The sequence below is a fragment of the Cynocephalus volans genome, chromosome 2 (assembly GCF_027409185.1).
Source record: "Cynocephalus volans isolate mCynVol1 chromosome 2, mCynVol1.pri, whole genome shotgun sequence".
Lineage (NCBI taxonomy): Eukaryota > Metazoa > Chordata > Mammalia > Dermoptera > Cynocephalidae > Cynocephalus > Cynocephalus volans.
The window spans coordinates 204,191,144-204,260,211 of NC_084461.1; the positions used below are offsets into that span (position 1 = coordinate 204,191,144).

The window sequence follows — 69,068 nt, forward strand, 5'->3', positions numbered from 1 at the left end:
ACCCGACTCTTCCTCCACAGTGCATCTCTGCCCTCTTGCCCACTCATCAGATCCAAGACCCTAAAGCCAACTCCCTGGAGCCGACCACACCCTCCCTGAGACTAGAAATAGAGAGTGAGTAGAGAGGGTGACTGGCAAGAGAAGGTCAGCTCATTTCTCTTGAAGAGGAAAACAACCCCACTGAACCCTACAGATCTTACAAACGCCGGCCTTGAGGCAGGTGAGGCTCCCGTCCTCGGGTACCATGTGGGCATTGTAGCGCTGGCTGGGCAGCACCTCCGCCATCTCCCCAGCTCGCTGCCGCTCCCCCAGTTTGGTCTTCAGGAAAATCCCAAAGCCTATATCCCCACCATCCGATGCGAACTGCCACCTGCAGTGGACAGAGCACCCCTGATGACCATGTGAGTGGGCTCCGGGCCCCTCCCAGCTGTGCCCAGGTGTGGAGTGGCCACCGTCCCTACCTGAGCACACAGCCTGGGCACAGGATCTCGTTCTCCACCTGCAGGGAGGAGCCGCGGCCCACGGGCACTGTGTGCTCGTACTGCACCCTCACCTGGTTGCACAGGTAGTAGCTCTTGGGCACCTCACTCCCGTAGCTGATCTGTGGGTGAGGGCTGTGAGCGGCACTCAACTGCGGCTGTCTCCCCTCCCTCCCCATGCTCCGGGCACCTGTACCTTGGTCAGGCACTTGGGGTTGCCATCGGGGTCAGTCATGGTCCCCCCAAACTCCACAGGTAGCTGGTCGGGGCTGATGAACTTTGTCAGCTCCTGCTTCCAGTTGTCTGTGTGGGAGCAAGAAGGGGACACCGTGGGGGCTCAGGAGACTCAACAGAGGGCAGAGGGGGCTGAGCCCAGTGCTGTCCTGTGGCTGGCTGCTCCCTTGGGGGCCTACTCCTAAGAGCATCCAAGAGTTTTATATGGCTCCCAGGCCGTGGTCTAGGACCTGAGGCCTTGCCTGCCTGTGCAGAGGCTGCCTGGGGTCAGTGCCTGAGTAGAGGATGAGCCAGGGAGAAATAAGGCCTTTAGCATTCACCTCTGCTTCGTAGGCAGATGTGGGGATGGGCACAGCCAGGAAGCCAAGCCACTCACCTCCTAGAATCACTATCTTCCTGCGTGTCTCCTCACTCATGAACGGCTTGACCAAGTTGAAGGCCACAGGAAACAGCCTGGGGGCTGAAACACATGAAACTCCCTTGGGAAGTTGGACCAGAGAGGACTTGTGTATATAAAGCCATGGCCAAGGGCATGTCCTATGTAGGAATTGAACAGATGTGGATTCTGCCATTCCCTGCTGTGTGACATTCAGCTAGTTAATTGCCCTCTCTGAGTCTTAGTGCTGTTAACTGTAAAAAGATTAAATAACATAGTGTAACACTTGGCACAGTGCCTGGCTCTCAATAAATGGTGTTTCCCCTAACCCAGTTGTAAGGTGTTAGGCACAAGCTGGCTCCAGCATCAGCAATGTTGATTCCCCAATGGCACCTCCTCCTTTCCACACTCAAGTTTTCCCAGGTTGCCTTGGAATCCTCTTGGGTGCAAGTAGGTGGGGCATCTGCATTAGACCTCCTGTCCCACCCTGAATTGCTCACGCTCACTGAGCACTGTCTGTGGGCCAGGCTCTGTGCTACATCTTCTCCATGGACTGGCTCCTTTAACTCACAGCAATCTTATAACTAATGTGTCACTTATACAATCTCATAAGTAATGTGTCCCCATTTTACAGAATGGGAAAACAGAGGCTCAGTGAAGTTAAGTAGGCTTGCTCAAAAGCATAGAGATAGCCAAATTTGAACCCAAATCATCTGACTCCAGAGCACATGCAGCAACCCCCTCACTGCATGGTCATGGCACGGGGACCACTCCCACTCTAAATGTGTCCACCAACCAGTGTGGTCCACGGGTCTGTGACCAGACCACACTGACATAAGTAAAGAAAATAACAGTAAGCATTTAGAAACTTATAACTTATTTGACATTGCTGCAACATACCAGCACATGATTTTGTATATTACAAACCTCTCCATCTTTGAGAGATTGGAACTAAAAAACAAAACCAGAAACCAAACAAACAAAAAACTGGTAATTCACAAAGGCTGATTTGAGAAGCTCTGAACTTGATGGCTTCCCTAACGTCCCTCAATTCCCCACTTCTCCCTCCCCAGGAGATCACCCTGGTCATTGGCTCACCTCGAATAATAATTAAATTCTTCAGCGTCTCAGGATAATTGGCTTCCAGTATAGCAAAAAACTGTGGAGTCAAAACGAGTCTGGTTGAGGCCATGTTCCAGCAGCCCCCTACTCCTGGGTTTCTGCAGCCTCTGAGCTGCTTGAGACAAGAAGCCCATCCCCAGCCCACCCTGCCTTCCCCACGAGCACGTGCTTCCTCCTCTGTGTTATTCTTGTTTCTTGCTCCTTGGACGGTGGACCTCAGGCCAGCATCCCTGGCTGGTCTGGGGGGTGCCTGGAGGGCATCCCTGCTCCTTCACGGACTGGAAACAGGGATGAGTAGTGGCCCTCTATTGGCCTGGGACTCACTGCTGTCCTGGCCTCAAGCCAGCTGCCTGCCTCACCTGCTGGTAGACCTCCACGGCTGGCTTCCACAGGTGTTTCAGGCTCAGCCCCTCCACGTCAAACACCATCAGCACCATCTCGATCTTCCTGCCCAGCTGCACAGGACAGAGCAGGTAGATGGGTTAGACACCAGCTCCAGCCAGAAGATCCTGGCCAGAGCGACTTGGACACCTCCCTCCACCTTCCTGCCACCCCATACCCCCTGGGAGCCCACAGCATTTTCCAAACAGATAGAACCCATCTCGGGTCTGAGGAGACGCTGCGTCTGAGCCCTGGCAGTTTGTGGATTCACAGTGTTATCACAGTTTGCTCAACCCTATTGCCTGGGATAAGTTAACCATAGAATTAAAGACATTACTCATTGGGCATCCTTAAGTACAATAGTGTACTACATCGGCCAGCATTCTATAGTCCCACAGCTGTGTCCAAGCCAGAGCTGTGCTCCTGAGAGGCTGTGTGGCTTTTTAACTCCTCTGAGACTTACTTTCTTCCTCTGTAAAGGTGGGATAATTCCAGGATCTGATAGAATTGCTATGAGATTCCAATGAAACAACACACAAAGAGTCCAGTGTATGGCTGGTCGGTGAGCTCAGTTGGTTAGAGCACAGTGTTGATAACACACCAAGGTCAAGGGTTCCGATCCCCGTACTGGCCAGCCGCCAACAAAACAAAAACAAACAAAAAAATCCAGTGCCTGGCATGTAGCTGGTCCCTAATAAATATTAGCAGTTATTAAGATTAATATCATCATCTCCATAATAATTGGCTCTAGTTGGGAACATCCATGAAGTGGAAGACACTGTGTCAATCCCATAAAGATAGCTGTCTTGTTTCAGATACATTCATCTATCCAATCTGGGCACCAAGTACAGAGCTGTGCAGTTTACTTGTGCTCGCCACACACCTTTATTGAAGGCCTGTTTTGTGTCCAGCATTGTGCCAGGTGCTGGCCACCCAGGCCCTGCCCTTATCATGTGGAGACAGCCATTATCATGCCACAGTGACATAATAGCCCCCACTAAGGGAGGGGGTGGTCTTCTTCTTAGGCTCACGTAGACACTTAGACTCACAAAACCAACAAGGCCACACATGGCATTAGATTCACTCTGAAGGATACAGAGGGTCAGTGGACAGTCCAGGGTCAAAGAAACTTAAAGGTAGATGTAGAGTCCTTCTTGGCTTAGAAGCCCCATGCCCCACAGAACTCAGTATTTTTTGTAGTAACTCCATAGTAGCTTCTAGGGTCCCATAAGGGATGTGCCCAGTTTCAACAGTCACTGCTCTCAGGGATGCCCAAAGTAATGGCTCGTCCATCAGGCATATATAGCTATGTAATTTACAATGAGGGGACATCTTTTCCATAAGCAAAGTTGACCACCCACTGTTCCCAGGGATCCAGGGAAACAGAGCTAGATCATTTGCTGTACTCAAGGTGAGTGTCCCTTGTAGAGGGGAAAGGGCCTTGGTGACCCTTGACTCATGCCAGCAGATAGTGTCAGGCACAAGTTAGATGTCCATGGATGGGTGATGGGAGCCCTGAGCACTGAGCGCTGGGGAGAGGTGGGGAGGGTACCCCTCGTGCCACCCTTGAGATGGACTAGGTCCACCATGCACCCCACCCTCACCCTGCCCCAGCTGCTCACCTTCTGACTCTGCAGCTCACACTCATGCAAAAGCAGCTCACAGGACTTGGTGCGCTTCCGGATCAGCTCTTGCTTGGAGGCTGACAGGAGGAGACCCTTGGGGTCGAGACTCCCAACGATGTCAAACCACACGGGGCAGCCTTCATAGTCATAGCCGCTCAGACCCCCTGAGTCGTACAGCTGGACCACCTGGGCACATGGGTAAGGTCCTGACTCAAACCAACCCGCCAGGCCATGTCCCTGCTCCAGCAGGTGCTGGATGTGGGGGGTTTGGGGTGAGGTTAGGGGGGCATCAGATGGCCTACGGGATGCCACAGGGGGCTCACCTCTGACGGCTGCCACGTGAGGATGTTGTCCAGGTCTTGTTGCTTCCGGAACTCTACATGCTGTGGAGACATAGCAGGAGCTGAAGACTCTGCCTGTCCCTAAGGCCTCCGTGGGCACCTAGGGCAACAAACAGGTCAGGTTCCTGTGCTCACAGCCACCAGGATCCTGCCAGAGCATCTCCAGGCTCCACTGACATAGAAATGGGGATAGGGACAGGAGGGCTGGGGGTGGGACCTGGGTTTGATGCAGAAAGGGATCTGAGGTGGAAGGAAGAAGAAATATGAGAAGGGGATGGGGCAAGAGTCTTCACCTGGGGAGGCAGGACCCTAGGGATAAGTCCTCACCTTCCGGAGCATGTCCTCGGATTTCTGCAGGTCAAAGTCTCGAGCTGCAAGAAGAAGATGAGGTAAGAAGAGGCTGGAGGCCAGATCTAGAGTGAACTGTTTCCTAAAAACTTATGAGGAGATAGTGGGGTACCCCCATCCATTTCCTGACACCCTAAGAATACACCGGAAGTCTGGTAATGTTTTTAAAAAGCAAGGATCTTTAATCCTCTAGAAGATTTTGGAGGGCACTTGACTTCAGTTTCCAGGACTTACTTATTTTATTTTTCAGTGGCTGGCCGGTACAGAGATCCGAACCCTTGACCTTAATGTTATCAACACCATGCTGTAACCAACTAAGCTAACCAGCCAGCCCTTTCAGGCCTTTTTACACTGTTTGTTCTAGAGGCTGATCTACCGTGTAACATTTGGTGTTCCCCAGGGAGCAGAGACCGAGGAGCACGGTGTTTGGAATCAGACAGACTTGGGCTTGAATTCTAGTTTTGCCCTTTTATTTCCTTTGAAAACGTTAGCAAATCACTTACTTACTCTGAGCCTTAGTTTTTAAAATCCGTTAAACGGGAATAATATCTTTTTCAGTTATTCAAAGGACAACATGAGATAAAGTATAGAAAGTGCTTGGCACACTACTGGGCTCACAGTGAGTTCTTAATAAATGGTAGCTACAGTGATTACTTATTTTGAAGAAATAGATTCACTTTGATTGAAAATGTGATTCTCTATTTTAGAAATGCCATGACTGTTGCTCTCTGAGACCACTGGCTCACTGAGGAATTTGTCCATTGATGGAGCTGCAATGAGATGCAGGGTCAGAGATTTTCAAATGGAAAGGGCCTGAGAAGCTATCCAGGCCTCCTTTGTGCCACTAAGGCCACCAACTCAGCTTTGATTTTCTCCCGTGATGGGGAGTTCACTACCTCTGCAGGCAGCCCACTCCATTCTTCAGCAGCTTTGACTGGACCAAATCTGCCCCACAATAATTCCAGCCCCATTGTCACGGGTCAAATATATGTAATCACTTGACAACATGGCAATTCTGCAAATATTTAAAGACAAGCTATCAGTTTACCTGCCTGATCGTTGCTCTGGGCTCTATATTTATTAAAATCATCTGTGTCCATGCTGTCCATAGTACTTTCTGTGGTGATGCAAATATCCGTACCCAAGCTGCTCAATATGGTAGCCACAAGCTGCCTGTGGTCACTGAGCAGCTGAAATGCGGCTAGTGTGACGCAGGACCTGAAGTTTTAATTTCATTTAATTTTAATTTTAATATTATATGTGGCTAGAGGCTATTGAACTGAATGAACAAAATTATTCTGTATACTTCAGAGATTTAAAAATTTTTGCTATACAGATCTTGTGTTTCTAGGTTAAATTCCTGGGTATTTTATGGACATTGCTGCTATTTCGAGTGGTATCTGATTCTTCATTATATTTTACAGCTGGATATTGCTGCATACAGAAAAGCTATTGATTCATGTAGCTGGCAATATTGTGAAACTTTCTCTTTAGTTCTAGAGTTTTCCTGTTGATCCTGTCAGTTTTCCAGGGAGATAAGCAATTTATCTGCAAATATTTTCAACTCTTTCCTTCCAGTCTTTACACCACTGATTATTTTTTCCTTTCATATAACATTGGCAAAGGTCTCCAGTTCTATGTTTAGACAGTAATGTTGATTGATGTCATCCTTTCCTTGTTCCTGATCTTAAAGAAAATGCACCTAAAATTTCTCCCTGGGCTGGCCGGTCAGCTCAGTTCATTAGAGTGAGGTGTTACAGCACCAAGATCAAGGGTTTGGATCCCCCCATAGGGGGAAGCACCAAAAAAACCCCCCCAAAACCTGCGTAAGTATAACATTTGTTAGACAGTTTTTGCTACATAACCATTACGAAGGAAAGCCAAGGAAATTCCCTTCTGTTTTAATTTGGTAAAACTTGTTTTATAAGTAGTGGTTGAACCTTTTCATATGCTTTTTCTGTATTAATTGAGATAGATGCATAATTTTTCATTTTTAACTTTATTAATGTTTATGATGACACTAATAGATTTTCTGATGTTGAACTATTCTTGCATACCTAAGATAAACTCTCCTTGATCATGCTGCATAATTTTAATACTCTATTGGATTCTATATGTAATATTTTATTTAGACTTCTTTACATCTACATTAATAAATAAAACAGGCCTAGAATTTTCTTTTTTTAAAATTGTCCTTATCTAGCTTGGGAACCAAACTTACCCAAGCTTCATAAGGTAACTTTCACTCTTTTACATATTCTAAAATAACTTGAACAATTTGGATAATGCAGGAATTAACTGGTCTTAAAACTTTGGAGGAATTCACCTGTAAAGCCAATTTTGCGGGAGGGCAGGTTTTTAAACACCATTTCAAGTTCTTTAATATTTATTGGTCTGTTGAGGTTTTCTGCTTGCTCTTGCTGGATTTTAGCTTTGTATTTCTTTTTTCTAGGAATACATCAATTGCATTTAGATTTTGGAATTTTTTAGTGCATAATTGTTCATAATATTCTTCTATTGGCTTTTAAAAAATCTCTGTGGTCCCTATAGGAGACTTTTCTGTTGAGAACCAGAGTGTAGTTTCTTGTCATAGACAGCGGTTTGGGTACTGCTAATGGGATACAAGGATAGATTTTTTTCATAGCATCTACTATGTGCCAGGCTGAGGGTACCAGTACAGGCATAGTTCCTGACTTCATGGAATTGGCATCTGAGTGGAAGAGACAGACACAGACATGGGATGGAGATAAAGAAACACAGAAGGAAGAGACTTCAGAAAGAGGGTTGGGGAAGGCCCCTCAGCATCAGGCCAGATGCGGCCCCAGTGATCACGTTCCCTTTGCCCTTGGATTAGTGAGGCAGAGAGTGGTGGAACTGACACTGAAGTTGACAGGCCATGTCAGCAAGACCTGTCACTCACAACATGAAGTAGGACGCATCAGGACACCTGGTCCCCCTCCCAATCTTAGATCCTTTTCTTTTCCCATGACCAGGCAGCCTAAGGTATCTGTGATCTCCAGGCACACGAAGAGTTGGTTTTTAAACCCCAAAAAAGACTCCAAAAGAAGGAGAGAGGGCTGATGCCGTATCAAGATGCTGCAAAATATCTACTGTCCCAACCCCTTCTTTAGCCCAGGCAGGGGACAATGACATGTTCCCTTGTAAAAAACAAAACAAAACAAAAACAAATAGAAACTGCCACAGCCAAGAGAAGCTTAAGAAGACAATTAAATGTAATATGGTATCCTGGATGGGGTCCTGGGACAGAAAAACTAAGGAAATCTAAATAATAAATGGACTTCAGTTAATGATAATGTTTCCATACTGATTCATTCATTGTAATAAATGCACCATAGGAGTGTAAGATGTTAATAATAGGGGACACTGGGTGTAGTATATGGGTACTGTATTATCTCTGCAGTTTATCTAAAAATCTAAAACTGTTCTAAAAAATAAAATTTATAAAAATAATAATTTTTAAAATATTCAGATATAACAAAATAGAAGGGAATAGTCAGATCCTGGGTGCGAGCTGTGTGTATGCTTTCCCAGCTGGCTCCTGACTTCTCTCCCATCTCAAGATCCAGATCCATTCCATGGGCTGTAGTGAGTTAATATGAATTTTTCCCTAAGCCCTGGGGTGGCTTCTGTTATTATTTTTTTAGACTACTGCTGTAATTCCTAGAAGAAGCTCCTTCTATACCTTTAATTACATCCATTTCCTTAAATGTTTGCTGGGCATCTGCTCGGTGCCCTAGGGGACACTTAGGTTACTTAAGAGGACGACATAGCCCTGTCCTCAGGGAACTGGAGATAGACCCAAAGGGAAGTACTGATGACAGTGCCCAGGATATCTGACTCAAGGCCTGGCCAGGCCAATTAAACCCTGAGGATGTTCTTACCTACTGCCTCATCCCCACTTTGCAGATGAAGAAACTGAGGCTCAGCAGGGGTTTTGTGCTGTGCTAATGCACAGGGACACTTAAATTCTAGCCCAGAGCAGGCTGATTCTAGAGCCAGTGTTCTTTACCACTCTGTAGCATTGTCCCCCAAAGGCCCCAAGCCCCTCTCCTGAGACTTTTTTTTTTTTTTTTTTTTTTTTTAAAGATGACCGGTAAGGGGATCCGAACCCGTGGCCTTGGTGTTATCAGCGCCGCACTCTCCCGAGTGAGCCACAGGCCGGCCCCATGAGACTCTTCTTCCTTCCCTCCCTCTCTGCCTCCCCTGACCCCAGCCAACCTCACCTCGGAGCCAACGCAGGAGGAAGTAGTCATCAGTATAGGGCAGGGTGGGCAGCAGGTCCTGGAGGTTCTCTCGAAACTGAGGGTGGGGGGATATGATGGTCAGAAGTGTTCTCATGACCTTTGCGCCACCAACCCCATCTCCAGCCCTTCCTACCCTCATCTGCCAGTCAGCCCTACCTGGGGACCCTGCAGGGTGGGGACCACACAATTAGCAGCAGCAGCCCTGAACCATTTTGCCATCTGGAAATGGGGCATTCTCCAGCCCATCAAAGGAGGAAAAGTTGGGTCCTTCTCAAACTTTGGGGGTGCCCTAGCCCCCAAGATTCTTATTCTACAAGTCTGAGGTGGGGCCCTGACATCCCTATTTTTACAGGGCTCCTTGAGTGATGCTGCTACAGGCCAGCCAGAATGTCTGAGAAACAATGCCTCTGACACTGCATCTTGAGGGTCTGGATTTGGAGGCAAGCTATTTAACTTCTCTGAGCCTCTGTTTCCTTATCTGTGAAATGGGTATAATAATAAACTTGTGCCAATCAAAGGAGTTTGTGCATATAAAGCACTTAGTGTCGGCCTGGCTCGAAGCAGGTGCCAGATAACATGGGCACTCAGCAAATGTGAACTGCCTGAGGCTCTGGACAGCGGAGACTTTGTGGAAGAAAACCAGAGGCAAAGGTCAGCAGGGAGGGCCTGAAAGAGAGGCCAGAAATGCCTCATCAGGACATTTGTTGGGGCTGGGAGACAAGAGGGCAGCCAACCCTCTAGGGGTGCCTTTTCCCACTGGCAGAGTTTAGAGAGAGAAACCGCTGGGAGTTTGGGTCTGAGACTGAGGCTCGGGTCTGAAAAAGAGGAAATCTTACTTCATGGGAACTACAGGAGCTGAAGGCAAGGGCTGGGTTTGGAGGTGAGACTGTGAATCAGAATTTGGGATTAGAAACAGATGTGAGTAAAGCCATAGGAGGCAGTCTTGGTGGCCGTCCACCAAACCACCTGTAGCCTTACAGATGATGTTGAAGATAAGAATGTATTCACATATTGTCTACATAATTAAAAATGAATAGTCAGTTAAAACATCTTCAGTATTAGCGGCACCTGCTATAATAATCTGAGGAGGCACCCGGAGTGGAGGCTCCAGCAGAAACAGCTGCACTCTGTGGGTTCCTGAGGAAGTTTTTTGGGGGGAGAGGGAGGAAAGAAACAGTGCCCCCCAAAAAGCAATAACTGTACCCCTCAGCTCCTCCAGGTTACTGGGTTTCCTCATCTGAGCGTCAAGACTTACCCTGACGCAAGAGGAGCAAAGGTCACATCCCTGCTTTGCAGATGGGGAAACTGAGGCTGGGAAGAATCTTCCCCAGGAACAGAGTGAGGATGTGGCAAGGCCAGTAGGAATGCACTCCTGCCACCCTTGGAATGCACATCAGGTAAAAGAGAGAGCCACTTAGGTGCTGGGAAGGGTCTAAAGTAACTTGGAGAAAACTCACTTTATGATGATGCCATATGCAGAAAGCAGCATCTGGCACTGTGACCAGAGGTGGTCAACACTAGGCTCAGGAAGAATCTAGAAGGAAATCCTCCTAGGCATAGTTGTCTAGATCTCTGGGATCATGGGTAACCTCTCCTCCTTCATCCTACTTTTCTCTTTTGCCCCAATTTTTAAAATAACAAGCATTCATTCCTTTAAATAATGAGAAAAATAAAGATAAACTCTTTTTACATTGTTTAAAACTCTTCGGCCCACAGGCATCTCCATCATAATTCACCCCAAAGGCCAGGCGTGGAGTCCCTCCTATGAGCATAGTGCCGGGGCTTTCTTGAGGCCATTGCTGTGGGTGGGGGAGAGGGCTCATCAGGGGACCTCCCCTCTCCTCCACCAAGGACACTTCTCTTTTACCTGAGGCCCCCTCCTTCACTGGGGACCTTCTCTATCATTTGGGGACCTCTCTCCTTCACTCGGGTCTCTTCTTTCACTTGGGGACCCCTTTCTTTCACCTGATGGCCCTTCCTGCATCTGGGGACCAACCTCCTCCTGGAGCTTCTTCCTTCCCCCGGGAACGAACCCAGGGCCCCCTCCTTTCCCCAGGGTCCTCATTCCTTCCTGGAAGACTCTTTTCCTGGGCAGAAGCCTCAAAATAAATTATTCCCCATAAGTGTTAAGCTGCCCTTTCACAGTCTCTGGCCACCTACAAACCACATTGCTGCTGGGACACCTAAGACCTGGACATTGTCCCCTTTCCCCATGGCCCTGACACTCCCAGGTGCAGCCTGCAGGACTGTCTCAAAGTCACCAAACCCCCCCTCCATTTCCCTTTAATAAAAAAAAGTAATGATAGAAAACTTGGGTCCTAAGGAGTCAGAGAGCCACAAAGAGAAACCAAACAATTGTCACAATCTGAGCATGAGGTCTGGGATTCTGTCCTCTTGAAGCTAACCCCAGCAGCCCGATGGCAGCGCCACTCCCTCCCCCACAACCCGGGAGCAAGGGTCAGGGCTGGGTGGAGTGGGCCTGGGCGGAGGGCTGGGTTTGGCCCCATCGTGGCCTGGAGAAGGGCTCCTGTCGGCTGTGCTGCTGTGCACAGCGCCGTAGCCACCGCGCGGGACCGGCGGGCGGGACAGGGGCGCTGTCCAGGCTTGGTGCTTCCGTCCGCGCATGAGGGCTCCAGCCGGTAGGGCGGTCGGGCTGCTCCGGCCCCTCCGCAAGCTTCCCCGCCCCCGACGCCCCTCACCCTGGCCAGCGCCTCCTGCTGCTGCGGGCTCAGGTCCCCGACTCGGCCGCTCATGGTGCCCGCAGGCGCACGGGGGCGCGGGGCGCAAGTGTGCAGGACGCGTCTACCCGCCGGCCCGCCGCCTGGCCTCGCCGCTACTGCCGCCGCCTGGTTCTGCCCGGCTGGTGGGATGCTGGTCCCGCCCCGACGGCAGAGCGGCGGGTCCTGCCTTGCCCCGCCCCGCCCTGCCCGGTTCTCGCCTCCCCTCGGGGGTTTTTGCCAAGGTCGTCGCCAAGCGCACTCTACCTGGGGCAGGGAGGTGACCTGCCTCGAGAGGTGTTCCGGAGCACAGACTCGAGTCTGGGGCAGCAGGTGGCCCCTGTCCCAATGCCTCCTCATCCCAAGGGCTCAAGGAGGGGTGGGTGGGAAGGTGGGGGGGGGGCTGCATAAAGGACACGTGGGAGTGTTTCAGGGAACACATTCAGATTCCCTTCCACGCAAACTGGAAGAACTTCTTATAAACCTGTCTCAACCTCTAAGAGTCCCCAGGCCCTTTCCCTAAGAGGCCCCCAAGTCCCCTCCCCAGGGCCTTGAACCCGGGTTGGGCACAGTCAGCTCACTGGATGATAGGAGAGCCCTGATGCGCAAAACGGTTCCAACGTCGAGACCACAATGGCAAGGATTAGGTAAGATGACGCACCACGGGCTAGCAGAAGGCCTGGCGTTGTACGCTCAGTAAGTCTTGGCTGGAAGGCACAGTTTCATAAGTATTATCATCTAGGCTGTCACCGGAGCTGGGCGCTGCAGGTGGAGACCATGGAATGGCACAGGTGGTGACCTCCTGGGAGGGATTCACAGCCAGAAGGCCAAGGAGTGGGAGGTGATGGTGGAGAGTGGATGGAAGCCCTGGGCCAGTGACAGAGAGGTTGGGAAGCCAAAGGTTGGCAGTGGCTGACACAATAGATCCAGGTGGACGATACTGGGGAAGATGAGAATGCACGAGTTGGCTGGGCATGAGTTTTTGAGAGAGGAGCTAGGGCAGGTGAAGGTGAAGGTGAAGGCAGTGGGGAACATGGTGCTGGAACCTTTTCCCTCTGGCCTCCCCAAATTCTAGGCCTGTGATGACCAATCCAGTGGCCACAAGCCAGTGTGGCTGTTGAGCACTGGAATCGTGGCTCTCATCACTATCAAGAATGGAGATGTGCTGTAAGTGTTACACTGTCTTTGTCACCTCTCTCCCCCTGGGTGATGGAGATGCAAAGGATTACTCAAAGCCCATTTCTTCTGAGCAGTGAGAAACCCTGAAGGGGTTAATTTTCCAGGAACCCTCAAGAGAGAGGCATTCCTCCTTGGAAAAATAACCCTGAACTGGGGTTCTTTCTCAGTATTTATTCTCCAGGCCAGAAAGTTACAGAAAAGGAACATAGGTACATAGGTGGAGTTATGGCTAAGTATAGTTTAACAATAGAGGCTGGTAACATCAGTGAAATAACAAAGTGACATTTCATAATGCAATTTGCAAAAGATTAAGTCGATTCACCAACAAAATTTTGTTCTTAGCAAATACTGTCTTTTCCTAGAGCAGTGTCCTCAGTATTTTTACATATCAATAAAGCAACTTTAGGTTAACCTGCACCAAGAACGCCTGTCCTTGAGCCTGCAATTTTGCTGTGTTACAATTCTTTATCTACAGCAGAGACTTTAGCCTGGGGAAAGTTTCCTGTCTTTTGCAAGCTTAACATTTCTATATGTAAGTTTTAGGTTATACCTGAAACTACAGGGCTTTGAAAGCTAGGCCCTGGGAAATACATTTGCTTTACAAATGTTAGTATACTCCACAGTAAGGGTACAATACAAACCAAATTTTGAAGAATTAGTACCAAAAAGGTAAAATACTTTATTAATTAATTTTGTGTAAGTGAGTAAATGTTTAAATAATATTTTTGCATATGTTGGGATAAATAAAATATTTATTAAAATTAATTTTATCTGTTTCTCTTATATCATTTTTATAATTTTGAATTTTTCTTTTTATCTTTGTGATAACGTTTATTTTGTGAAGACAGTTTAAGGTTCATAGCAAAACTGAGCAGAAAGTACAGGGTTCTCATATATCCCCTGTCCCTGAACATGCACAACCTGGGATACCAGAGTGGTACATTTTACAGTCGATGAGCCTACATGACACACTGTTATCACCCAAAGCCCATAGTTTACATTAGGGTTCATTCTTGGTGGTGTATATTCTGTGGGTTTTGACAAATGCATAATGACATGTATGCCCAAATGACTGCCCTAAAAATCCTCTGTGCTCCACCCATTTTTTTTTTTTTTTTACTTTTAAAAATGTAGCTGCCAGAAAATTTAACATTACGTGTGTGATTCACATTTGTGACTTGCATTATATTTCATTTGAACAGTATTTGCCCTAGAGGGATTTTAAATCTCAAAAAAAAAAGAAAAGAAAAGAAATCACAAAGAATGCTTAAAGAAAGTAAAAATGACACCACATTTCTAGAAGGGCATGGTCTGCACTTAAGAGCAATGACAGAAACCACAAAGAGTAAATTGATTTGACTACATAAAAATACAAAAATCTGTTAAACAAGAAACAGAATCAGGACATTAAGTCAATATATGCTGATGTAAATTTAGGAAAAATAAAATGTGCAAAAATTGATACCTTCATAAAGAACTCATGCAAGTTTATAAGAAAAACAGTAAGGCAGTAAGAAATAAATGGGCAAAGGACTAATTCTCAGAAAAGAAAATGCACAGTGCATTTATCAAGTGGATAAATGCTCAGTCTCCAGAGTCATCAAATAAATGTATATTTAAGCAATAAAATGCTTTTTTTCCTCTGACAAATCAGCAACAAAGCAAACAATATACACATGCAACCTTTTTAAAAAAATGATAATAAAGTTAGTTAGAAGTTGGTGAGTTGAGGACATTCATACATTGCTGGCAGGAGTGTAAATTAATTGAGGCTTTCTAGAAAACTACTTAACAATATGCACCAGGATGTTTAAATATTTTATTACTTGGCCCAATAATAATCCTAACTGACAGAAAATATTTTAAGCCTAAAGTTGTTTGTGCATTATTTTTATTTTTATTTTTTTTGTCTTTTTTGTGACCGGCACTCAGCCAGTGAGTGCACTGGACATTCCTATATAGGATCCGAACCCGCGGTGGGAGTGTCGCTGCGCTCCCAGCGCCACACTCTCCCGAGTGCGCCACGGGCTCGGCCCTGTTTGTGCATTATTAACAGGGAAATTGGAAGCAATTTTTAAGTAAACTACTGTGCTTAATGTGGTTGAGGAAGATTCTACAACGACATAGAAAAAATACTACAAAACAATTTGGAAAAGATAGGACCTCATAATATGTGTCATCTGCTTCTGGAACAGCAAAACAAAACGCACTCAGTAAAAAAATAAATAAATTTGCCCCAACTTTGCCCAGTATTTGAGGATTAGGAAAAGATATTTAAAAATGTCGAGTCACCTCCAAAGAGAAGCCTTTATTTAACTAGCACTTAAAAGTGCTTTCTACTTGCCAGGCCCTGCTCTGAAGGTTTGTAAATATTAGCTCAGTGTGGTCCAATCGAAAAATAATATGAGCCACACAGGTAACTTTAGGTTCTCTAGCAGCCATATAAAAAATAATTTTAAATAATAAGTTGAACTCTCAGAAGGAGAGAGCATAGAGCGTGGTATTAAAACACAACGGTCAAGGGTTCAGATCCCCACACTGGCCAGCCGCCAAGAAGAAAAAGAAAAAAGAGAGAGAGAGGGAGTTACTGGGGGGGGAAGGGAGAAGAGGAGTGGGGTCGTGAGAGGCTGACTAATGGATACATAACGGCCAGATAGGAAAAGTAAGTTCTGTGGGTTTACAGTCGAGCTGGGCATCTATAATTAACAATAATTTACTGCATGTTATCAAATGGCTTGAAGAGAGATCAAATGTCCTGATCACAAAGAAATGATTAAGTTTTGTCATGATGAATATGCTAATTACCCAGATTTGATTATCACACATTGTATACGTGTATTGATATTCAACTCCGTACCCCACAAATATTTATAACCAATATGTTTCAATTAAAAAAAATCATTTTAATACTATATTTAAAATGTTGTCATTTCAATATGTGAGCAATATGATCAACAAATGAGATAATGAATTCTTTTCTTTTGTACCAAGTCTTTCAAATCCAGTGTGTATTTAACATAGCATATTTCAATTCCGACTAGCCACATTTTGAGTGTTCAGCAAGCCACGTGTGGTTTTATGGGTTGAATTGTGTCCCCCCACTCCAAACTCATATGTTGAATCCCTAATCCCCAGTACCTCAGAAGGTGACTTACTTGGGATCAGGGTCATTGCAGATGTAATTAGTTAAGATGAAGTTATGCTGGAGTAGGGTGGGTCCCTACTTCAGTATGTCCTTATAAAAAGGGGCAGTTTGGACACAGGCACACTCACACACTGGAGAGTGCCAAGTGAAGGTGAAGGCAGAGATTGGGGTGATGCTTTTGCAACTCAAGGAATGCCAAGGACTGCTGGCAACCACCAGAAGCTAGGGGAGAGGCATGGCACGGATTCTTCCTCGCAGTCTTAGAAAGAAATAGCCCTGATGACAACTTGATCCTTGACTTCTAGCCTCCAGAACTGGGAAGGAATAATCTTCTGCCTCTCAGTTGTTTGGGGTACTTTCTTACTGCAGCCCTCGAACATTCACAGATGTGGTGAGTGGATGCTGTGCTGCACCGTGCGGGGCTAGCTCGTGCAATCATCCTGACTGCAGTCTGAGGTCGGCATTACCATCATCTGGCCTTGCAGACTGGGAAACTGAAGCTCAAAGAGCCTCCCAAGGCCTCACAGTCAGCAAGCAGCAAAGCCAGAATCGGAACCCAAACAGGATGGTGCAGGGCCCAGCACTCATCCCCATGCCATGGCTTTCCGCCAGCTGAGATCCCATGATTCCAGATCACCCTAAAGTCACCGTCTTCCCAACAAGGGGCAGATGTTCTGCCCTGAGCCTGCAGCATGTGGGTGCCTCCTCAAACCTCAGCTGATGCTGGGAATGGAGGCCCTTGGTTCTAACCATCTGGGTGCCAAGGGTTTGGGGGACAGATAACTCCCCTCTCTTGTGGTGTGCCCTTCTCTTCCCACCTTCCTAAATGGGGCTGCTGTCCTTGGCCCCTCCTGCCCCATGAGCTGAGAAGCTGGACTGCGATGATAGTGTTGTCATGGTATGCCACCACATCCCATGCCTCACTGCCCATTCCCTGTGCTGCCTCTCCCTACTACCTTCCAGGTGTCCCTAAAATTCCTGGCATCGCTCACTAGCCACAGGTGCCGTGCTAGCAGTCCTCCTTAAAGCCTGTGACCTGCCAAGTGAAGGAAATTCCCTGGGGTGAATGCATTGTGGGGAGGGAGATGAGGCTTTGCAGAAGCCCCCACATCCGGGCTACATCAGTTCCACCCCGTGGACATCTTGACTGGAAGATGCCACCAGATACCTCTCCACATATGTAGGACTTGGCTTGGGTGACCCTGGGTGAAATTTTGAGAGGGAGTGTCTGCCTGATACAGATGCCCGGGGCAGGATGGCCTCATGCTTGGACCTGACTGACAGGTGGAGATTAGGCTCCAGGGCGGCAGGGAGAAGTTTCCTTGGCTCCCCCACAAACTCAGGGTGACCTCAGGGAAAGGTGTGGCCTGGTATGGCCACACTCAACCTACTTTGCAGGAAGAGAAATGGCCACAAGGGCATGTGGGAGAGAGGTGGGCAAGGGGAGCCTGGCCAACTGCCCTAAAGACCAGGGACCAGGGAAAGAGCTGGGTTAGGGCTCTGGGGCCCTGGGGTCACAGCTGGATTTCTGTTTCTCTTTCCCTACAAAGCCAAGAGGTCCCTGGACCTTCCCAAGCCACAGGACACAGGTAAGGAGTGTATGGGGCTACCTGTCTCCCCTTGCTGCTCACTCCTACCACAGGGCCTTTGCACACACTGTTCTCTCTGACTTGAACACTTTTCTTACCTCCTCCTCCCATGCTGCCTACGTGGTACCTCCTCACCTCCTCTGGTCCCCCAGTTAAATGCTCCTACAGAACACTACTCCTCTTTTTCAGAGTATTGTTCTCATTAGACATCGCTTATTGTGACAATTAAACTCACCCCCTTAGCCATCAGGCCCACAAAGGCAAGGGCCATATTTGCTGCATTGTACCCATGTCCCCATTTTATACATGTGGGGACTAAGCTTCAGAAATTGGTAATGGCCAGAGCCAAGGTTTGAACCCTTATCTGTCTAGACCTAAGGCCTGTGACCTTAACCACCACCTGTTCTGGCTCTCTGAAGACAGAGTATTCTAACAGAGGTTTAAGCAAGAACATTGAGCTAGGGAGTTCCGGAATGACCCCCAGAGGAGGTGGCTTTAGAGCTGGGCCTATAAGGTGAAAATGGGAGGAGGACCTTCTAGGTGGAAGTAACCGCCCAAAGAAACTCGGAGTAAGGTAGAGGAGAGATAGCACAGGGCAGCACTCTCACAAGGATTGAGGTCAGGTCACCATGAACCTTCAGCCTGTGCTGGGGGCTTTGGGCCATCACTTTCAGTGGTGGGGAGCCACCAAATGCTTTAGAGGAAGAGACCGTTGTGATTCCATCTGTGCCGGGAAGCTAACTCTGGGCCTGGTTAGGGGTGAAGAATGACCTGGAAACAACAGATGATCAGAGAAGGAAAACCGGTCTGGAGGCCGTTACAAAGATTTCTGGAGGGTGTGGGAGGGGACCTCAGAGGATTGAACAGTGGCAGGGAGAGGCTGGCGCTTCACCTCTGCCCCACACTAGAGCTCTATTGGCAAGCTCACTCTGGGAGGCTGGAGGCCGCCTATTGCTCAGTGCCTGTCTATGGGAATTACGCACTATCTGTAAGCTACAAATTCATTGTAGCTGATTCTTTTGAGCACTCTAAATACCTTGAACAGCAAATGCAGAAATCCAATGACCCCCAAAATTATTACAACTGTACTTAAGCCTGTTCTTAAACATCCCACCTGAAGTTAATTTGTTTATTGATTATTTCTATTCTTGCTTCTATACCTTCTTAGAGTGTAGCTGCAGGGTTACAGCACAGGGTTACAGCTGTATGCTATGACATGTCCTTTAGTTTCAAAATTCGTATTTTACTATTTCATTGCAGTTGTAATCTGAATAGACCCAAATGACAAAATAAAATTGTCATTAGAGATTTCTTGGTGTTATAACTCTGGACTGGGGGGCATGAAACCTGGGGGCTTCTCCCATGGCATTAAATGTCCTCTTCCCATGTGGTCCAGCAGGAATCCTGCTTCTGGGCATTTACCCTAGAGAAATGAAAACTTAGGATCACGCAGAAACCTGTACACGGATGCTTATAACAGCTTTATTAATAATCTCCTCAAACTGGATGCACCTCAACTAGCCTTCAACTGGGGAATGGATAAACACACTGTGGTACGTCCATACAAAGGAATACCACTCAGCAAGAAAGAGGAACCAAGTATCAATACACACAACAGTGTGAATGAATCTCAGAGGCAGTATGCTGACTAAAGAAAGCCAGATTCAAAAGACTACATATTGTATGATTTCATCTACATGGCGTTCTGGAAAATTCAAAGCTGTAGGGATAGAGACCCGATCAGTGGTAGTCAGGGGTGGGGTGCAGGGAGGGGTTGACTACAAAGGAACTGCATGAAGGAATTTTGGGGGTGATGGAGCTGCTCTGGGTTCTGATAGTGCTGGTGGTCACATGACCATATGCGCTTGTCAAAGCTCAGAATTGTACAACATAAAGGGAGAACCTCACTGGTGTAAATTACATGCAAGTGCATGCCCTAACTCTGACTCAGCACTGTCTGCTGGAGGGAAAATTTGGACTAAGGGGAGAAAGGTGAGCTTCTAGGTGAGGGGGAAAACTTGAGGGTTGGGGGTGGTGATGACAAAGATTGAGTGGACGCTTTGAGTGGAGGGATAGTGGGAGAGGAGGTAGGTGGGGCCAGCTGTGGACACGTCCATTATCTGGCCAAGAGCACTGGCATTCAGCCTGTGTCCCAGTGAGACTGTGTGAAGGTGAATTTAGAAATAGACAGGGTGCTGGGTGGAATGGGGAAGATTGTGGGGCCAAAGAGCCAGAGCCAGGGTGACCCATCTGTCCTCATCGTGGCTCCCCAGTGCCCTCCCCTCAATGACCGGGTGGCAGCCCATGGAGAACTTCCCTCCAGCTCCTTGGTGCCATCTGTTCAGGAGAGCATGGTGGATACGAGCACTTCAGAATCATGGAGGATGAAGGAAGCAGCTGACACATTTTGGAATCAGTTGAGTAAACTTGCTGTCAAAATTCTGGAATGCACGGATGAGTACAGGTAGAAGGGGAGCCCTTAAAATGAAGGTGGTGAGCCCTGGGAGCCAATGTGGGATCACTGAGAACAAGACCAGAGGAATGTCCGTGTTTCCAGGCAAAGTGGCCAAGCAGGGAAGTACTTTGGCTGTCAGCTGGGGCTAACACATCATGTGCAAATGGTGGGAGGCTTAGAAAGAATCTCTGCTGATGATGTGGCCAGACCCCACTGAAGCCTGACCACATGATGATGTCATCCTAGTGGGGGGACCGTGGGCCTGACACCCAGTGAGTGTGAGACTCAGTCTGAACTCTTAATCAGAAGCTTGGATGGAGACGCAGAGGGTGAGCAGATTCTCACATGCTGCAACGCTGGGAGGGAAAGTGTATGTGGAAGACAGAATCGAGAGTCAGGAGTTCTGTCTAGATGGGGACGCTGTGAGATTGGATTTCCATTCAGAGCAGCTATTGCACACTGCTTGCTGGGTCAACTGTATGAGAGGACTCCAAATAGTTCATGGAATGATTTGTTTTATCTTTAATTCCATTTTCCATGAACTTTTTGAAGTTCCCTAGTATTAACCATGTCTTTTATTTTCTGTATTCTGATGATTTACACCTGCGGCCTTACTGACCCCAGAGGGATTGCCTCTCCCAAGGTGAGGTAATTCCTAGAGAGAGCAAACTCATCCGCAAGAGTGCTTCTCAAATACAAAGCCCCTGATATAAGCCTACATGCCAACCACCTCCTCCATCAGGCTGTCACAATACCAGGTCACTATCCACCTGCCCTCATCACCCCAGGGCCAGGTACTGCTTCCCTCTCCCTCCACCCACTGACCAACCCTGGTGTTTCCCCGTGTGCCCCCATCCCCCTCCCTCTACCCCGTGGCATGTGTGCCCCCTGCTCTTGGGAGCTGTAACTAATAAATTATATTTTCAATGGACATCATTTCCTTATCTACTGGCCTTACCATACCTCAAATGTTCTATGAATACACTATATTTTAGAACACTAACTCATTTCTTGATATTGGTTCACAGAAAAAGGCCTGGGGTTTTCACTGAGCTGGAGGTCACAGGAGGTAATAGTGGGAATAGTGTGTCGCTTTGCTGCAGCCATCTGGCCACCCTATGACACAGGCCCAGAAATTCCACAGGAGCAGGCCCACTGCAACAGACAGGCTGTGACCAGCTGATGTAGAATCCTCATCCCTGGAGAGGTTGGAGAGGGTCTGGCAGGGAAGGCTGACAACTTCAATGTGGATCCAGAGACCAAAGAGGAGAATGTAGAGGCCACCAGTTTCACCTAGAATTTCTCCAGCTTCTCCATGACGGTTTGGTCTGGGAGCAGCACTTCCACGGTGTAGCTGATGCGTTTAGAATGAACCAGGCTGTAGGTGTTGTCAAACCTTAGGACATCTGCGGCGAGGCACAAACATTCAGACAGGACGCCCCACTTGGGATCCCGCCCTCTGTGGGAGCCAAGACCAGGGAACCATTGCCACGGCTGAGTCCAGAGCCAGCCCCACCCTGTGCCAACGGCATCCAGGGGTCCTCATCTGGTGGGACCTGGTTGCAAAGTGAGGCGCCCTCCCCCCACCTCCAGCTCCAGGTGGAGCTGTTTCCTGCCAACACTTACAGACGCCGGCCTTGAGGCAGGTGAGGCTCCCGTCCTCGGGTACCATGTGAGCATTGTAGCGCTGGCTGGGCAGCACCTTTGTCATCTCCCCTGCCTTCTGCCGCTCCCCCATCTTGGTCTTCAGGAAAACCCCAAAGCCAATGTCCCCACCATCGGATGCAAACTGCCACCTGCAGTGCACACAGCCCCACTGACGACCACGTGCATGGGCTCCGGGCCCCTCCCAGCTGTGCCCAGGTGTGGAATGGCCACTGTCCCTACCTGAGCACACAGCCTGGGCACAGGATCTCGTTCTCCACCTGCAGGGAGGAGCCGCGGCCCACGGGCACTGTGTGCTCATACTGCACCCTCACCTGGTTGCACAGGTAGTAGCTCTTGGGCACCTCGCCCCCGTAGCTGATCTGTGGGTGAGGGCTGTGAGCGGCACTCAACCACGGCCGTCTCCCCTCCCTCCCCATGCTCCGGGCACCCTGTACCTTGGTCAGGCACTTGGGGTTGCCATCGGGGTCAGTCATGGTCCCCCCAAACTCCACAGGTAGCTGGTTGGGGCTGATGAACTTTGTCAGCTCCTGCTTCCAGTTGTCTGTGTGGGAGCAAGAAGGGGACACCGTGGGGGCTCAGGAGACTCAACAGAGGGCAGAGGGGGCTGAGCCCAGTGTTGTCCTGTGTCCAGCTGCTCCTCTCCCTTGTATGTTTCTGGTGCCCCAATCGCTGAAGCAATCCTGCCCCTGGGGAAGGAAGTTGAGTCCTGGGGCTCGGCCTGTGTTCCTGTACTGACCAGTTCCTGTCCCCAGGCCTGCCCCCCATCTGTCCAGGTGTTGGCCCATTGGCCATCTTCGTAGGGACTTGGACCAGCGACTCCTGGAGCCTGTGGTTGAGGAAAAGCAGACCCTGACCTGGGCTTTGCTTTTCCTGGGAGAATGAACTCAGCCTTCCAATCAGCCCCTGCCCTTGGCTCTCAGAGCTCCAGCACCCTCGCTTCCTCTCAAGCTGCTCTGAGATGGCCAAGGGTGTTCAACAGACAAAGGAACAAGGTCATTGAAGGAAAAAAGCAGACGTGAATGCCCAATATACCCTGGGATAGGAATGGACTGCTGAAGCACAAAAGGGATGGGAAAAATCAAAGGAAAAGCCTGCTCCAAATTTTACATAAAAATATAACACTAAGGAAAAAAATCAGATAATACACAAACTATGAACTGGAGAAAAATTTGCCACAAATATGACAAGAAAGGTAGACATGCTTAAGATGGGAAAGAGCACTTATAAATCAATAATAAAAATACTTTTCTAGAAAATGGATATGAGACACAAGGAGGCAATAAACAAAAATTTAAAATAGCCATCTATCATAAAGAAAAAGTACATCCTCACAAGAGATAAAAAAAAAAAAAACCCATGCAAAACAATAATAAATGTAATTTTCCATTATAAAATGGCAGGAGTTTTAAAGTACGAATGGGCAGTGGCAGCAAGAGTGTGGTAACATGGCACGTTCGTCCCCAGCCGATGGAGTTCAGGTCTGTGATCTGTGTATCAGAAAGCCTAACACGAGCATTCTTCTTTGGGAGAAAAGCCTCCATTTCTACGATTCTATCCTAGGGAAAAAATTGTGGGTGTGCACAAAGATTTATCTAGAAGGCTCTTTACTACTGACTTGCTCCTAACGGTAAAAATAATACAAACCTCCTAAACTGGCAACTTTACCAAAATGAAAAAATGTTTATCCCATAAGTGGTTACAAAGGGTACATGTGTGGTATAAACCAATTTTTATTTATTTTTAATGGTTTTCTCTGAAAAAAGACAGTAAGTATTAACAGTAGTTCTCTGGATGACAGGATTCTCCCCACTTCCTTATACGTTTTTGTATTTTCCAAATTTCTAACCTGTATTACTTTGTATAATTTAGAAAACCTGGATCTTATTCTCCCGATTTTACAGATAAGGAAACCAGGACCCACACAGAGCTGGTGACTCACCCCACTTGCAGCTAATCGCTGGCAAAGCCAACCCTCAAATCCAGATCTCCCAACCCCATATTGGGGCCCCACCCATGCTGCCTCTGGGGGTCTCTCAGGCCCCTCCTGGCCCCTCTGCCCTCTGAGAGTGGGCACAAAGGCCTCAGCAGTTGTCACAAAGCTGTGAACCCTTGACACTAGCTGGGTCCCAGAGCTGATGCCCTCAGCTGCAGGTACCCTCAGGTCTGCAGAGGGGCAGCCCTCTGGGCTGGAGAAGAGATCCAAGGAGGCTCACTCACCTCCCAGAATCACCACCTTCCTGCGTGTATCCTCGCTCATGTACGACTTGACCAGGTTGAAGGCCACGGAGAATAACTTGGGGGCTGAAACAGGCACAGAGCCCCCCCCTTGGGCAGCTGGCTGGGGGAGCAGGGTCCTGGGGTCGCTCGGGAGCCCACCCTGTCAGCTCCACATCCCCTGCCCCCATTCATGCATACGCTGGGCTGGTTCACTCACCTCTCACAGCAATGAAATGCTTCAAAATCTCAGGGTAATTTGCTTCAAGTGCTGAGAAAAACTGTGGCACCCAAACTAGGTCAATGCACACGCCATAGGCATCTAAATACTGTCCCCTTGTGTCTTCTCCCACCCACCCTCAAGGCCCCAAGGGCACAACCCTGCCCTCTCCTGTCAGCCATGCAAAGCTGCCTGACACTCACACACCAAGACCCCCTCCAGGGACAAAGCAAAGGCTACCATTTTCCTGCTTGTTGGGTCCTAGTCACAGACCTTCCTTGAAGCAGCTACTGCACGGTCTTGTCATCCCTCCACCCACTGCTGACAAGAAAAATTCCATTTAGGACTCTGAAAGGTTCCCTCTCACCTGGCTAGAAAAGTAATCCAGCTTCAGGAATGAGGCAGACTTTCTTTTTTTTTTTTTGGTGGCTGGCCCGTACGGGGATCCGAACCCATGACCTTGCTGTGACCAGTGCCATGCTCTCCCAAGTGAGCTACCTGGCCAGCCCCTTTTAGCACAATATTCAAAGTTACAAGCATGGCTTTTTGAAAAATTGAGGTATAATTTACATATCATATCATAAATCTTACCCTTTCAAAGAGTACAATTCAGCGGTTTTTAGCACATTCACAAGGTTGTACAGTCATCACCAGTTCCAGATCATTTTCATCACCCAAAAGAAAACCCTGTATCCACGAGCAGTCCATTTCCCTTCCCCTCAGCCCTGGCCAGTCACTAATTGACTTTCTGTCTCTATGGGTTTGCTTATTTTGGACATTTCATATAAAGGGAATCATACAATATGTGGCGTTTTGTGTATGGCTTCTTTAACTTAGAATAATGTTTTTGTGGCCTTTTCTTTAAAAGGTATAGTAAGAATATTGATTTAGCCTCTTAGAAAACTTTTTATTTTTAGGTTCTTTTCTATCTTGGGGGGAGCAGAAAGAAAGGAAAAGGTAGGGCTGGCAGGTTAGCTCAGCACAACCTTGGAACACCAAGGTCAAGGGTTTGGTTCTGGCCCCAGCCAGCCACACCACACCCCCAACCAAAAAAAAAAAAAAAAAAAAAAGGAAAAGGTAGGCTGGCTGCCCTGGGGTCCCGGTCCTGGCAGCCTCCCTCCACTGCTCAGAGCCCCCAAACAGACTTACTCTCAGCCCCTCCCAGAAGAAACAGCAGACAGAGGGCAAGGGCTCAAAGCAGGAGGACAGGCAGGTACTGGGTGAGGTAGGTGGAGGGGAGGATCAGGGGGTGGGTCGGGGACAAGCAGGATGGGAGTATGAGAAGGGGAGGGGCATCTGTAGGGACCCTGGCAGCAATGGGGATGAGGCCTTGTTGTCACCTGGTGGGCATGAAATGGCAACACTGAGGTGCCATGTCTGATTTAGCACAGCCCTGAAAGCTGTGGGTTTGAAAATATCCATGTGAACAAGAAGTGAGCTGCTGCGAACAGCACCTGTGGATGGGTACTCACCCCCCAGCCCCACCCCACATCAGCAGGTGAGGGGCAGGGGGCAGAGGCCAGGACGTACGGACCACCCAGCACCCCTGGCAGGGTTACCTCACCTCCTGTACAAACTCCATTCCTGGCTTCCACAGATGCCTCAGGCCCATCCCCTCAAAATCAAACACGGCTATGATTTTCTCCACCTTCTGCCCCAGCTGTAAGGGAATGACAGGTGGCGGGACCCTGTGAGGGTCAGTGCCCCCCACACCCCACCCAAGATGAGGCTTGACCTAAGCCCAGCTTGTCTCAGCCTGCCTGGCATAGAGGTTTTGTGCCAGGTGGAGGGAAGGGATCATCCCAAGGGCCAGGACTGGAATGGCCCAAGGTCCCCCTCCCCCATCTGTCCATGCCTCAGTTTCCTCCTCTGTCCAGTGAAGCTAAGCTATCTGCTCCTCTCATCCAATGAGGCCTTGGAGGGTAGTGTTGCCCAGATTGGTAAGCAGGGCTTTGGGGCCATCAGGGGAGGAATGAGACCCGGCTTTAATATGTTCTGTGTGGCCTTGGGTCACTCCCTGGCCTCTCTGAGCCTTCATTCACTCCTCCGTACTAGGAGGAGCCACGGAGCTCAGGAAACAGTTCCCGGGTGTGGGCTCAGGGAGCGGGGAATGCATGGGTGCTGCAGGGCAGCCCTGGAGGGTGCTGGGGCCGCAACAAGGTGAGCTGGGAGGGGCCCTGGCCACCTTCTGACTCTGCTGCTCACAGTCCCGCAGGAGCAGCTCACAGCTCCGGAGCTTGTCCCTGAAGAGCTCCTGTTTGGAGGCCGAGAGGAAGAGGCCCTTGGGGTCCAGGTTTCCTACGATGTGGTACCAGACAGGGCAGCCACCGCTGCCGTGGCCGCAGATGCCGCTGGCGTTGTACAGCCTGACGACCTGCACACACACGAGGGGGGCTCAGTGTCCTGGGACCAGGCGCTGTGGAGTGGGGCCAGCTGGAGGGATGCTCACCTCCGGGGGCTGCCAGGCCAGAATGTTGTCCAGGTTCTGCTGCTTCCGGAACTCCACGTGCTACAGAGACACCACAGGAGATGCAGGTACTGTCTGCCCCAGAGGCCTCTGTGGAGACCTGGGGACACCAAGCCAGGTTCCCCTACCTACATCCACTGAGGGCCTGCCAGAGCATCCCCAGGCTCCACTGACATAAAAGTGAGGTTGGGGACAGAGGGGACACGGGGAAGGAGAGCCCTGGAAAGGAACAGGTGAGGCCTGCACTCTGTGGCGGCCTCTCCCTGCCTCCTTCTGTCTACTTCCCATGCTCCATTCCCATGGCCCCATAAGTCTGCAAAGCAGAAGTGAGGCTCATTAATCTCTGGCTTCCAGTCGCCCTTAGACAAAACCCTAGACTCCCTTCCAAGGCCTGCAGGGCCTGGCTGATGGGCCCAGGCCACCCAGCAGCCTCATCTCTCCCCTTTCTCTCTACAGCATGACCTCCCTGTGCGGCTGGAATATACCTAGCTCATTCCCACAGCAGGGCCTTTGCATGGGCTATGCCCTCTGCCTCTGCTTTCACACACCTGCCTCCTTTCAGACTTTCATGTCCCAGCTGAAAGGAAGGTCCCTTCCTTCCTCCCCAGTTTTACTAATTTCATTGTACTTTTCACACTCAGGAACTGTCTTTATTTATTTATCTGGTTTCCTTTTTCTCTCTTCCCACTACTGCACTCTCCCCGGTGCCTGGCACAGGGCCAGGCTTGCTGTCAGGGCTGAATAAATGGGTGTTCTCTGAATGAATAAATGAATGGATGGATGGATATATGGATGAATTATGCCTCAGACTTGGGTTAGGAAACAGGGCTGAGCTAGATTGGGGGAGGTGTTGCCCTTACCTTCCGAAGCATGTCCTCTGATCTCTGCAGGTCAAAGCTCCGAGCTGCAATAAGGGGACAGGGCTGTGGTTGTGGAATTCTAGAGGTCTGCTCTGGGTATCTGGAGAGAGCTGACCCACACTCCAGGCCAGCTTTGCCTCCTCTTATTCAGAGGGTCCTCTTTTCCACACGGGGAGCCACAGTGTGGCTCAGTTAAGAGCCGAGGTACCCTGTGTCCTAGCCAGACTTGGGCATAGGCTGGGCTGAGGGTGGTGGGCGTCTCTTGGTGGCCTTAGTGGTGGTGAGAAGTGGAGAGAGAAGTCACTACCCAGCAGAAAGGTAAGAAGAGAAGGTGTCCAGAGAAACACTTCATTGAGTCCCTGCCACATCTACTGCCACTGCCAGGGCCTTAGGAGCCTTTTCCTCTTGTTCCAGAAAAGTCATTAAGAGAGCAGACCCTCAGAATCTGATGGAATCACAAGGCTGAGAAATGTTTAAATCACTGGATCACAAAATTTGGGGCCTTAGGAGGCCTTTACATTCTTAAAAACCATCAAAGATGCTAATAAGCTTTTGTTTATTTGGGTTATTTCTGTCCATATTAGAAATTAAAATTGAGAACTTTTAAAGCACAAGAAGACTGTTCCCTTAGGTTCAGAGCAATGATGTTGCCACACATCACATGGCCTCTGGAAAACTCTGCCATATACACTTGAGAGGATGAGAGTGAAAAAGGCAAGTAACGATGGAGTGTTAAGATGAAAATAGTTTAGACCTCAAGGGTACCATAAAAGGACCTTAGGTTCCTGGACCGTACTTTGAGAACCACTGGTTTAGCTTGTGAATGACTCAAAATACATAATGAAGATAAACCAAAAGATCATATCCCAACACTGTCACCAACCTGCTGTGTGACTTTGGGCCAGTCCCTTCTCTCTCAGGGTGCGGTTTCCTTACCGCTCAATTAATGGTGCCCTTAAGACCCACATGAGAAAAATACTTGCACATTTATGCAAAGGCGAGTGTACAAATTTGTCCACACTGAGTTTACAAGGTGGACAAAAAACTGAAAACAACCTAAATGTCCATCCCTAGGGGGCTGGTTAAATACATGACGGCCCCTCCATACTATGAAACTCTGTGCAACCATTAGAAAGGATGAGATGGATTAAAACATGCTCATATGCACAGATCTCCAAGACATACACATTGTCCGATGAAAAGAGTGAGTTGCAGCATAATATTTCCAACATATTACATAGTGTTTTATGGGTACTTCTATTTTATTGTATTGTTTATATTTCATAAATATTTCTCTGTGTGTATGTGGAAAGCATTGAAAAAAGTGCAAGGTGAGTCTGGTAGAAATGTTTGTACACCCATGTTCATAGCAGCATCATTCACAATAGCTAAAATGTGAAAGCAACCCAGTTGTTCATCAGTGGATGAGTGGATAAGCAAAATGTGATGTATACATACAGTGAAATACTATTCAGCCTTAGAAAGAAAGGTAACCCTGTCACATGCTACAACATGGATGAACTTTGAGGATATTAGGCTAAGTGAAATAAGCCAGTCACAAAAAGACAAATATTGTAGGATTCCACTTAAATGAGCTACTTGGAGCAGTCCAAATCATAGAGACAGAAAGTGGTGACCAGGGGCTGGGGGACGGGGCAATGGGTAGTTAGTGTTTAATGGGCCCCAGAGTTATGGAGATGGATGCGGTCATGTCTGCACAACACTATGGGTGTATTTCATACTGCTGAATTTTATACTTAAAAATGGTTAAGATGGTAAATTTTACGTTGTGTGCATTTTACCACAATAAAAATATTAGAGGAAAAAAAAGTCTGCAAAGTACACACAAACTGGTGACAAATGTTACTTTCGGGGATTCTGGAGGTTTCAGTGTTATCAGTAAGGTTTGGATTTTTTACAGTGAGAATATGTTCAGATGTTCCTCATGTGATTAAAATTTTTAAAAAATAACATAATAATTGAACTCTTCACTGCCAGCCACTCTTCAATCTTTAGATCTATAACTCATCTTGTTCATGAAGCAGATGGGACCAACTTTGTCCAGCTGAGAAAATAGGGGGGTATTTAAATCAACCACATAGTCACCCCCAGAACATTCCCAGCCTTACAACTAAATAGAGAGAGAGAGAGAGAAAGAGAGAGAGAGAGAGAGAGAAACCAACTAATTTAGAGAAGGAGAAAAATTTTAATGATTTGGGGAAATGTTCCCCAAATAATCAGTGAACAAAACAGCACAGAGAACATAAGCTCAATTGTGTTAACAAATGATATTTAAATTACCTCATGATCATGGTGGGTTTATGGGTGATTTGTATAACTCTTTTTTTCTTTTTCTACAAATTCTAGATTTTCTGTGATTAACATGCCCTGATTTTATAATCAGAAAACACGCAGGTCCTGGCAGTCCCTGCAGGCTGGCAGTGCAGTCCTCTGCTCCAAGGCCAGCGCCAGCTGTCCCAGCTGTTCCCTGGCTCTTAGGAGTCAGTGTTGTCCCTCGGGGCTCACTCCACTTCCAAACTGCTTCAGCAGTGTTTCCACTAAGCGCCCCTGGCTGGAGAGAACCAAGTGGCTTCACGTGGTCCTCAAAGCCTCAGGGCTGGTCCCCACATTGACTTCACTTAGGCATCAGGACAACCACAAAAGGTGAGCAAGGGAGAGAGTCTAGTTCCTTATAAATAGACGAGGAAACTGAGGCCCAACAGAAGGAAGTCCCCTGCCTCAGTTCCTACGCATCATGAGTGTGACTAGAATCAGGTCTTTGGGACTCCAGTCAGGATTCTTTTCTGATTTGGTGGCAATCTGAAGGGCATTTGAGGTAGAGCAAACTGCCTGAGCAAAGACCTTGAGCTGGAAAATCCTGCTGGCAAATGAACTGTAACTTTCATAAATGACACACTGGGCTCAGAGGCAAGTTGCCCTCACAGATTTTACAGAGGCTATTCATCACAAATTAAGTATTCTGGACTCTCTCTGTACATGCAGGGATGTGAGTTCCTGGTTCCTCTTCAATAGTTGGGGTAAGTGTGATGATCAACCTGGTTTCATGGTGGTTTCCTCACAGCAGCCAAAATCAATTCCAGCCTTATACTGTCAGAAGGCGTCTGAGCATGGTAGTTATGGCCACATTCTCAAGGCCACTGAGAATGAGTCACAATCTGTGCATTTGGATTCCTGGGATTCCAACCTTTAACTCAAGAGCAAACCTCCTCCTACCCTGGTTCCCAAACTCTTTCTCTGGGAAGATGTCAAGCAATTGGCCTCTAAAGTCAGACTGACCTGACTTTGCCACTTTCTAGCTCAGTGACTTTGGCCAAGTGGCTTAACTCTGAGCCACAATTCCCTGCAATGCAAAAATTGGGCTAATAAAAGTACCTACCTCACTGGGTTGTTATGAAAGAAGGAGAAGAAGAGGAAAGGAAATAATAAATAAAAATTTCTTTACTCACTGCCTGCTGCAAAATGAGTGCTCAAAAGGTGGTAGTAATGGGCTGGCCTGTGGCTCACTTGGGAGAGTGCGGTACTGATAACACCAAGGCCATCGGTTCAGATCCTATATAGGGATGGCCAGTTGGCTCACTAGCTGAGTGTGGTGTTGATAACACCAAGCCAAGGGTTGAGATCCCTTTACTGGTCATCTTTTAAAAAAAAAAAAGAAAAAAAAGGTGGTAGTAATTATTACTACTCTTTGTGGTAGCCATTTCCAAGATGGCTGTCGGTGAGCCTCACCTCCTGGTATTCACACCCCTGTTTAGTTCTCTCCCACACTGAGCAGGGCTGAGCTGTGTAACCTACAGGTGGTAGTAATTATTACTGCTCTTTGTGGTAGCCATCTCCAAGATGGCTGTCGGTGAGCCTCACCTCCTGGTATTCACACCCCTGTTTAGTTCTCTCCCACACTGAGCAGGGCTGAGCTGTGTAACCTACAGGATACTGCAGAAATGATGGAATGTGACTCACGAGGTTTGGTCATAAGGACATCACCACTTCCTCCTTGCTGTCTTGGTTCACTCACTCTGGGGAAGCCAGCCACCATGTTGTAGGGACACTCAAGCAGTCTTGTAGGAGGGCCCCTATGAGGAAGAACTGAGGCCTCCTGCCAGCACGGACTTGCCAGAAACCTAAGACATCTTGGAAGCAGATCCTTCAGCCCCAGTCAAACCTTCGGATGACTGCTGCCCTGGCCAACAGCTTGACTACAACCTCATGAGAGGCCCTGAGCCAGAACCACCCAGCTAAGCCTCTCCATAATTTCTCCATAATGGCCACAGAAACCATGGGAGATAATAACTGTTTATGGTTGCTTTAAATGGCTATGTTTTGGAGTAGTTTGTTACACAGCAACTGATATCTAATACACTCCTCTTTTGTGCCCTTGACCCTCATCCCCGTCCCCCATCATCACCTCGGAGCCAGCGCAGGAGGAAGAAGTCATCAGGATTGGGCAGGGCAGACAGCACATCCTGGATGTTCTCCCGGAACTGACAGAGAGGGGAGAGACCCAGGTCAGAGGGGCTCCACAGTGCCCCTGACGCCATCGGGGGCCTGGCCAGCTAACCCGGGGAAAGGGGATGTCTGAGTGGAGAGGGACCACCAAGGCTGGCAGATACAGGGCCTGGGTCGAGTTGTGGCAATTCTTTTTCTCCCTCTGGGAAATGGGATAATAATGAACCAGCTGCATAAAGCTTCAGAGAGGATTCAATGTGGATTAAATGTGGAGAGGATTTATGAGGCTGACTCTTCCCTCAGGGCTGTGGGGGCAGGGAAGGGCCCTCTTCAAGGCCCTGATCTCCAGGCCAGGTCAGGTCGAAGGGTAAGCTGCAGGGAGTCTGAGGCTCAGAGACGTTGAGCATTTTGCCCTGTGTCACATAGCCAGTTGGGAGAGCCAGCATGCAAATCACAAATTTAGTTTAGAGCCCATCATCCTGCCCCAAATGAGGGGTGGCTCAGCCTGGTGGGAGAGAGGCTCCTCCACAGACAGGCCCCAGGAGATGGTTGGGGCAGTTCAGCGGCCCCAAGCCCACCCTGAAGAGTCTGAGGGTTGAGGTGTTGCGTCTGCATGGATGTCGCCGACTGTGGGCTAAAGCCAGCCTCCAACACAATGAATGTAGTTGAGGAAAGAGCACTGGACAAAGAGTCAGCAGTCCCAGTGTGGCCTTGCCTGAGTCACTTCCTTCTCTCTGGGTCTTATTCCCCTGGGCCTCCAAATGGGGCCTCAAAGGACCTTTTCTGGGCCCCCAACCCCAAATGAGCCAACAGCCTTTGTCTTCAGGACCATGAGTGAGTGAGTGGCTCTGGGCTAAGCGTTAAATTAATCCTGATGTGATACTGCTACTGTATCCATTCCCTAAGTGAGGAAACTGAGGCTGGAAATGGGCCCCGTTGTCTTGGGAGAGGACTTAACCCTGTCCTGGGCAGAATGGCCTTTTCCCACTGCTGAACCCTTGGAGGGCAGGAGGCAGGGCCTCTGTGATCCAGTCATTTCCTTTGTGCTCACAGAAGTGTGTGAGTCTCCCTGGAGCTCACGCTTGCCGTGTGCAACCACAAGGAAGAAATCCTAATGACCTCTGGGGACTCCTCCCAGGCTAGATGAGAGCATGTCCCCTGTCCCCGCCTCCACTCCTGCCACCTCCAGCTTGCAGCTGAGGATGTGACCTGTCATGTCTATGGTCTCACCTGTGCTATTCAGTGTGGTAGCCACAAATACTTAAAACCTGGACAGTCCAAATCAAGATCTGCCATGATTGTAAGATACAGTATTCTAAAGACTCAGTATAAAAAAAACCTCAACCATAAATTTTATATATTGAGTACATGTTGAAGTGATAATAATTTGGCTACTAGTAATGTTAAATAAAACATTATTAAAATTAATTTTACTTGTTTCTTTTTAGTTTTCCAATGTGGCTACTAGAAAACTTAAAATGACATACGGGGCTTGCGTTTGTGGTTCATGTTATATTTCTCTTGGGCTAGTGCTGGTGTAACCTCTGGCCAGCAAGACCCTCAGGGTTGGGAAGAGACCCAAAGCTGCAGAGCTCTGAGGGACCTCAAGGGTCTCAGATCATGCCCCTCCTGGGGTAGAAGGGGAAACTGAGACTGGCGTAGGGCTCTCCCACTCACCTGGGCCAGCAACTTCTTCTGCAATGGGCTCAGGTCACCCACTTGTCCACTCATGCTGCCCACAAAGTTGGGGTTGGGGTTCAGCTCACTGCTCCTGGGTCCAGGCCCTGCTCTGTGGCTCCCTCCAAGTCTCTTGCCTTTTGCCCATCTGACAACCCCGCCCACACCTACGCCCGCCCAGAAGTCCCATCACTTCCTATCTAGCCTCAGGGTGACTGGCGGGGTCCATTCCTTGCTAGATGCCCCATGCACTGGCCTCTGGACAGACTGCCCCGGGTTCAAATGAGGAAAGTGATGATTGCCTCATAGCATTGATGTGGGCATGTTGAAATTGACACCACCTGCTGTCACACGGATGTGAGCTGCTCTCCCCTCTGCCGCTCAGTCCCCCACCGTGGTCCCATCAAACACCTCCTTAAGCCAGGGCAGGCCACCCCTCTACAGTGGCCTGGAAGTCACTGTCATCGTACCCCAACATGTCCCAGGCTCCATCTACCACCTGACACGTCCAGAGCCACTGCCCCTGATGCATCAGAACTGTTAGGTCACATGGTTTCTGGGTTGAGGAAGGGATTTTTCCAGGCCCAGACCCAAGCAGGTAGATGTGCACCCCTGAGCTGGGCCACACCTGGCCTGGAGGCCAGGGTAATAGGTGAAGGGGGACTCCTGGCTATGTCTGCCCCACCACCCCTGGACAAACAGAAAGCCAGAACCCAAGTCGAGAACACGTGAGATCACTCCGTGTGCTTGGGGCCTGGCACACAAGTGGCACTTGTCTTAGTCTGGGTTGCCCAGAGGCAGACTCTGAGGTGAGGAGTACAGGACAAGGAGTTTATTTGGGAGGTGAACCCAGGACAACCAAGTAGGGCAGTGGGGTCATGAGACAGAGCACAGAAGGCAGCTGTATAGGGATGGGTATCGAGGAAGTGAGGAAGGGCTCAATCCCAACAGGGGACTTGCAGGGGACAGTGTGGAACATGCCCCTAGAGTCTTCCTGCCTGAGGGGGAGGGAGCTGGGATATTTATACACCAACTCCAGATGGTCAAATGGTCTTTGGTTGAGGGCTCTCAGGGGCTATTAATCCTGCTGGCACTCCCGGCCTGCTGTGTACACAACTCTGGAGGCTGGAGAAAGCAGGTACTGCAGCTGGAAAGTGGTGAGGCTGGGGGTACAGGCAGGGAAGCTGCAGCTTCTGCTCTCTTTGGGGATCATTTGTTGGGCTCCACATCAGGTTCTAGGCCAAAGGCTTCATGTACTCTGAGAGCCCCATCCTGTTCCCCCCAGCTGACAGAGCCTGGCAGAGGGAAATAGAGTGCATGAGGCCATGCAGCAATCAGGACGGTGCTTACTCAGGACACTGTGATCCACGCACCTGGCACCAGGAAGAGCATGCATATGGGTGGCCTTGCTAAGCCTTGTGATGTGAAGGTCTCCCCTTAGCTTGCATGAGGGTAACTGGAGCAGATCTGCCTCTCCTGCTGGGCAGGACTCCCTCCAACTCCCCAAAAACCCGCAAACTGGAGCTTTAGCCACCAGTGGCAAATTCAGGGATTCTCCCCTACTCCTGTCCTGACAGAGGCCCTTGTCCACCCACCCCTCACCCAGGTCCTTGTCCCCCACACCTCTTGCTCATCTTTTTGAAGTTGGTTTCTGAGTACATCCCTCCCCTGTTCTAAAGCCCCCCTTGGCTCCTTGCTACCCTCGGGAGAAACTGCAAACCCCTTTGCCTGGGCTGCAATGCCCTTTTGGATGCTTCCTGAGTTGATTTCTCCTGCTATTCTCCCTTCACAGTTCAGGCCCCTTGTCTCTTCTCCATTTCCTTTCCAGTTTTTTCTTCTGTTCCCTCCCCCTGGAAGGCCCTTTCTTGCAATGCCCTGAGTCTCAAGTTCTGCCTCCCTCAAGGCTTGTTTAAATGCCTCCTCTTCTGCACGGTCCTTTCTGATTTGTTTTATTTGCTGGGAAGTGAATCCGCACCTCCACTGTCATGTTCTAGCTCCCAGCTATTGTGATCACGTTGCAACTACCCCCCATCCCTTGGGCTCCTTGAGGGTCTGGTTCGTCACTGTACACTCCCACCTCAGCACCTGTTGGAGTGAGCAGGACTGAAGCCATTTGGGACCTAAAACCACATGGGCTGTAGGCAGATTTTCAAACTACACAGTTTTTTTCTTGGCATGCGTTTCTCTGAGTTCCCTCTTCTCCCATGGCTATTTGACATTTTGAACCTTGGTTACGGGGCAAGATGACATTATTTACATAACTGTAAAGTTGCTTTCCAGCCAGCCTGAAGCTGTAGACTTCAGACTTGCACGTACTATCCTGACCCTGGGAAACCAAAGAAGACATTAATAAAACTATATTGATTCCACCCCTCCAGCAGGACCCTGAGATAACAGCAAGGACAGGAGCAGAGGCCAGATGGAGTCTTGGCGAGCCTTGCACCTGGCCCCTTGCACAGAGACCCCGCGGCTCATGTCTCTCTCCCTCCTGCTTTTCATTTCCCACGTTCCATTCCCTCAGCCCCTCTTTAAAAAACCCTCAGTAAATCTGAGTCTTTGAGATGACTTTAGTCTGGCCATTCTCCTTTAGGTTTACAAGAGAGATGGGTCAGCCTCACATGTATCCTCAGGTCACTAGCATTCCTGAATAAAAACTGACTTCCATCTTTACCAGCATTTGACTTTTGGGTTGTTTGTTTATTTGTCTGGGGGCAGGCAGCTGGACCTGGATTCAGTACAAGATTTTGGGGAGCTGAGCCAAGATCTGAGTGCTCCCTTGTATCACAACCATTGCAATGCATTATCACACAGTAGGTGCTCGATAAAACCATTGTGATGCATTATCACACAGTAGGTGTTCAATAAAAGCTTACCAAAGATGGATTGACAAAGGAAGATGGGAAGGACCTCCCCCCCTTTTTTGGTTTTTCTACCTCTCTCAGTGCCCCTGGGTTGTTCCCAGCCTGCCTGGGATCTGGTCACTCTTCCAAGCAAGCATCACCAGTCCCTCCCTGTACCCAACCCTGTCAAAACTGCCTGACCTGTATTCCATCGCAGTGTCACATTGGTTTTCACACAATGAGCTCATTCCTACATGTGTGCATGCTGGCTAATGTGTTACCCTTGTTAAATAAAAATGATAGGAGGCCATTGTTTTAGACTAAGCTCCTGCACTAGGCCCCAACAGACCAGACTAGAAATCAGGTGGAGTCACTCATGCTGAGGGTCCCCAACACCAAATGAAAATTAAGTTATTATCTGATCTTCTGAGAAATCAGGAGAGAGAGATAATAGCCAATTTCCCAAACAGGCCACTTACAATCTTCAGTTGACATGATAATAAAGTTCCCTCTGTTTTAATCCTTAACCAGAAGTAGCCTCATGTTAACCAATCAGTTATTTTTCTGTTGTTCTGTCTCCCTGTCCCTACCTTACAAGGAAGGTAACTTTGAAATGACCGATCTGCTTTTTGTTCTTTATTTCTGTTTTCTTTAGCCCTTTTTCTGTCTGTAAAGCCAAACTTCACTGCTGAACTCTAGAAAATTTATTCTATTTTATGGAATGAATTGTTGCCTGATTCTAAGATTGCCAATAAAGCCAAATGAGATCTTTTAAAGTCAATTGGTTGTAATTATGTCTTTTGACACTATTCCCAAGGATATGGGGCCCTAGTCAGTTACAAGTATGCCCTGGAAGGCCTACACAGGTGGAAAATCTCTCTCTTCCTCCTTTCATATTTTCCCCCTTCCTCCTCCTTCCTTCCTTCTTTTTTCTCTTTCTCCCTCCCTTCTTCCTCCCTCTCTTCCATCCTTTCTATTTTCTTTCTTTCTTTCTTCTGTCTTTCCACATCTATTAAGAACCTATGGTGTGCCAGGCACTGGAGGCCAATTGTGCCAATAAGACCCAGTCCCCATTCTGGAGGAGCCACCACCAGGGCTTGCAGACAAGCCAATCAACAGTTGTGTCCTGGGCGAGCAGTGCTAAAATGGGGAAACACAGGCAGCTGTGGGAGCTTGGGGCCCTAAACTGGCTTGGAGTCTGGGACATCACAGAAGGATGCAGGGGGAGGCAGCAGATCTTGTTTTGAAAACACAGAGCAATGTTAGTCCTGCAAAGGGAAGGGGGCCACACAGTAGAGGGAACAGCATGTGCGAAGCCACAGAGGCGTGCAGTAGCACGGCTTCTCCCCACGGGCAGCAGGGTCCATGCAGCAGAGGATGGCTTTGGGCTGTAGGCTGAGCCTGGTTCCTAAGGGCGAGCCTGGGGGAGGAAAATGGGGGGGGGGTGAGGGGCAGAGGCCTGAGCCAGGGCAGGGGGGCTGCTGTAACAAATTGGTACTACAAATTGGATGGCTTAAAACAACAGAAGTGTTTTCTTCCACAGGTCTGGAGGCTAGAAGTCTGAAATCAAGGCATCGGTAGGGCTGTGTTCCCTCTGAGACTCTGGGGAGAATCTTTCCTCGCCTCTTCCCTGCTTCTGGTGGTGGCTGTCAGTCCTTGACATTCCTTGGCTTGCAGCTCCCTCACTCCAGTCTCTGCCCGTCGTCACACAGCGTTCTCCTTCTCTGTCTCCACATGACATTTCCTCTCCTTATAAGGACACCAGTCAATTGGATTAGGGTCCACCGAATGACCTCATCTTATCTTCATTACATCTACAAAGACCCTATTTCTGAATAAGGTTACAGTCAGAGGGTACAAGAGGTTAGGACTTCAACATCACTTCTAGGGGGATACAATTAAACCCATAACAGAGAGGAACAGGTGGTTCCCCTGACTTTCTCACAGCGGGTCATGGCTGCCCCTGCTTTGGCTTTTACACGTCAGACACAGGGCTGCTTGGTCACCGTGGGTGCCCCCAGCCCCAGCCCAGCCAGGAATGTCAGGGCTGGACAAGACGGAACTCAGCACCATGGCGCCCTCTGCTGCCCTGGTGTGGGGAAAGCAGTCTGGCTCCTGCAGGCAACGAACTGCAAAGCCCTTTGGAGAACCCATAGATTTTGAGCTATTTGAAAAAGACATCAGTTCTGAGGCCCGGACAGCCAACTGGTATGGTACTGAGGGTCTGGAGGCCTTGAGTACCAGCCTTGAGCATCCCGTCTCCTGGCTGCCTGGCTCCATGACCCTGGGCTGGCTGCTCAGCCTCTCTGAGTCTCGATCACCTCCTTGGGGAAGCAAAGGGGATCGTTCATGTTCCCACATGGCACAGGGCTGGGCACAGAGTGGTTGCTCACTCTCTGGCTACTACTTATTAATTTGTTAATTATATTAATAACAAATAAGTTAATCACTGCAATGCTCTTAGAACAAACCAGGCAGATAGTAAATGCTAATAGAGCAGTTTATACTCTAGCACCTACTGTCTCCCAGATTTGTTCTCCTTGGATCCCTAAAGGCCTAGATATGCCAACAACAATAATAATAAATAATGTAATAATATATAATATTATGGACATTTCTAGGCCCTTAGGGATCCAAAAAGATATAATTATGAGGTTCCTTAAACCCTGGATATTAGCATATTACACACTAAGTTACATCTATCTTTGATTAATAACAGAGTGGAAAATGATTTCATGAATTTGGGGCCTTTATCAGTTTTTCCTGCAAATAGTTTAAGCTATTGTCAGTTTTCTTGTTTTGTTTTTGCTTATTTTTCTCGTTATGAGATAAAGAAAGGCTTCAAGGGTGTGCGGCAAAGAACATTATTTCTTGCCACAAAGAACATAAGGAAGGTGCAAACAGTGGCTCCAGGGGGTTGGTGGGGTCAGAGCTCTCTCAGGGTGACCAACCGTCCTGGTTGCCTAGGTCCAAGGGGTTTCCTGGGATGTGAGATTTTCAGTACTACCACTGGGACAGCCCCAGAAAACTGGGACAGTTGGTCACCCTAACTCCTCCCCACCCTGCAGAAGCTCCCTCCCAGGAGGCAGGATTAACCCAAGTCCAGTGAGGGTTTAAGAGCTAGCCGATCTCAGTTTGAATTCTGGCTTTGGCACTAATCAGCTGTGTGATTTTAGTTAGGTAGCTTAACCTCTCTGATGCTGGGAGGTTGTAGATATTCGGATAAGGTGTGTGAGCATTTGGCCTGGAGCCTGGCACAAATAGGTCTCAATAAGGAGTCACTTGGCTGTGGTTTCTGCCATTCAGGCCTAGATGCCGTCTCCTAATTGGAAGCCCAAAAGTCCTGGGCCCCTGTCCTCTTGGGGATGCTGAAGGAGGCAGGTGGTTAGAGCCAGACTCATCCTTACCCTGGTCAGTCACCCCCCACCTACCTTGGTTTCTCAGTAGCCATCTTCCCCTCTGAACATGAGCTCCAGGAGGGTTTGGGCCAACTTGTTCAGTGTCGTACGCTTGGGGACAGCTCAGGTTTTGAGGGGAGCACAACAGGTATTTGGTAGACACCACATATTTTTTGGATTAGTTGAACTTACTGCCAGGGTGGAGGGGGGAAGCCGAGGGCTTGGGTGGGGTCAGAGCACAAGCAGATGTGTGATGCAGCCTGGAGTGGGCAGAAGCGGTGGGTGGCGAGGGTAGAGATAGGGTGGGGTGGGCTGGAAGCCAGGAGAGGGGCCAGCAGGAGGGGCTGATCAGGCTCTGGGGGATGGAGAGGACTTGAAGTCCTTAGGAAGTGGTCTGATAGGTCCTGCAATGTGACTTCAGGCAAGTCCCTTCCCCTCTCAGAATGTCAGTACCCACGTTTGTGAAATAGGACAGTAATTGTGCCTGCCTCCAAGGGTTATTGTGAGGATTAATGAGATCTCACAAGAAGCCCTTAGCCTGGTCCCAGGGCCTGCTGCCCAGTGCCTCACCAAGTGGTCCCCACCTCCCTGTCTCTCTCTCACACACATACACATACACACGGGGACTCTGTCCTGATCTGGTCATACCCTCCATCTGCCCCTTGCCTCTGCTCCAATCCTACCACTTCCTTGCTGCATGATCTTGGCTAAGTGACTTTCCCTCTCTGACCTCCTTTCCTTATCTCTAGCCTGAGATAACAGTCCCCACATTGCTGAGTTTTGGTGGAGTTGAGATAATGCCCACAAAGCACTTAGCCTAGTGACAGGCACATAAGCAGTCTGCAGTCAGTGAGCGCTGGGTGTACTCATTAGAATGATCACACACGTGTGCACACACACATGCACACACAATCTTCCAGGTCTTGGTAACTCGTAGGAGGCCCTGAACCATCCAGAGCTTCAGCATGCAACAGATACACACCAAATCCCTGCAACCCCATTGGGGTCTGTCCCACAGACTCACACGGGCACCTACTGTGCTCTCTTGGGGTCCTTCCACCCCAGAACCCCTCCAGTCACCAACACTGAGGCTGATTAACAAAAACACAACATCAAATTCCTTTACTTCTGAGGTCTCCCCTTTAAGGGGAGGCAGGAAATAGAACATTCTTTTCTTTGGAGGGAAAAGGGCTCAATAAAAAATGGTGTAATTAGTCAAATACTGATCTCAGTTAGGCCCTCTCTGTGTGCTGTGGGCCCAGTCCTGTCTGGCAGCATCCCCAAGATAGTCCCTCCTCACCGCAGGGGTCTGAGGTGGCACCAGGAGGAGCAGGGGGAAGCCAGTGCCAGCGGGTCCCTGCTCAGCCTCTCCTCTGTGAGCAGGCAGGCGGGCCACTGGGTGGCGGGATGTCACCACTGCAGAAAATCCCGAATGAGCTTCCAGAGCTTGGTGACCCACAGGTTGACGCCGAGGTCCATCAGGTACTGGATCTCCGGTGTGAGCATGCGACGGCAGAGCTGTGCGTGCCGCTGCCCGATGCTCTTCTTGAGGTTGTAGCCCAGGATGGACTTGGTGCCCAGCGGCTGCCAGGGCTGCATGGCCGAGTCCTGGATGGCAGCAGCGTCCACGGCCTGGCCCCCATCGATACAGATGCGCTGCATGCGCTCGTTGGCACGGCGCAGGGCAGCCACCTCGCGGGCCATGCGCTCCCGCCCGAAGGCCTCCACCCTACGCCAGAAGCTGGCGTTGAAGTGGCGGTAGAGGTGGGCATCCAGCATGTTCCAGGCCGTGGCGCGCCGGTACAGCTCCCCCGAGAGCCGCGGCCCGGGCGAGTCACGGCGGGCGTTGAGCTTGAAGTAGAGCACGTCCTCCAGCTCCCAGCACAGCAGGTCCTTGAGCAGCACCAGCGACTCATCGAAGTACTCCTGCAGCAGCACCAGGTGGAAGCGGTGCTCCACCTCCAGGACGTGCTCCTGCACCTGCGGGCTGCTGGGGTCCAGGTTGCTGTCGTAGCCCAGGTCGAAGAAGAGCAGGTTGCGGAGGTAGTGGGCGTTGTAGCCGTTGGGGTCATAGTAGCGATCGGGGTCCTGCAGGAACTCGGCCAGCTTGTCGTGGCCCGAGAGCTTCCACGTGAAGGGCACCACGGACCCGAAGTAATGGAAGGAGGACTCGAAGAGGCGGGCGGGGTCGCGGAGCACGGTGATGAAGGTGGCGTTGGGAGGCACCAGGCTGCGCACCTCGTCGTAGTGGAAGCGCATGTGGTTGCAGATGATGTTGAAGCAGGCCCCGGGCTGGTAGTCCTGCACCAGGCTGCGCGTGAAGAAGGAGGGGTAGTCGAAGTCGTTGCGGCCGCTGGGGAAGGCGAACTTGAGCCCGTGCTTCTGGCCGAAGCGGAACAGGATGTTAAGCAGCGTGCTGCTGGCCGTCTTGTGCGTCTTCATGAACACGATGTCCCGCCGTGGCTGGCACCCGCCTGCAGAGCCGTTAGCCGGAGTCACCGCCTCCGGTTCACCCGGGGCCGGGGAGCAAGGCACGGTGGCCTCCAGGGTCCTGCTGGGGACAGAGCAGTGGGGAGAGTCTCAGGGGGGCTGCTGGGGCCCTCAGTACTCAGCACCCGGGCCATGGTACCTTCCAGGAAGAGTTGTTGGGGACAGTGGTGGCAGGGGAGTTGGGATGGGGAACCAGATGGGCCTGAGTCCAGGGTGGACACCTGGGCCAGTCGTTTGGTCTCTATGGTCTCAGTTTTCTCATCTGCGAAATGGGGAAAATAACAAGTTGTGTTCGTGGAACAAGTTTTTGTCTCATTCACGACCACTGTGTTGTACATTTACAGTGAATGCATATTAGGTTGGACCACATGTAATTGCCATTTTATAGGCCCCAAATGGTCAGTTATCAGCAATTTCCTCTAGTTCGACTTCATACCACCTACTAAGAGCGGAGGCTGTGCTGGATCTGCATGTAGCAGCCCCACAAGCAGGCGGGATAGTCTGGTGGTCAGGGGCCAGGTTTGGAATCAGACAGACCCCAGCTGGAATCCAGGCCCTGTACCAGCTGACTGCTCTTGGACAAGTCACCCCCCACTGTGGCCCTGTTGAAGCCTCAGATTGTGACAGTCCAGCCCTGTACACAGATGGCATTATTTGATTCTCATGCTCCAAGAGACAGACTCTGTTATTATCCCCATTTCACAGATGGGCACGCTGAGGCTCGGGATACACAGTGAGTTCTGCCCTCAGTGGAATTTCTGCCTTGCACAGCATGGTGCAGGGTGCAGTGTGGCAGGCACTACAGTGAGTACGGGGCCCATGGGGGAGCAGCCCAGCAGGGCCACTCACGTGGAGACTGGGCTGGCATGCAGCGGGGGGACAGCGTAAGAGTAGAGCAGCAGCAGGAAGCTGGTGAAGAGAGCTCCTAGCACCAGCCCCTTGGCCATGGACTCCCAGCACTTCTTCTTTGGCGGTGGCAGCATTTCAGGCACCTGTAGGAGTAGCACAGAGTGGCCAAGCATCAGGAGGCTGGCCCCAGGGAGCCCCCATGGCTGCCCCAGGCCTGGCGGCAGGGACCTGCCTTTGCCAGCTCGGTGGCCCCCCAGTAGGGTCCAAACAGGGACAGAGAGATGAGGGAGAAACAGAGAGACCAACACAAGGAGACAGCCACAGTATTGCAGACAGAGATGGTGGGTGAAGCCATCTCAAAAGAAGGTTGGAGACACGGCAGAGAGAAGGTTCTGCTGCCTGGTTGTTTTCATTTTCAGACTGGCTAGTGAGTACATGAGTAGTCATTACCTTATTTTTTAATATCATTTTGGGCTTCATAATGAAATGCTTTTTTGGGGGGGCGGGCAGCTGGCCAGTATGGGGATCTGAACCCATGACCTTGGGGTTATAAGGCTATGCTCTAACCAAGAAATACTTTTCTAAATGAAAAGGAAAAGAAGACCTTCTCCCAGTGCCCTGTGCCTCCCAGACCACAGAGAAAGCCAGGGGCTGTCTGGGGCCTGAATCCTTCCCCTTTTGGAAGGCGCAGCCACCCCACCTGTCCTCTGTAACCCTCCTCCCAGCTGCCAAATGAGAGGCCAAGGCTCCTTATCTCTCCTCACCTGCCCCTGTGCCCCTGGGGTCTGCATGGGTGGGGCCAATGGAGAAACTGAGGCCCAGAGCTAGGAAAAGAGGCCTCAGGCTGCAGAGCTGGTCAGGCCTCTGTCCACACACCCACCTCCTCTATTGCCAGCAGGTAGGGTTGCCCAGTTAAATGTGAATTTCAGATCAATGATGAATAACTTTTTTTTAGTATAAGTATGTCCCAATATTGCATGGGACAAACTTATACTAAAAATTATTCAATCTTCCATTTTAACTGGGTGTCCTGGGGATTTGCTGTTGTTGTCGTTACTTCTTTGTTTGGGGGGCGATTTGATCTATATGTGGCAACCCTATCAGCAGGGGACTGAGACATGGGCTGTAATGGGGTCAGTTTAGGCTGAAGAACTGGAGTCCGAGAGAGCTGGGACTCAGGGGGCCTTCCCACCTCCCCTTAGCTGCAAAGCCAGGGCCCAAAACTTTCCACTCCTGTCCCAGCTCATGCTGCGTTGGGCCCTGGGCCCCTGAGGGCATGAGAGGTCATCCATGCTGCCTGTGACCATCAGCATTGTCCCCGGGGGCAGAAGCCAGATAGCCCCCATGGAAAAGTTACCCAAGGCACCCACAAACTCCTCCCTGGTGAAGGGACAATCCAGGCCTACCCGACCAGCTGGCACCACTCTCTGAATCCTTGGCTCATCGTCTAGAAATTTCCCCTCACTGGAAAGAACATGCAGAAGCAATCTACAGAGGAAGAAACTACAGAGGAAGAGGGAATTTGGTCTCCCCAGTGACAAATGAGATATCCTTGCTCACTCCACAAGGTGGACAGGGCCAGAAGTGGGCGAGGGTGTGGAAGAGTTTCTGGAGGGGCAGTTATGTCAAAGGGGGAGGGTGCAGGCTCTCTGACTTTCCGCTGTTCTACAGAAACACTTGGGTGAGTGTGCAAAGTCACGTATGCAAGGGTGTTCACCATAGGTTGGTCAGAAATAGAAAAAGATTAGAAACAACCTCAGTGTCCAGCAGCAGGGGACCATTACATAAATCAAGGCCCATTCCCAGAAGGAGTATCTGTAGATGTTGAAAACAAACAAACAAACAAAAAACTAGGCAAAGCTAAAAAAAACACATCATGGTCTATTTCTGTGGAAAAAGAAAGTTCTAGAACAATATGCATCCCTCCCCAAATTCATATATGTAAATATACACGTAGGCCCAGAAAAAAAGCACCTGGAGGGATGTATTCTAAATTTTAACAGTGGTATCCTCTGCATTGCTAGGAGAGAGGTATATAAGGGAATATTTCTCCATATTACGCATTTCTGTAACAGCTGCATTTTTAAAAGGAGCATGTACTACTTTTTTAATCAGAAAAAGGCAATAAGTTGCACTTAACACATTTAAACAACAGATCATCAAGCTTTGAAGGTGGGCTAAACCAGCCAGCCATGGTCTGGCCATGAAGGGGCCCCAGGAAGGGGAGGTGCCAACCTCAGGCTCTGGAACCCTCAGGTCTGTGTTTCAGTCTAGCACTAGGACTTCAGACAAGCCGGGAACCCCCTTGGGGTCTCAGTTTTTCAGCTGTAAAATGGGGAAACTGATAGCTTCCCTGGCTGGGCTCCTGTGAGCCTTCCTGAGATGGGGCACAAAATAACTAGCGCATAGTTATCACTCAGATTGTTGTTAGCTGCGTCCCTCCTAAGCCCCCAGTGCCTGCTCCTGGCCTTAAACAGGGCCCCCTATCAAACACAAACCTGCCCCATGCCTCAAGTGCCCCTATCTGCCCCCTGCTCCCCAGGGGCCCAGCAGAAAACAGGACAGAGCCCCAGGCCAGGCTGGACCCTCAGACTCAGGCTCAAAATTGAGCGGGGCTGTGGGCCTCAGTTTCTCTGACTTTAAAATGGGGAGGGATTAGGATTCCTGTGGCTTGCGCTCTGTAAATCCTGAGGGCCCACTTCTGCCCCAGCAGCCCCACTCACCAGGGTACTTTCTGGAACTCTGGGAGGCTGCAATGGTGGAGGCTGTGGGGTGGAGGCCAGACAGCAGGGGGCAGACCAGCCCACTGAACCACCAATCAGGCTCCGCCTGGTTCCGCCCAGAACAGTCCTCCCATCCCCCCCCATTAGTGTTTCATTCATTCATTCATTCTCCCATTTGGGCTTTCTCAAACCTTGCCAAGCTCCTGCTGCCTACTGGGCCCTGCCAGCTACTGAGTCTTGGGCCATCCCACCCTCGGGTTCTACTTTTGAGCCCCTGTTATGAGCCAGGCCCTGGTGGGGCAAGGGTGGCAGTCTTCTCCAGAGCATCTAATTGACCCCACTCAGCTACCACTGAGTGGATACCACTCCACCCATCACCCCCATTTTGCAGATGGGGAAACTGAGACTCCAGGAGGTGACATGACTTGCCCAGGGTCACTCAGCAAGGCAGGCACAGGGCAGGAATTTAAGCCCAGTACTGCTGACCTCCAACGTGCAGCTTCCTACTTTGCCCATGGCAGCCCCTGCCTGGGGTGTCCCAAGCCCAGCCCCAAGCCCAAGGGAAGGAAGGGAGGTGTACACAGCAGCAGTACCGCCACAGAAGGCAGAGGCATGGCCGGGGAGCTCTGTCCCAGTAGCGCAGCAAGGTCTGGCCTCTGTGGGCTGAGCCAGCAGCCAGGACAAGGGGAGAGGAAGCAGAGGAGGGCTGGTCCCTCCTGTGCCGGCCATCAGAGGTGTCCAGGGCTATTCGTTCCCTTCCTACGTGGCCTCTGTGACCTTGGGCATGAAGCTCACCCTCTCTGAGCCCAAGCTTCCTCATGTGTACAATGGACACACACATCACAACAGACAGGGCCATTTGTGATCACAGGTAGAGCCCCTGGGTAGAATGAGGCCCAGAGGGAGGCTGGCTGTCAGCCAGGAGCCTGGATTGAGGAAGAATAGTCGCGTGGCTAAGTGATCCTAATGAGAGAAAGCACATACCCAAGAAGTTATCAGTATGTATTAATTATTATCATCACTATTGACAAGGGTCCAGTCTCAGTTCATGAACCTGGGCGTGCCGGAGGACAGGTCTCCTCTGTGCCCAGCTGCAGACAAGCCTGGGGGTGACTCATCCCTGAACTCCTTGAGCCTGGTACCTAGTGAATGTTTGATGAGTGACACCACATGACTCTCAGGGAAGAACATAGTCAGGGCTCTGGGGTCTGGGCAGAGAGTGCGGGTAGGACATTATCCAGGCAGACCAAACCTCTCTGAGAGCCATAAAAGAGACAGCCCATGGGTGAGACCTACGTGTGAGCCATGTGGATGTGAAAGTCCCCACGAGTGAGAGCTAAATGGAAGTCATGTGTGTGAGAGCCACACACAAGAGCCACATGGAGCCAACACCTTGGGGCCAGGGTCCTGGTTTGGATCCCAGCTCTGCTGTTTCCTTGCTGTGTGCCCAAGGCAAGCCTTCTCTGGGCCTTAATTTCTCCTCCAAAATGGTGATGCCAACTCTCCCTCCATTTCAGGGTGCTGTGCGGACCCTCTGCGTTCCACAAGGAAAGCACCCAGCACAGGGCTGACACAGAGTGGACACCCACTGAGCACTGCTTGCCACCATTGTTATTACCCTGCCAGGATCCCTGCTGTGGTCCTATTGAAGTGTATGCCCACTGGCCCTGACAGAGGCTTGCGGGCAGGTGCAAGGACAATATCAGTGCAGCCCAACCCTCACGGCCTCCAGGCCAGAAGACAGAGAGGCAGGGAGGACTTGCCTCAGAGAGGGCAGGGGCATCCTGGAGGTCAGACAGCACAGCAGCAGCAGAGACAGGACTAGAATCTGCGTCTCCTGCCTCCTCTGCCCACTCTGCTGGCAATTCTGGGCACTCAGGACAGACAGCCCACCCTTGCCAGCCCACCCCCCTAGTCCTGCCCTTCTGAATTCCCTGAGCCACATGGGCCTCCGTCATTGCGATGGCTCGCAGCACGCCAGGCCCAGCCATCCTCTCCTGTTCTGCTGAATGGGTACCCTCCAGGGAATGAAGGAGAAACAGGACTCATGCCCCACATCGTGTACACAGGGAAATTGAGATGAAGGTGGTAAACCTTCTGTCCTAGAGAATCAGCACCAGGCAGGCCTCCGACCCAGGGGCTCCTGCTCTCCCAGGGACCCCTGAGCGGGGATAGAGGAGACACACTCACCTCGGGCTGCGGCTGGCTGCCCCTTTCCTCTCCCTGCCTGAGCCACGCCTGACTTCCAGGCTGCCTCTGCAGTCACTGGGAGACAGGAACGCTTCAATGACACCCAACAGCAGGTTGGCTGGCTCCCTCCTGCTCCAGTAGGTGTGAATATTCATGAGTTTCCTCCCTGGGGATAGCAGGTGGCACACACCAGTACCCTGCAGGTGGTGCACTGACCCTCTGCCCCTACTAGACAGCCCTGGGCAGTTTCCACCTCTCTCTGGACCCCAACAGCTAGGCAGCTCTTTCATCTGAAGGCTGATCAAGGTTCCAGGTGTCCTTGAGCCAAGGACACAGCAACCGCAGAGCCCTGCAGAGAGCCCAGGACAGGCTCAAAGGCTGAGGGAGGGGAAGGGAGGGGGAAATAGGGGGCTAAGGAAGCTAATTGTTCCACATACTGCATCTCATTTAAGTCTCACATCAAGCACCTCTGTTAGCTCACTCCCAGGTAAAGAGAACAAGATCAGAGAGGTGAAGTCACCTGACCAAGGTCACACAGCTAGCAGAGAATAGACAAAGCCAGAGTCCAAATGCAGACCTGCCAAACTCCAGTGCTTAAATAAGCTGAGACACAATCAGGGACTAAGATTTATTCAAAATAAGTGGGAGGCCAGAGGAGCGAGCACCTAACTCAGTCTGGAAGGCTTATGGGAGGCAGAACATCTGACCAGGGCTAGGACTGTTGGGTCTGGTGAGATTTCACTCTGAGTTCTAAGTCCTTCATCAAAAAGTACAGGATCCATGCTGGAACTCCCCTGCCTGTCCCACCTCCACCCTGGGTGAGGAATGGTGACATATGGACACCCTGGACCAGCTTTGCAGGATTGGGGCTGATTGGAGATGCCGATCCTTCCTGAGGCCTTGGCAGGGCGAGGCAGCTCTAGGTGCCCTAACCCTAAACCCCAGGGTCCCTCAGGCTCAGCACAGGCAAAGGAATCTTTAGGTTCTGTTTTCTCTCAGCTTTGTCCAAGGACAGAAGATGCCCTTGTGCCCAAAAAGGACTTCTCCATCTTCCCTCAGCACTGATGCCCAGATCCCCATCAGGGCCCAAGCAGGAGGCTCTAGGGACCCAGGTGTCACCATCAATTAATAATAATGGATACTGTGATGGTCATTTATACCATACTGAGCACTTTCATAGGTTAAGCAGCTACCAACTCCTCCCAGGGAACAGCAGGCATCCATCACTTGCTCTGAGCCCCCCTCTCCTCCAAAGCCCCACCTGGCCTGGGATTAGCCCCCAAACACCCAGGAAATACCAGACCTTAAACTGCCACTGGAGAGGCACACAGTCCCATATCTCTCTGAGTGCTGGAATCAGGTTTGGGACATGGTATAGGATTTTATCTTTTCTAACATCCCACTGGCCTTTCTGCCTTCGGGGCTGAGCTAGTGTGAAGACAGCTTTATGGGGGTGAATCAGGGCAGAGCTGGCATCTAAGAGCTGGGGCCCTGGTTTATGAGAGTGGACTATGAACCCAAAAGGGTCTCGTCCTGTCCTGCTTGGGATCTCTCATGCATACTCAAAATCCTTGCTGTCACCCCCATTTAACAGAGGAGGGGTGAGGCCCTCATCCAGTGGGAGTGGAGCTCAAACTCTTGAGCAAGAGGTGAGATCAGGGGCAGGTTGGGGAGGCAAGTGAAGGGCCACATGAAGCAAAGTTTCCCAGAGCAGAGAATGTGGATGGCAGACCTGTGCCTCCAGCCCTGCCAGAGGGCTCTCTTCCCAGAGTACTGGTGATACCATCTTTGGCTGGCTCTCCCGAAACCAAAAAAAAAATTTTTTTTAATCATAAAAGCAGTACAGGCTCACTGGAAAAAAAACACCAGACAATACAGAAAAGCATAAAGAAGACGATTAAAAGACCCCCATCCCCCGGGGTCCCTAGTATGGAGGTTTTGGCCCAAACCTCCTTACATCCTTCTCTGTCTATATATCCATATAGATGATAGGAGAGGTCTCTTTGGGGGTCATGTTTTGTTTCCAACTTTTTTTCTCATCTGTCAATAAATTGTGGACATCTTTTCATGACCACGATAGAGCTGTAAATTGATCTGTTCCACTGAACGTCTGCACTGTGCCCAGTACCAGGGGACATGATGCCCAGTGCAGGGAGCTCAGAGCTCACAGTCCTAGTGATAGCCGTGATGAGGACACATTGGTGGGGAATTGCTGGAGCACAGAGAAAACACCCGATCCCGCCTGGGAAATGGGGGTGCAGCACATCATGGCCGGTTCCGGAGTAGGGGGCTCCAGTGCCAGAACCTGCTGTGTTCTCCAGTTTCCAAAGGTAATTCCCTTTTCTCTGTGACCACACAGCTAGACTATATTTCCCATTCTCCCTTGCAGTTCAGTGTTCTCATGTGACTGAATTCTGGCCAATGGAATGTGAGCAGAATAACAACTGATGAGGTTAAGTGGCGGGCCTTCTCTGTGGTCTCCTGTCCCACCTAGGGGGTGAATGGGGCAGTTTCTGGAAGTGGGTGGAGCCACGATAGGAGAAGCCTCGGTCTGTGAATCACTGCCCTCCTGACATGGATTGGATTTTGAGGAAACGAGAATTAAACTGCCAATGTGTGAAGCCTTTTGGAACTTGGGACTTGTCTGTTATAGCAGCTAGCATTAACTAATATGCATGTTACCCACCTGCAAAGGCCCAGGGCAATTGAGAAACTAACAAACGTTCAGCCCAGCTGGAGTGTCCAGTATGTGTGCACATAAAAGGCTGGGTGGGCTGGAGAGATCAGAGGCACAGCCAGAAAGGAAATCAGGGGCAAAAGGGACATGCAGGGGCTAGGGAAGCATGCTAAGGAGAAGAGGGGAGGGTCTTCAGCAGAAGAGTGGGGAGATGGGATTCTCATCAGGCTGCTGGGTGGAGAAAAAACTGTAGGGGTGGGGAGGTAGTGAGAGAGGCAGGAAGAGCTTGATGGTAGTTGTTACAGTTGTCTAGGTGTGAGATGACCTGGAGCAAGAAAGCCTGGGATGCACAGGAGCCATCTACAGGCTGTGGCATAGGCAGCATTTGGTGGGTGATGGTGTGGAGGAGAGAAGGGAAGAGTCCTTGTTGGGGTGACTGGCTGGCTAGGGGTGAAGCTAGCTCCTGAGTGGGGGAGGCTGAAAGAGGGACAGGTTTAGCATTGGGGTGGGGACACATTGAGTTTGATGGATGTGTGGAATGCTCATAGAATGTTCAAAGAGGAGTAAGATCCCCTGCCTAGAGCACAAGAGGGAGGTCTTAGGAGAGAAAAGTTGGGGATCGTGGGCACAGAGGTGGGAATTGAGGCCTAGGAGTAGATGGAGTCACTAGAGAAAGGTTGAGGACGGAGAGGAAGACTACTCTAACAGGAGCAGGGCCAGGAAGAGCCCCCCAAGGAGATAAAGAGGGCAGCCAGGGCCTCCAAAGGCAATGGCTACCTCACATTCCACAGCACTGGGCTCCCCCATGAACATTTCCCTGACTGTTGCACACCCAGGCTGTCTGCTCAGCGTGCACATATAGGAACAAGGCTCTGGCAGAGAGGGTAGTGGGTTAAGGGTGTCCCCAGGCTGTTTTCTATAGCTGGAGGGGAATCCCATGGGGACATGGGAGGAGGCTTCAAGGGTGGAACAAAAAGACTCTCCCTACCACGCTCAGAGTGCAGCAACTATTATAGTTCTAAGAATGCCCACTCTCAGACCCAGCAATTCCACCTGTGGGAATATGTTCAAAGAAGATAATCTAACAAGAGATCTGAGATGGGCACACAAAGGTGGTCATTGCAGTATTATTTTATAGTTCCTCCAGTGTTCACAGAGCTTTTATCTTCATTTTGTAGATGAGGAAACTGAGGCTCAGAGAGGTTAGAAAGAGTTGCCTAATATTAAGTCTGGTTACACACTGTGTACACAATGAACTTATTTATATAGAGAAAAGCTGTACATTTGTATATGCTTATAAAGGTCTGAAAAGATACACACCCAACTGTAAACTGTAGTTACCTGTGGAATGGGGCCATTTACTTTCTGCAATACATATTGATTCTGTGGTGATATATATACATACCCCCACCACATATAATTTTTTTAAACAAAAGAGCCTGTATTACTTTAGAAAAATATTAAAATTAAAAATAAAGCTATTTCCATTTTGAAAAACTGCAGCCTGGCTGGAGGAGGAGGGAATAGTGGCTAGTCTGAGCCATGTTCCACCTCGCTGTAAAGCCTCAGTGTCCTAAATGCAGAAGGGACATCAGGTGTCTGGGACAGCAGGAGTCCAGGACAGAGCTGGCAAATGTTGGCTACACAGCTGAAGGTGCAAATGGGACAGGTTGGCTCTCTCTCCAGAAGTTCTGGGGAGGGAACTTGCAAGGATCCAGAAGCTTCCTCACTCTGAGTCCCTCTGGACTGGTGTGCTGGAGCAGATGGGGAGGACCACCCAAAAGGGCATTTCAGCTGAACCTCAACATGCTGGCTCACAGGACTACCTCCAAACTGTCAGTCCTGATACCCTGCTCCTATGCCCCCTTGTCTGGAGGTGTAGATACCACGTGGTACTGGAAGCTGAGAGAGAGCAATGTTCTTTGATGATTCAGAAAGCACTTTCCGATCTTGCAGGGTCATCTAGCTCTGCTGTTTCAAAGGGCAGTCACACACACACAACCTCTACAGACCCTGCCAGTGTCATCTGCTAGTCCCATATGACAACAGGGAAAGTGAAGCTCAGTATCTTGTGGAGGGGCTAAATGGCAAAACCAGAACTAGGAGCAAGCCCACAGCTCTTCCAGCTACACTGCCTTGTTCAGACAAAATCACCACCCTACCTGATGGCAGGTGTGAGCAGTCCCAAAGTAGCTTTAACTGGAGAGTGGCCAATCATGAGTCCACTGAGGAAGTCAGTCTCTTCTTCATTAGCTCTCAAAATACTGAGAACCCCAGGCGCAAGTATGTAGGAGTTGGTAAAATTCTCTGTACTTTATAACATGCCTGAAATATTTTTAACGGATTGTTATGCACTTGTTTGCATACAAATATGTAATCACATAAAGGCTTTCAAAAAGGTACTGTGCACTGGCTATGCGCAATGCCCTAGATATGCACACCCAGCTCTACACTCCTGGAGACTCTGACATACCCTGGGTATGAATCCTGGTTCCACCACTCCCCAGCTGGGGGACCTTGGGCAAATGACTTGCCCTTTCTGAGCTTGTTTCCTGAAAAATGGAGACACTACAACACACGAGCTTGTTGTGAGGATCAAATGGTGTGAGACATGCAGAGCCCCTTGCACGGTGCCTGGCACGCACTCAATGTTAATGCCTCTGATTATTATTCTGATCCTCCTGGATCCCATCTGGTAGAGGAAGCAGGATCCATCTGTGTAGACTCCTGGAAGGCCACCCTCCAAGGACCCATATTTCCCATGTGTAGCGCTATGGCTAATGTTGGAATCCTGCCGACTGGTCCAATTGTCGAGCTAGGGCTGGGTCTGGAGTTCACAGACCCTTCAAGCCCGTTGCCCAGACTGGGTCACAAACCCTTCACACGCCAGGCTGGGTCACCAGACCCCTCACACAGGTCTATGAGCTAGGTAACCAGCAGACGGGTCCTTGGAAGCCATAGGTTGGAAAGCATGGCTGTGCAGGCGGTGGACAACCAGGCAGTAAACGCCAGCCATGGTGGTGGCGCCATCCATGTGCACTAACTCCACCCACACACAACCTATCCACAAAGAACGTGCCGCACCACCCCCAACTGGGCCTGAGGAGAGAAGGCCTGATTAAACTGTTCCATGTTCCCAATATCATGCTTCAGACTCAGTTGCCCCAATCCCCATATTTCACATCTGAGAAACTGAGGCACAGATAGGGAAGGACTTGCCTGGGGTGCCACAGCAAGTCAGGGCACTGCTGAGTCCAGGTCTGGGAGTGCCCATGCCACACCTTATCTTTGTCTTGGAACCGGCAGGTGGAAAAGCAGGTATCCTCTGGGCTCCTATTTCCTCCCCCTATCACTCCTCACCTGGCAATTCCAGCAGCCCAGTGACCCCCACGGACACCTCTGCTCCAATCTGCCCTGCCCTGTCTGGAGTGGTATGGAGCTCCTAAAAGGGGTTATCCATATTCCTTACCCAAAGCAACACGAGAAGCCCTTCACAAGCCTGCAGCCTTGCCTGGAATTCCACCATCTGTGCATCATTCTCCCAGGTTAATCATTGCCTCTTTCACTGGGTGGCACACCCAGTCCCACAGAGCCCATTGGGAGGGGCCATCGGGGACACACTCCTCCCTCACTGGGTGACAAGAGGACATCGGACCCATCAAAGCAAGGGGTGTGCAGGGAGCAGGCGTTCTTTGTCCACAGGGAGCTTCCTTCAGGCAGGGCTCTGCTGAGCAAGGAGCAGGGACTGAAGCGGCCCACGGTGGCAGCTGGGAACAGGGCTCCGTTGTCTCTGCTCCCAGGGTAGCAGCCTGCCCACCCCCCAAGTGTCAGGCGGAGCTGGGAGCCAGGGAGGCAAGGGGGGAGGGGTCCTGAGCTGGGGGGTTTGGGGCAGCCCAGGCAGAAACGAAAATCTAGACCCCAGAGGGGCAGAGAGGTCCTGGGTAGGGCTGCAGTCCTGAGATGAGGGCCAGGGTAAGATTTCTATGATTTAGAGTTACCTCAGCCACCTCTGAACTATGTGACCTGACCTTGGACAAGTTACTGAAACTTCCTGAGCCTCAGTTTCTCCCCCTGGATAATAGGGAGAAGTAGCATTGCCTATTTCACAGAGCAAGGTACAATGCAGCTTAGGGGCTGCTCCAGCCCAGGCCTGCCCTCCTGTGCCTCCTGTGTGGCCCTGGACAAGACTCACCCTCTCTGGGCCCCTGGTCACCTCCTCCATAAAGGAAGAGGTTGACTTCTCCTGACTGGACTGTCCTCCACAACCTCTCTCCTCTAGAAGATTTCCATGACACCTGTCACCACGGCAACCCAGGGGATCAGGTGTCAGGCCTGCCCCGCTCTCCCTCTCTTCTTCACTTCCTCTGGTGTGGGTTCCAGCAGCCAGATGTGCACCTGTCACCTCTCCTACTCTGGGCAGCTGGGGAGAGGGGTCCCCACTGGGAAGAGAACACAGGCATGCTCTGTGCTGTCACCAAAGTGCTGGCTTAGACCCCAGGGGGCAAACCAAGCCAGACTCCCTTCTGGGGCAGTGGCCCATGAAATGGGAACTGTGGGATTTCCCATGGGTTCCCTTCTGGATATCAGGGTTTGTCCCATCCCAAGCCTCTCCTTGGTGGTCTTGCTTCCTCTGGGGTACAGGTCAGGGCCTTCCCCAAGCAGAGGAGATCCATCCCTTACCACGGCCTCCAGCCCCTGCGCTGACAAGCCCCCTTCTGGAGAGATCTGGTGGGGAGAAGGGAGATCCCTGTCCCTCCTCCCTAGGGGTCAGGCCACTGTGTCCAAGAAAGTTAATCATTAACGTTCTCCCGGCTCCAGACCAGTTCCAGCAGCCTGCCTTTTCCAGCCCCACCCACTCCACCTAAAGGACTAGGGAAACCCCGGAGGGGGAACATGGAGAAGAAACCAAGGGCAGGGCAAGCACCAACGGTACCCTCCCTGGCCCCAGTCGGGCCACCCACTGGCAGTGGCAGGGACATCCAGACGTGGGGCCTGGCGCGGCGCTCCCATTCCCCTTGGTCAGCACACGGTCCCAGTTTGGGGGATTGGGGTAGCGTGGGAAGGGTTGCCAGGGGGTAGATTGAGGCGAGGCGCCAGCTAGCAGTGCGCACCGGACCCCGGGACGTACCTTGTCCCCGTCCTCCTCGGCCTCAGCGTGGCTGGCTCGGCCCGGGCCGCGCCGCGCCGCCCGGGCGCTCACTGGGCGGCGGGGCGCACTCGCCCGGGGCCCCCGCTCCACCAGCCCCGGTCCATGCCCCCGCCACCGCCGCGACCGCTCCCGGCCAGGTGCGGCCGCCAGCCTGGCCCGGCCCCCGGCGCCGCGGCCAATGGGCGCCCCGGGCCCCGGCCCCCTCCCCGCCCCGTCACAGCCCCTCCGCGCCCGCCCGGGACGCACAGAAGCCGCTTTCAGCGCGCCGGGGCGCACTGCCGCGCCCCCGCCGCCGGCCCAACAAGGCCCATTTGTCTCGGACGCGCCAACGGGACCATTGTCCCGCCACCGGCCCTTTGGCTCAGCCGAGCCCCCAGCTCCGGAGGGGACTCGAGGGTGCCTGAGGCTTGGTGGGGGGGGGGGGGAGGGAAGCCGGAGCTGTGGCAAAAAGGAGGCGCTGGACTAGTTGCTTAATTTTTGTAGGGGCTCTGGGGCCTTTGGGATCTAATCGAAGGTATAGCTTCCTGCTCCAGTAAGTGCAAGCAGTGGACACACGTTTTTGGCACCTGTGGGAGTCGGGGGCAGCACCAGGTTCCCTGAGGGGAGCTCAGGCAAGAGACTTAGCTCCAACCGGCCCTACCACTTGGAGGTCTCAGCTGATCCCACTTCCCCTGGGCACTCTCAGGACTGAGAGTAGCGCCATTGGGGTACAGGTGCCCCATCCACACCCCATCTCCTTTTCTAGGTCCAAGGATGGGGACTAATGCCTGCCCGGAGCCGGGAATTCTCAGCTGCAGCTGTAGGCAGTATAGAACAAGCTGGCAACCCAGTGGGACATGGGCCACATCAGAGCCCCTGCCATTACTGGGTGACTCTGGAATGGGGAATATTCCTCATCAGTATGGCTGCCATGGATTTTTCCATATCTGATGGGCCTCCTGTCCAGCCCTGTGGCCCTAGGATGCACATGAACCCAGCAGATCAGAGTTGTCCCCTGGGGCTGCAGGCTCTGGTTCCAGAGGTCCTGATCCTGTCTCTGTTGGCACCCCTCCCTTTCCCGCTGCCACCACCATTGGCATGCCAGAGTGGACACTGCACAAAGCCCTCTCCTCCCACATCCACAGCAAGGCCCAGCTGAGATGGGGGCCCTGAGTTCTCTGCTCCGCAGGGCAGAGCCTGCCCAAGCTCCTGCCTTCCCCCTGCACAGGTTGGGCCTGCAGGCACTACCCCCAAAAACATTCTCTGCCATTTTGTCTAGAGCCAGTAAAAGGTAACAGGCAGAAGGCCAAGGCCCTCAGGCACCAAGATTTGGCGAAGGTGGAGCCCAGTTCCAAACCCACACTTCCTCAGCCTACCCCTGCTCTTGACAGCACTCAGTCCAGCAGGGGCACCCTGGGGAGGCCGTCCTGAGAGAAGCTGAGTGGGCATCCAGGGTTTCTGGTTCTGACTTTGGTTCTGTCATGATGCACTGAGTCCCAGGCAAGGGCACGTCCCCTGGGCCTCCACAGGGGCACTGACAGGTCTGGAGGAAGCTGTAAGCAGGCCTCAAAAAGTCACAAGCCAAGTTGCTGGCAGTGCCCACGCTTTGGGTCACTGGGCATTCTGCCCACAAGCTGACAGGAAAGCTAGGAATGGAGCTCTGCTTGGTCCCCGCGGAGCCTTCAGGCACTGGCTTTTACCCTTCCCACTTTCAGCAGGAAGTAATGAAATTCAGTTGGTGTTTGCCGAGCACTTCCTAGACACATGACTCTAGTGAGTGTATAGATAGAGTTATCACTGAACCCTCCACACATCCATTTGAAGGAGGCTGCAGAATTTCTACCGGTAACTTACACACAAGGAAGCAGGTTCAGAGGGAAAGTACCTGGGCTGGAATGTGAACCAAGGTGAGACGGGCTGCGGAGTCTGAGCCCAGAACCACCCAGAACCTTGGTGCCTACCTTCTGGGATGCCTGGACCTGGAGGGGTCCTCGGACACCCAGAGAGCTCTGAGCAGTGCCTGGGCCCATGTCAGTAAAGCCCCAGGGCTGGCCCTGCCTGCAGCACAGAGCATGAGGTGACCCTTCTCCAACCTCAGGAAGGCACATGAACACAGAATCTAATTGGCTGCAAAACTCCAGCCATTTATTAACAAGTGCTCCCCCCACCCTCACCCCATCACAGCACCCTGAGAATCATCGGTCCAGCCCTGGGGCAGGGGGAGGCTGTGGAAAGCCAGGGTGAACAGGGGCAGCAGGTGAGGGGCTAGTCAGGTCCCTGTGCCCCATGTCACTGACTCCTGGAAGCACAAAATCAGGCTGGGCACAAAGGCCTCTTTTCTGCCCAGCAGAACAGGGAGGAGGGAGCTACATCCAAGGAAGGCCAGGGCTGCCCACCTGCCCAGCCAGAGAGCACGAGGGGGCCAGGGCTGGCCAGGGAAGGAAGGGAATGAGAACAGAAGCAACTGGTTTGTCACCAAGCTTAGGTCCTCTGGCTCGCCTCTGCCACACGCAGCTTCCGGGAGCTGGCCTTGGCCTAGCGAGGGGCCACTGGCACTCACACCGGCCTTGCCTTCTTGGCCTTCTTCTCACACCTCACAGCCTCATCGTGTGCTTTCCGTTTCTCTGCCAGTTTGTTGGCCTGTGAGGAGGAAGGGGGAGATGATCAGGCTGGGTTTGGGGGGGTGAGGGGGAGGGGAATCTCCCTTCTACTACTTCAGGCTACCCCTTAGAAGCAGAGCTTCTAACAGGCAAGTTACCATGGGGGAAAAATAGATCTGACCCACCACAGAGTGAGGAAACATGCTCCACCCTTGCCTTTACATGACTCTTTCTTACTTTCTTGGCCCGCAAATCTCAAGTTAAGAGTACCCTATGCTCCCAGAACTGGAAGGAGCCTTGGCAACGGCCCCATTTACCCTCTTTACCTGGGGAAGCCAGGGCCATTCAAACCTTCACCAGGAGCTGGTGGGGGGATGGGGGAGGGGAGTATAACAAGAGTCTTCCCTCCTGGGGCCATTTGGCAGCATCTATTTCAAAACTGCAGCGATTATGCTAAGAATTTAGCCTGAAGAAACATTTGGAGGTTACAGGGACATGCTCATGTTTTCCCAGGATGACAAAGATTAGAAAGCAATCTAATCGCATCCATAGTGGTCAGGCCATGAATTGTGTGATGTCACAGAGAGAAGTCCATGTTATGGTTAAATGAAAAATCACCCCTCAAGTCTGAGAACCAGCCAGATGCAAAAAAAAAAAAAAAAAAAAAAAAAGACAAAAACAACTTATCCCTTGAAACAATCTATATATACACACACATATATATAGCATGATGCTCCCCAAATAACATGTTATTATGTGCACGAGGGAAACCCGGGGGCTAAGGAAACTGAGGGCAGGACAGTGAACCACTTCCACACCTTCCATTACAGAGGTTTGGGGTGCATGGATTTTTTTTTTCTTTAATAAGCATATGTGACTTTGTGAATAAGGAAAAACAAAATAGAGAAACTTAACGAAAAACCTCCCAAAGCCCCAGAGTCTGCTGGGACAGCTCTGTTCCCAGACTCAAGCAGACTCAGGAACAGCCAGGTGCAGGAAGGGGACAGAAGCCCCGAGGAAAGCGCGGGCCAGAGCTCCTGGTACCAGGATGCTCACACAGGCCTGGGTGGGGGCCCAAAGGCTGGGCCGGGCCAGGCAGGCAACCTCAGGAAAAGGCCAGGAGGAACCCAGAGTCTGCCTGGAGGAGGGCCAGCTGGCCTCTGCAGCCGAGTCTGGCAGCCATAACCTGGAGTCTCAAGGTGGGACCTACCTCCCGAATTTTCCGCCTCTTGCCAAACATGATCTTGTTGTAAAGGTACTTCTCCCGCTTCTTCATCATCATGATGGCCAAGCGCTTGGCCTCACTCTCTTCCTCCTGGGCCAGCCGCTGCTTGTCCTCCAACCTCACAGTGCCTGCCATCACCCTGGGCTTCTGGGACAAAGGGCGGGTGCTCATGCGTACAGGTCCCCCTTCTGGGCCAGAGCCGGCACCAAGCTGCTTCCCAGGCTGCACCCCAAGCCCAGCCTCCCCTGTACCTTCCCCTCCATCCTCTGCTCCTCTAGGGCTGCCAGTCGGGCCTCTTCCTCCTTTTCCGAACCAGCCTCCTCATCTTCGTCATCCTCTTCATTTTCTCCCGCTTCCTCACCATCACCTTCATTGTCTTCCTCCTCCTCCTCCTCTTCATTCAAGTTTCCTATAGACAGCCGATGATTTCTGAATGCCCTAGGAGCCTGCTCTTTCCCTTCCAGGGTGAAAGCAGGCCCCAGGCACCATCCTCTCTGACTGCTGTCTTCAGCCATGGGGTTATTCCAAAGGCAGTTCAGGGCTGCCCTAACTGTGGCTCTGGCACCTCCTCACAGCCCCAGCTGCCTTCAGAGGAAACTCCAAGGCCCCCACTCCTGAGCTCTGTCACTCCTATGTAAACACTGACGACAACTCCAGACCATTGTGCTCAGTTACTCTGAATGCCAAATAACACCTGACTGCAGGATGCAAATGTTCCCTTCACAGTAAGGATGAGGCCTTACTCCAAAGGTGGCTTCAAAAGGCTTTTGCTCCTGCTGCCCTGTTCCCTGGAGCTCACCAGCTTTGTAGCCAAGGGCAATAGTCCACTCAGACCCAGGGGCCAAGGCCAGCCCAGAGGAGCCTGTCCATCCTCTGCCTGGCCTGGCCCAAACCCCTGTTGCTCACCTGGGTCCTCTCCCCGCTGCAGAGCCAGCAGCTTCAGCTTCTCAGGAGGGATGTAATCCCCTTCCTTCTCAGACACGAAGGGCGAAAGGTGTGGGGGCAGCTGCACCCCAGGAAAGTACTCTGCCACCGGGAGGAGGAGCCGGGCGTTCACAGAGTCAAACACCCACTGGGGCTGCACGTAGTACCTGGCGCAGAGTGGCAGGCATAGTCAGGTCATGGGGGGCAACTCAAGGTCCCACTGCCTTGCAGGAGCCTTCAAAACAGACTTCTACATTCAAAAATCTAGAAGAGGACCTTGAGGGCCTACCTGCCAATGACGGGGGTCTGTTGCCCAGGCCGATCGACAATCTGGTGGGTGATGCGGGAGTCCATGACATCATAGGTGGCACCAATGCACAAAGACTTGTCCCAGGACACATCCCCCCCAAAACTCCTACAGGCAAAGGGAGAGCCCACAAGGGTACCCAGGCATGAGCTGCCTACCCTGACACCTAACTCCCTGGGACCCCCTGGCTGCCCGGCTCACAAATTCACCCTCTTAGGACACATCTGCCCCCTCTCTACCCCAGAATCTTCCCGTCTGTGCTGACCTGGCCCAGTAGAGACCTTCTGCCCTCTGCCCATCCTTTTGCTCTAGGCTGGTAACACAGTGACAGCAGCTTGCCCTCTGCTGAGCATGTTCCACACACCATTAGGGAAGAAGCGGACACTGCTGCCACCCTGATGTTTTGATGCGTGTCTAGGGCAGGACCCAGACCATAGCTTGGCAGAGCCAGTGCTGTCAACCAGCCCTCTGGCCTCCCTACCTGATGATGAAGGCCAGAGCCTCGCGGGGCACCTCACGGTTCAGGAAAAACTTCAGGCCCTCAAAAAGCTTCTTGTGCTTTTCCTGTGCCTCCAGCTCCTTCCTGCGGTCCTCCTCGTGTGTTGCCATCTCCTGCCAAGAAAGGGGTCAGGCCTCACACCATCAGGACCACCACACCTCCACTGGAGGGCAGGGGTTGGAGATGACTGCCTCTCCCGCTTCCTTCTAGATGCCAGCCTCATGCCCCCTACCCTGCCGGAAGCAGCACAGTGCTCACCCCATCAGTGGGAAACTCATCCACCTCAGCTTCCTCCTCCGTGGCAGGCACCACCACACGGGCCAGGCTGGCACTGAGGGCTGCCAGTTTCTACAGGAGAGAAGCAGGGCTGCAGAGCTGCCTGACTCAGGTGGGGACCTTGTTTGGGTGAGTGGCTGGGGAAGGTGAGGGGTATACCAGTGACAATTCTGGGTCACCAGTAGGTTTGGGTGCGAAGGGCAAGCCATGAGACTACCCACCTAGCCATAACCACCCCCACCCCCAGTACAGAACCCCAGAGGTGTTTGGGACAGGGACCACCCTCTTGGGGAGACACAGGGCTCCCTAAGCCCCTCTCACCTCCATAGAGCTCTCAGAGTCCAGCGCGTAGATGCCCTCACTGGCCTTCACCTCTGCTTGGGCCTGACCCTCAAGCTGGGAGACAGGGGAAGATCAGAGGGAAGAGGATACCCACAACTGCTCGCCTCTGTGTGGACAGAAGGGCTGTGGCCTCTGCACCATAAGCAAAAGGTGCTGGGCTGGGGCCTTACCTTGGGGGGATAGTGGAGGTTGAGCGACTGGTAGAGGCGGAAGTTGACAAAGCCCAGCAGGGTGGTGTAGAACTCAGTGAAGGTGGCCATGACCCTGTAGTCCACGTCTGTTGGGTGCTGGGGGGCACAGGCGAAGCATCAGCAGTGCAGGTGCAGGGATGGGACAAAGAAGGGACTGACAACCCACGCTGGGGGGAATATGTCTGACCCACTGAAGGCCTATAAGCTCCTTGAGAACAGCACTGCCCCAGGGGAAGGGGCTGTGTGGCATGTCCCCACCCAGGAGCATTTTGGGCACAAGTGAGGCTCTAGACAGGAGTCCCAAGGGTTAGGGGCATCCTGGAGGCCAGTGTCCTCTTTAAGGGGGAGCTAGGAGTGAGAAAAGGGAGCCTTTGGTCCATGCTGCTCCCATGACTGGCTGGCTCTCCCCCTCCCCTGCTCCAGCTCCCACCTCTTCTTTCAAATCTCAGCTCAGACTTCTGTCCTGGGAGAGACCACTTTCCCCAACCAGATCAGAGCTCATGCCATCTCCATCACCCATCCCACAATCTGTTCATTTTATTTATTTTACTTGTTTTGGTGGCTGGCCAGTACAGGGATCTAAACCCTTGACTGCACAATGTTTCATGTTTGCTACAGGGCTAGCCCATGAATGCCAGGAGGGCAGCATCCCTGGAGCCCAGTACCATCCCTGGCCCAGAGGAGGAGCTGACGAAACCTCAGCTGACTCTGGTAGCCTGGGAAGGCTGGGCCCAGCTGCGAGCAGTGGGTACACAGGGCTCAGCCCATCCACGCTGCGGTGAGAGCCTTGGCACAGATGCTCAGAACTCAGCTATCCCTCGTCTGGCCTGGGAAAGGCACCCAAGGAGCTCTTAGGAAACAGCTGTAGAGAATCTACTTGCTTGGGGCAAAGGCACAGAGCCACCCTCACGAGCTGAACACCCAGGAAGCAGGCAATGTGGAAAGGCTCATCTTTGACCTTGAAGAGTTAATAAAGCCCAACAGGGAAAAGATCTGAAACCTACACCAAGGTGCGCCTACTCTTGAGCTGCACTGCCCTCTAAAAACAGGGAGGCCGACTCAGCCCTGCTGACCCCTGGGACACAGATTACAGATGTTCTGAGCAAAGTCAAAAGCAGTAATAATCACCCAGAGGTACTAAGTGTGCCCATGACTCTGAGCTGTTTCTCCATCTTGCCACCAGGTAGTGACCTGTTATATGGGGACTCAGGGGCCAAGAGGTGCCCTGTTCCCTTGCTCATATCTCCATCTTTCCACGACCATCTGCCAGTACCCTGACAGACCTGGCAGGCACATGTGAGCACCAACCCCATTTCTCACCCCCACGACTGGGCTGGGTCCCACTGCTGTGTGCCCAGCACTGGCTGCTCAGGGGAGGGACCTGCCAGGGCCTCCACCACGTCCCAGTACTGAATCCCATTCTCTGCTGAGAGGAAGCAGCAGAAGCAAGCTGGCCAGGGAGGATGGACGAATGGGCAGCCGTTCCCTTCCCCCAAGGCCAGCTGTGTGGAGGCTGGCCCTCCATAGGGCCCTATTCACCACCCAGGAGGACATACAAAGACCTGTCTGAGCGGCATGGGGGTGGGACATCAGAGAGGAGAAAGGAGAGAAGGCCAGAGAGGAAGGCAAGAAGGAAGGGAGAGGAGGGACAGGGAGGGGAAGAGATACCCACCCACGCCAGCCTCAGGGAGTGGGAACAGATACTGCTGAAGGCCAAGCCTGCCTCTCACCCACAGACAGACCACAGCCACTCCATCAAGCATCACTGAGCTGCACTGCAGTCACGGTGGGTTCCTGCCCTCGCACTCCCACCAGCCTGGGGTCATGAGGAGCAGCTCAGGAGGCCCTGACCCCTGGCTCATCCACGAACACCTGATAACCGGAGCAGCAAACCCAGGCTGGCAGCATGTGCCCTTCACGGAAGGTCCTGTTCCCACTCTGTGAACAAGCGGGAAGGTGGGCCAAATGTAGGCCCACAGAAGCAGCCAGGCGGCAAGCCTGGCCAAGACCCTTTGGGGAATTAGAGGTCAATGATGTCGCCATAGGGAAGCAACACCAGGATTTCTCTCAGTGATCCTGCCAGGAGCTCCCAGGATTTGGAGAAAGGCATAAGTAGTGCTGCAGGCTAAGTGTTTCTCCTGTGCTCGCTGCTGCTGGGTCTCGCCCAGCCCTGAGGGTGGACGGGGCAGGGGAAGAAGTAGCAGGAGTGAAGCAGGCAGCTTGGCTAAGATCCGGCAGGGCCTACAGCAGGGTGGGGACAAGGATCCCAGTGGGCCCGAGGGCAGGGCTGGGCTCTGCCACTGTCCAGGTGGCAGCTCTGCGCGATGGATGCTGGGTGTGTGGGCTCCTGCGCATGTTCATGCTGCTCTTTTGGCACCCCTAAGGGCAAGTACCAGGCACTTTTTAAGACTTTTTCCCCCTTAAATCCTTACAACAAGGCTCAGAAGGACACACTCTAAATTAAGGCACAGAAAGGTGAAGGAACATGTCCAGGCCACTCAGCTGGGAGGTGCTGGAGCTGGTCTGGCTTGGGGCTTCCCACTCTAATTCCAATGCTGTAACCCATTCTCCACCCCACCCCACCCCTGGCCAACAATTAGGAACCCAGCACGTGTGGGCTCCACAGAACAACACAATCCCCCTCTCCATGGGTACACTCACGTCATGGGAGAAGGCATAGGGTGTTATCCACACAATGGGCTGTCCCAGCACCTCAGCCTGGTAGTAAATGCCTTTGATGGACAAGAAGACCTGGGGGTGGGGGGTAGACAGCACTGTGGAGACCATGGGGTGGCAGGAGACAGGAAAGGGGGTGGGGAGAGCCCTGCCAGGTAGACCTAGGCTCACCTTGCGCAGGGCACGGGCAGCAATGACATAGTGTAGGAACTCCACTGTGAGCCGGCGGCACAGCTGGATGGTCTGCACGTGGCACTTGCCAGTCCGGGGGAAGGTAGAAAACAGGAAGCACATGGACAGGGCATCGTCCAGGTCCCGCAGGGCGTCGATGAATGTGGGATACCTGCGTAGCCGGGAGGGCAGTGCTCACATGCTCATTCAACCTGGGCTCCAAGGGGGGCCCTGACCTCCTGGCCCCACCCTGTCAGCCAGCCCAGAGCCAGGCTTTGCCATTGCCACCTCCTGACCTGCATTACCAGCTTCCCCACAGCCAGCCTCAGACCAGAGAATAGCCCTGGGGGAAAACACTTAACCAGGATGTGGCCTCTTAGCTCTGACAGGGGTCCTCAAGACACCCGCTGCTCACCAAAGACCCAGCCTTGACCCACTTCCGTATTTTGTGGTGAACGAGGGTAGACCAAGCCAGTGGCTAACTCTTTTTGAAGATGGAACCTTTAGTTCAAAGGAAATTTACCGGGAGGTCCAAGATGGGAAATGGAAAATGCGGAGTGGGCCAGGAGGAGGGTGGGAGCTGCTTTCCCTCAGCAGCACTCATGTCTGGGCCTGGCCACAGGTCACCAGATGGATTATGTCTTCCTTGTCTGTCGGCACCAAGACCTCTGTCTAGTCGCCTCCCCCAGTTCCCTTCATGCTGTTTACATCCCTCATGTCGCTCACTGCAACTCGCAATTGTTACAGTGATTTGTCAGTTTGGCTTTTGATCTGTCTCCTCCAAAAGGATGCAGCCTCTTTGAGCAGGGTCTTGGTCTTGTCCCCTACCATATCCCTGGTGCTAGGACAGAGTCCGGCAGTGCATGAACAGACAGCAGTGCTCTTAGGGGCAGCCTACTCACCGCTCCTTAATGATGTGGTCAAGTTTGTAGTTGGGCTTATTGTCCTTCAGACGCTCCACAGTGTTCCACTCACTCTTCCCGTAGGCCTTTCGGAGCTTCCGGACAAACACCTGGAAGAGAGGAAGAGACGGCTGATGCTGGCCCAAGGTCTCCTGCACACCCCTCGTCCGTGAAGGATGGACACACCGGGCGGGAGGACTCTCAGTGCCTCCTGAAGCTGCCCACAGCTCGCTGCCTGGGCCATCAGCCCCCTCAGCCCAGCATCTGCAAAACAGCCAACTCCACAGAGCACCAGGACTGACCTATGTTACTGAGCAGAGCTGCACTGGGGCGGCCCCTTTGATGGTGCGCAGGGGTAACCACTCACAGATGTGCTGACTGCTCGCATTTATGAGGGAGGAAGGCAGGGCATATCAGCCCCATTTTCCAACTGAGAAAAGTGGCCAAATGACCTGCTACTGCAGATTAGGGCAGGAAGGGCTGCCTTTGTTCCCAAGCAGTCTGCATTGGCACAAAACAAGCTGTGGGTCTGTGTGTGGCACTGAGTCACCCAGAAAAATGCAAGTGAGGCTAGTCATGGAGCCAGGTCCTCCAAACCAAGTGACTTCTTCCCTCCAAGTACTTCTGCTCAGGCCTGCCCCAAGTGCTCCTCAGAGGTTCAAAGGCCACCTCTGCTCGGGTTGTGAATAGGAGTTCTGGGGCAGCCACTTCCCAACAGGGGTCCACGTCCATTGCAGTAGTGAGTTTATGTAACTGCAAAACCCAACAGCAAAACAGGTCCAGTCACCCACTTCAGTGGGCGAGGGCAAGAGGGCCAGGATCTGCTGCTGCCCAGACTCCTGTGGGCCACCAGGTGGAGCCCCACTCCTCCCAACTGTGGGCCTTAGCTGGGCCCTACTCCTGATCAAAGAAAGGCTTACAAAGCAGCAGTCCACTTTGAGTTAGTCTACTTTCCATTACTTGCATTTGGTATAAATAGTTTCTCCTTTCCCTGTGGTATTTGAGCATTTAAAGATTTCTATTTGTGGAATGAAAGGCTTGGCCTCCTGGGAGTAATCTCAGATAGAAGCAGATGGGAGCTGTTTCTTTAGGAAGAAAACATTCCGGAGAGCCTGGGAAACAGTACCATCTCTTCTTCAGGGACAAAAAATTTAATCTTTTCAGCAAGAACCAGGGAAAAGGTATGACAGTAAACACTAATCGTTTACCAGGTTCTGTGTAAATGATTTCCACATATGCAATCTTAGTTAATCCTCATGAGATCCCTTTGAGGTAGAATTGCCTCCCCCTTTGTACAGGCTTGCCCAAGGTCACAATCAGTGGGTCACAGAGCTGTGATGGGGACCCATCCAGACCCTACAGCCCAGGCCTCACCTTGTATTCCCGGAACTTGTTGACGATGGGTTCATGGAGGAGAAACTTGATGTCTTTGATGAGGTAAAAAGTCCGTGGTGCTGTGGAGCCCTTGTTAACCTTCTTCTTGTGTTTGGGCTCATGGGGATAAATGCCCTTGAGGATGCACAGCCGCCTGGAAGACAGAAGCCATTCATTATGCCAGTAAAGGTATGGAGTGTTGGCAGCGGCTGGACCTGGAAAACAACAGTGAACAGGGAACGGGGCCCCTGCCCTGGAGAGCTCACATCCTACTGCAGGAGTCTGATGATCACATAACAAACACATAACACACTGTCACAAGCACCAGAAAGGAAACAAAGAGGATATTGACAGGGGCCAACAGGCAGGTACCCCTTTCAGCTAGGAGAGCCTGGAAAGCCCTGCTGAGAAATCAACATTTCAGCCATATAAAAGGTAGAGGGAAGACCATCCTAAGAAGGAGGACAGTGGCCATAATATTGGAAAGAGCTGGGCATGTCTGAAGAACTAAAAGTGAGCCAGATGAAGTTGAGAAGATCAGATGGCAGTTCACAGAAAAATCAGGATTTAACTAGCTGCAGAACAAGGGGTCTCTTCTGCCAGATGAGAGAGGATGGGTGGCAAAGACACAGCTCAACCCAGCTGGCCCTTTCTGACAACCCAGTTCTCCTCCAGCTTCTCCTCGGACCACACCTGGCAAAGCATAGCTCACTAAAGTAAGTCCAGGTGAGGAATACCGGAGGAAGAGTACTGGAATTCCATATAGTTTGTGGCAGCTCGGGTAAGACAGGGATGTGACTGAGTTTTCACTGTGCAATTAACTGCCCAGGTCTCCCTATTCCACTCCTCTCCAACCTCACCTGAAGTCAGCCAGGCTCAGCTGCAGCTTCTTCCGGGCTTTGTTTCGGGTGATATAGTTGGTGGCAGAGCCTCGTTCATACTTAGGGAGGAAAAAAAAACCCGATTCTCCATTAGCAATGATTGCAGTGACTGACATCAAGCTCTGGACATTCCTAATTCCAAAGGCAACTATAACTCTGGATTAATTTGCAAGATGCTTCTGGGATGGGAAACATGGTAGGGAGGGAGCTGACCTGCTTGAATGAGCTCTCTTGCACTGTCCTAGCAGTTGCCAGTACAGAGGACACACACATCTCCGTGATGCTGGGGACAGTGCGGATACTATGAATCCAAGCACTTGATATAGATTGAGCATCCAAAATCCGAAATGTTTCAAAATCTGAAAATTTTTGAGTACCAAAATGACACTAAAAGGAGTAACCTCCACTAGCTCTCAATATTGGCTATTACAACTAGTGATTTCCACACATTGCTTCATTTAATTTTATCTCCACAACGCTGTGAAGTAGGTGCCATTTGTACCCCCATTTCCCATGGGAGGAAACAGGCTCAATGAAATAATCTTCCCAAGTCATATAGCTTTTTAAGAGCTGGGGCTG

At 51.3% G+C, this 69,068-nt stretch overlaps 4 protein-coding genes across 7 annotated transcripts in view; all 4 read right to left on the reverse strand.

Annotated features, from left to right (window-relative positions):
- Nucleotides 1-11,924, reverse strand: part of LOC134369893 (SEC14-like protein 4) — a 12,994-nt gene extending 1,070 nt beyond the window's left edge. The window contains exons 1-11 of the mRNA XM_063086698.1: nt 11,871-11,924; nt 9,151-9,226; nt 4,886-4,929; nt 4,541-4,600; nt 4,215-4,403; nt 2,571-2,666; nt 2,188-2,248; nt 1,090-1,173; nt 676-782; nt 462-601; nt 201-370 (exon numbers count right to left, since the gene is read on the reverse strand). Coding sequence (XP_062942768.1) covers nt 201-370; nt 462-601; nt 676-782; nt 1,090-1,173; nt 2,188-2,248; nt 2,571-2,666; nt 4,215-4,403; nt 4,541-4,600; nt 4,886-4,929; nt 9,151-9,226; nt 11,871-11,924 — 1,081 coding nt within the window. The remainder of the gene's footprint in view (nt 1-200; nt 371-461; nt 602-675; nt 783-1,089; nt 1,174-2,187; nt 2,249-2,570; nt 2,667-4,214; nt 4,404-4,540; nt 4,601-4,885; nt 4,930-9,150; nt 9,227-11,870) is intronic.
- A 9,625-nt stretch (nt 11,925-21,549) lies between these two features.
- Nucleotides 21,550-33,880, reverse strand: LOC134369896 (putative SEC14-like protein 6). Its single transcript, XM_063086701.1, has 12 exons — nt 33,827-33,880; nt 32,109-32,184; nt 27,686-27,729; nt 26,808-26,867; nt 26,544-26,732; nt 25,923-26,018; nt 24,359-24,419; nt 24,142-24,225; nt 22,359-22,465; nt 22,144-22,283; nt 21,883-22,052; nt 21,550-21,662 (listed from the first exon to the last, which is right to left on the reverse strand). The coding sequence occupies exons 1-12, from the start codon at nt 33,878-33,880 to the stop codon at nt 21,550-21,552; spliced, it is 1,194 nt and encodes a 397-aa protein (XP_062942771.1).
- Nucleotides 33,881-41,474: 7,594 nt separating this feature from the next.
- GAL3ST1 (galactose-3-O-sulfotransferase 1) lies at nt 41,475-43,537 on the reverse strand. The gene is made up of 2 exons (XM_063088185.1): nt 43,404-43,537; nt 41,475-42,615 (listed from the first exon to the last, which is right to left on the reverse strand). The coding sequence occupies exons 1-2, from the start codon at nt 43,535-43,537 to the stop codon at nt 41,475-41,477; spliced, it is 1,275 nt and encodes a 424-aa protein (XP_062944255.1).
- Nucleotides 43,538-58,239: 14,702 nt separating this feature from the next.
- Nucleotides 58,240-69,068, reverse strand: part of PES1 (pescadillo ribosomal biogenesis factor 1) — a 13,007-nt gene continuing 2,178 nt past the window's right edge. Inside the window, exons 2-15 of one of the 4 annotated variants that reach the window (XM_063086202.1) lie at nt 68,469-68,548; nt 67,609-67,762; nt 66,235-66,344; nt 65,333-65,504; nt 65,147-65,236; nt 62,465-62,581; nt 62,274-62,348; nt 61,935-62,024; nt 61,659-61,789; nt 61,160-61,285; nt 60,853-61,037; nt 60,198-60,355; nt 59,932-60,090; nt 58,240-58,761 (exon numbers count right to left, since the gene is read on the reverse strand). In XM_063086202.1, the coding sequence (XP_062942272.1) occupies nt 58,678-58,761; nt 59,932-60,090; nt 60,198-60,355; nt 60,853-61,037; nt 61,160-61,285; nt 61,659-61,789; nt 61,935-62,024; nt 62,274-62,348; nt 62,465-62,581; nt 65,147-65,236; nt 65,333-65,504; nt 66,235-66,344; nt 67,609-67,762; nt 68,469-68,548 (1,731 nt within the window). In that variant the 3' untranslated portion in view covers nt 58,240-58,677. Of the gene's footprint in view, nt 58,762-59,931; nt 60,094-60,197; nt 60,356-60,852; nt 61,038-61,159; nt 61,286-61,658; nt 61,790-61,934; nt 62,025-62,273; nt 62,349-62,464; nt 62,582-65,146; nt 65,237-65,332; nt 65,505-66,234; nt 66,345-67,608; nt 67,763-68,468; nt 68,549-69,068 lie in introns of all 4 variants that reach the window. The other 3 variants (XM_063086200.1, XM_063086203.1, XM_063086204.1) reach the window with 3 other exon arrangements.

What these genes read in the sequence shown, in the direction of transcription:
- LOC134369896 (XM_063086701.1), bottom strand. Translation starts at nt 33,880, where the DNA reads ATGAGTGGACAAGTGGGTGACCTGAGCCCATTGCAGAAGAAGTTGCTG. An exon ending in GTGAGCAGCAGAGTCAGAAG is followed by an intron (nt 26,019 to 26,543) that starts GTGGCCAGGGCC and finishes ATTCCCTTACAG; the next exon opens with CTGGGGCAGAAGGTGGAGAA. An exon ending in GAATGGAGTTTGTACAGGAG is followed by an intron (nt 24,420 to 25,922) that starts GTGAGGTAACCC and finishes TGGGTGCCACAG; the next exon opens with TTTTTCTCAGCACTTGAAGC.
- GAL3ST1 (XM_063088185.1), bottom strand. Translation starts at nt 43,537, where the DNA reads ATGCTGCCACCGCCAAAGAAGAAGTGCTGGGAGTCCATGGCCAAGGGG. An exon ending in CATGCCAGCCCAGTCTCCAC is followed by an intron (nt 42,616 to 43,403) that starts GTGAGTGGCCCT and finishes TGTCCCCAGCAG; the next exon opens with GACCCTGGAGGCCACCGTGC.